Raw genomic sequence first — 72,089 nt, forward strand, 5'->3', positions numbered from 1 at the left:
CATGCTGAGAACCTCTGGTTCTCACCCCATACATATTTTTTTATTTTCAGATGCAAGACGTGAGGCACCTCGCTGAGGCATGCTGAAAGCTTCTTACAACGAAGATCTTTTGTATTTTGGGACTTTATTTTTGGCTATTGTGTTTTTATGTAGATACTTATTATCTCCACCACTTATTTATATGATGTTTTATCCCTATTAGAGGTTAATTTGGAGAAATAGGTTCTGTAAATTGTATTTTGGGCTTATTTTGGGTTCTCTTGCATATTTGTATATATGCCTATATGCTCTGGCCGATTTATCTTCGCGAGCCGAGTCATGAACTTTGTTATCTGTATTTTGGAACTCTCTTGTGTATATATATATATATATGCTTAGTTTATCTTTATCCTTCTCGGTTTACGTTTACTGCTAACGTTGACGTGAGTCTCTTCAATTTAACGATTTTGCTTTAACTTTTCTTCAAGGCTCCTAGATAAAATCTTCCTTTCAATTATATTTATATATAATTTTACTTTTAGATGTCGTAATACCTCATCACTTCTGTCTTATGACTTAAGCATAAGATTCTGTGTGGTAGGGTGTTACAGCCACAATCTAGGATGGATTTTTCAAAATTTAAAATCCTTTTCGGCGGTTTAAAACCGCCGCTAAATTAAGAAAAAGTTTAAAAAATTTTTTGGGTTTTTCTTTAAAAATTGTATATTTTTTTTAAAATATTATAAATATATTTTTTGTGCTTTTTGGATTTTTTAATATTTTAAGTGTTAATATTTTCAGTCCTAGAATCTAAACTTGTGGCAAAAACAAAAAAATATCTACAAAACAAAATAATATATTTATAAAATATCAATAAGACAAATATCTTGCAAAGAGCTGCATACTCAAATTCAAAAAAAATGTTTGCTTCAAATCAAAACAAGTCCAATCCTAATATACTATTTTTCACTCTATCATTCCACAGAACTCATTCCTGCAGCGATGTCTGGTGGCAGCTCCTCACCCTACCATTGAAATAGATATCTCAGACCACTCTCTATTAGCTGCCTCTTTTTCTTCTCTACTGCTGCTTCATCCTCCATCGCCTTCCTTTTCAACTTCTTGGCTTCCAACTCTGTCTGTAGTTCAAGCAGCTTCCTCTGGGTCTCCTCTACTTAGACTCCGTTGTTTGGCGGATGCAAATTTGGACCGAAGAGTTGACTTGGAGTCGATCCGAAACCCACACCACGCACTCTACTCGGTTTCTCTTTTTCGAGAACTTGAGCAATGAAATCATTTTGAGACAACACTCTAGAAGACTCATCCTATTGCTCAATCTCCTCAAGTCTTTTCTACAAACATAAATCAGCAAATACAATCATTTTGTTGATTGGTCTATATCATGTCAAAAACACGCCAAACATGATGATTAACTGTATGACTTTCATCACAGTAAAATAACATTCAACCACTACAAGTCTATAAGTATATTAATGAGTCAACAACTTATACTCTGATACTAATAAAGGGATCTATTTCAAAAAATAATGGAGTAAAACATAATAAATTAAATAATTAACCTATGTGAAATCATAATTTTATCAATCAATTATAATATGTAGTACTACACCAATTGCTCTTGCTTCATCATTGATATAGGAGCCTTTTCTTGCACTGTGATTTATAACTCTCCTATACCGACTCTCTTCTCTTGTTATTCCGACTGTAACAATAAAGTTTATGCCATTACCGTATTCCACACAATTAAGGAGAATGTATACATAGAGATTGTCCAAAGAGTGAAAAAGAAAAGTAAAGTTTCTCTTTTTCCCTCCGCCTTGCCAAGATTTTCGAACCGCCAGTGTGGGTATATAGTTGTTTTGATTGATTCATCGCATTTTTTCTACACTTCTTCTATTGGTCCATCAGAGATAAAGGGCGATTAGAAACTGATTTAAAAAGACTCAGTGCAAGATAATTAGTATTGTTTTGTTACAAATGATATACTAGATTACCTGCGTCTCAGGTTTACTGGATAGTCAAGGAACCATCTCCAATGATCTTGATCGATTCTCGGCGAGCAATTCTCAATATTTTGTTCAGTCGCAGATGTTGGGTCTTAATAATCATCATACAACCTCAGTCTTGTATCCTTCCAGGACTTCGCCATACTTTTCAAAATATTTTTCTTAATAGTTCCTTCACTATCTTCATCAAAGTGAAAAATTTGCTGTATAAATAATACAATTTGTTAATAATGGTCAAATAAAGTAGATTTAATTCAACAACGCTATAACTTTTTACCTTTACACATTCGTTATAAACCTTGTCCTTAGTGGTAATCTTATGCCAACTTTTCTCACAGATAGGAAATTTTCATAGTCAGTTCCTAGCAGACCAAGAACGCCATTCAACAGTCTAGCTTTGTCTCCAATTGGTTGCATTTTGTTGTTTAACTTGAGTATGATCCTTCTACCGTTAGGCCGTTCCATAGCCTCCTTCACACTTAATTTTGCCTGCTTGATTGTGCTGTCAGAATCTATATAGAATAGAATAACCTTATATACATTTTCGTTGTGGAAAACATGCAAGAAAATTAATATATAACATAGAGTCTAAATCATGTTGAACAAGAAAAAATTATGTATATGTTACCGATGATGTTAACCGTCCAAAATTCTGTAGTCTTGCGTCATTTGAGACTTTGAGCTCCAGAAGCAACAAAGAGGTCATTAACTTCTTAATCAAGAGAATCTACCTCATTTTCATTAGCGTCCAAGTTTTTGTGGCCTAGCTCCAAGTTTTGGACACTATTTGTGCTCGTCTGTGGAGCAGGCTTTGGTTCAATGTGCGGTGGACGGACAGGTGTGAAGTTGCACCGACACTATCACCACTGGCCGGGGAAATTTGAGAGTCATCATGGTGGGAAATCGAAGCCGCGAGCGCTCCTGTTTGAGGCGAGGCGACAAGCATCTCGTAAAGGATTGAGACGGCGACGTGAAGCGATGAGTAGCCCAACGACGGCAAAAGCTGCAAGAGGCAAGGGCTGCGAGAGCTGAGACCTTACTCAAGCGAGGGCTTTGAAGAGAATGTGAAGATAGTAAGTGAAGAGATTAGGGATTTCGCGCACCGTGGAGGAGGAAGCAAGGGTTTCACAGATTGTGGAGGAGAGGTGACATGTCGACGCTGGGGAGATAAGGATGGATGGCAGCCGTGCTATTCCACAACCACATAGACGCGAAGAGTAGAGCAGACTTTAAGGATTTCTCGCACACCGTAGAATATGGAGCAGGAGTTTCACGCACTGTGGAGGAGGCACGAATGGTCAACGCTAGAGAGAGGATGATGGATGGGTAGCAATTGCACACGGTGGAGAAGCGGCTTTAGGGTTTTGCGTGCTTCTAATACGTTTTCGCGGGTTTTTGGAGCTGCAGCTGTGGGAAAAATTGTTGGTTATTAGATAAAATAAGATTGAATAACTGAGTTAATTAGGATAAAGAGCTTGATTACCGACGGTTCTTCATGCAGTGGCCGCTATTCAAGTAGAAGTTGCGGCAGCAGAATGACAATGGTTGATATCGCCGTTAGCTGCGGCGGTTAGATTAACGGTCGATAATTTTTTGCCGCTATCCTCCGCCTTTGCTGTAGTGTCAGCCAAGATATATATTTTGATAGCCAAACTATAAATATATATTTTGCTAATAATTAACTAATTAATCTTAAATTTTGATGTGATTCTTACCCCGATATATTAAACTCTTTTTTTTGAAACAAAAAGCTCAACACAACAAGGTGAAGCATCAACGGAAAAGTACTAAACAGAAAAAATAAACAAATTCCTAATCATTTTCGGCAAAAGCCATCAACAATCCAAAAGATCAATTATCACTCCACTCTTTGTAACTCCTAATCGACCTTTTGACTACTCCTGCAACACCCGTTTCTTGATTCCTGAAGATTTTGTCATTCCTTTTTACCCAAGTGCTCCAAATGATAACAATAAAACTAAACTCACCAACATTCTATCAAATCGACTACACGATTGACTCCTGAACCACGTAAACTTACGGTCATTCAGCTCTATATCCACCAGTTCCATATTGCTCTTAACACACTAGCATCTTTCCTTTCTTCTAACTGCACAACCTCATTAAAGACACCCATGTAGCAAAGAGGAACTTGACATATTCTCGATAAAAAAAACTCAACTCTTCTCACACAGCAAGCTTCTCTTCCCTTGTATACACACCATACACTAAGCAAACCGCACAAATGAAAATTACTGTTTGTCAATTTTCCTTCTATACCCAACCATCTCTCCTCTTTGTGACAATTACTCAACCTAAACATTATATCATCCCCCATTATTAATAAGCCTCCAAAAGCACCTTCCGATCCCACAAATTCCAAACCCACCAAATCATTACCCCAAAATTGCACTACATCAAACTTAGTAATCACCTCCTTCTTTATCTCTATCAATTCTAACATATTTTATTTTTACGCTTAAATTTTTTACCATTTTTCACTTTCCAACACCCCCTAAACCCCTATATTCCACGAACTAAAAATCATTTAAAAACTTTATTAGACACCTTATTCTGGTTTTTGGGGCGACTCCTTCTTGCTTTCTCTTTTTGTTTAGCTTGCATTATTTTTTGTGCCAATACTTCATTCTGAGCTTGAAGAATAGTCATAATGTCCTCATCCTCGTCATATAAAACAGCTCCTAATTCGATCGCCAGATCCCAAGCAACCCTATTTTTAGCCATATTTTTATCCCAACTTTCTCTGTGCTCATCTTGATTAGTTTTATCGTCTACATCCTACTCTGAGTCCCCGAATCTTCCAAGTTTCTTACAGCCCCTTCATCCTCCAACCCAGTTTTCTCTACCACCGTATTCTCATCCCTAAATCTAAATCCTGCACTACATTTCCCCTCATCAGACGTATGCCAACATTCTGCTTACCACTCCCGTCCAAACTAGCGTGGATCTCATTAACTACACTTGGTGGAATGTTTTCCTCCGATGTGCTATTCGAACAATTCTCTGCACCTCTGCTAATCTCCTTTCCTGCTTGATTCTGCTCATCATGTGCATCAGGGGCTTAACGCTCCTCCCTACCCTCCACGCCATCAAACTCAGCACGGACATTATCACCTCCGCCACCACCAGCTGACTTCCGCGCTACTCCCAGATCCGCCTCGTCAGCGCTATTCACCATGGCATCAACCCCTTCGCGAACTCCATGACCAGCCACGCCCCTCTCTTCACCGTCGCCTGCAGTAGCTAGCAAGGAGACTCTTTTAAAACGCACAGTGACGTACTCTCCGTCGCACCACACAGCCACTTCGCCGCCACATCCCACTAACATATTGGGCCTTATATGCTTCAACCCAGTCCCAATTGAACTTTTGTTCAACGCCAACTCAACCCCTTCTTTCCATTTATCCCCATATTTCCAAGTCTCTGTTCTTTCAGAGATTGCTTTGTTACTGATTGTTTGAGATCCCATAGATTCCGCACTCACCATAACTGACAGATACACCCAAGGATTATCCATTCGTTTTTTCAAAAAAACCTCATGGCACTCATCTAAATTCTCAATGGCAATTACCTTTCTATCCTTGTCATGCTCTGCCTCTCATAGCCCCTGTGGCATCATTACCACCGCATCCCATTCCAATTCCAACGGTTCTCTGAGCTTCTAGTTCTTCACTTCCATGGTATTCTAAGACAACTCTCCCTTTCTCGTTCATCTCAATATCCGTTTTTTTTTTAATTTTTTTCTGTTTTCTATCAGGAGATTCTTTGGAATCTTCATCGTGTGTAGTGATTTTTTTCGAGACATCAATCTTCCTCCTATACTTAGTCTTACCCACAAAGATTTCTTTACTCTTTAATTGCATTCCATTCATCTTCTTGATGGTATTTAATGCCCCTCATTTTGTAGTACACCAGATGAAAGTAAACAGATGGATCCGGTCATATTTCTCCTTACGTGCCAAATAGATGTCATTTATCCTTCCTATCCACTTGAACATATGAAATAATTCATTTTTCGAAACATTGTCTAATAAATTATCCACAAAAATTGTGGATGATTCATTCTCCAATCGGAGATATGCTTTCCAGTTTTAAACCCGTGGATCTTTTTTAATATGGAGTTGTCTAACTTTATCCCACCTTACATTAGACATAAATACATTATAGAGTACGAAAAATACACTTCAATTCAATTCAAATTAAGGAAAGGGATTGAAGAAACAACTTCTTCATCATCATGGTGAATACTACGCATTTCTTCTTCGGTGTAATAGGTGCGTGACTCACAACCTTTCTCGCTCGATCTTCTTTTCTTTCTTCAATTTGTATGCATATTTGAAATTAGCCGATGAGTGTTTCCGGCGCGGAGGGAGCGGCTTGGAGGAGGAAGGCGCGTCTTTTCAGTTCTATTAAACTCTTAATTTCCATTATATATATGTTAGACGTTCATAATAAACACAATTTAATTTTATTCCTTTTTGCAAGGATCACCACTATATAATAATACATTATTGTATGGTGATGATGGCTATGATATAATTAATTAGTTGTACGGTCTAATCCAAGCTATATGCATCAAGACGGTCTACTTACTCCCTGTGAGGAGGGTCCATGCATGGACAGAATTATGATAAAATGGCCCCATCAGAAACCTTTCCGTATTATTATTATTATTATTATTATTATTATTATTATTATTATTATTATTATTATTATTATTATTATTATTATTATTATGGGGTCCTCTGTGAGCTAAGCCATGTTCTAGTGTGGTCCAGATATAATTGAATTTGAAGCCAAAGGATCAGATAGCATCGATTGATTTTGTGTATATTATGTGTCACTATGCTACTTAATTAGCTTAGCTTATATTCTTTTGAATGAAGAGAATTAATGGATGATATATCTCGCTACACTTTAGGTTGCACATGTGTGTTTGTACTCGACCTGAAGATTGTGACATCTCCTTGGATTTTGAATGTCTCAATTGATATAACCTAACTTCTTTTTCTCTCTTTTCACTAATGAACGCCACCACTCTCAAACCTTTGGGCTTTGGGAAAAACTCATTGTTACAAGTTATTGGTGTGTTGCGGAAAATACACGTAGAAGATGAAAAGAATTTGAATATTACATCTGTTTCAAGGTACCAATTAATCGATAGTTTCAAAAAATATTTTTCCTACACATACATATAGTTACCAATAAGTTGATGATGATAATTACTTAAAATACAATAAAACCTCTTAATTTCTTAGTTTGGCAGTAATAACAAATACTCTATTCTCTTCGACTATTACGAATAGTAAACTTGTAATATTTGAAAACACTGAAGCTCGTCCTATTTTTAAAATAAATATAAATATAAAATAATATTTATTAAAATATTTTTATTTATTAAAAAATATTACTAAAATTTCAGTTTTTGTTTTAAAAAATTTTAACTTTTATTGTATCTCTATTTTTTAAAAATACCGAAAAAAGCGAAATTTTAATTCTAATTTATAACCATCAAGCGCAATACTAAATCTTTTAAATCCAATTTTAATATTGGAAAACAAATACTTTCTTAGTAATTATATAATCTCACAATATATATATATATATAATGCTAGCTTGTCTCTGTTTGAGTCATCACTTGAAAAATGTTGTATAACAGGATTGTTTAAAGTGTGCAAGAGGATCCGTCACATTTCTCACCGGCATCTCTCAGGACACATTGGTTCCAGAAAGTGTCTCTTCATACAATAACTATACACGTGCAATATCATTATTTGTATATTTTAAATTACAAAATATATTTCATTTATATATCTACTATTTTACACTTTTAAAATATACAAATTTATGCATCAAGATAATGTGTTAAGTAGATATTAAAAGCTTCTTTAGTGAGAGTTTTATATTCTAATTAAGCACTAATATAACCTTGTGCTAATACAGAAAGATATCATCAATTTAAATAGAAGAATTTTAATTTGATTATATGAAAAAAATTGTATAGATAAAGAATTATAAAGTTTTAATGAGAATTTAAAACAATTAACAATAACGAATTACAATTACTTCTTTGATTATTTCTATAATTGATGTATTTTCTAATTTCTATCATATCACCTTACTCTATAAGATTGGTTAATAAATGGATTTTTTTTAATAAATAAAATAAATATATTAATTACGGAAATAAGTATTTATGAGCGTTTTTATCGAAAAACATCACATTACTTATCTCGTTTACAGTGTGGATAACTAAAATAAATGATAATTTTTTTTGTATAATTATACTTATGTTTTTTATTAAATAATGGATTAATAGTCAAATTAGTCATTGAAAGATAAGACATTTTTCAAATTAAATTCTGAAAAATTTTTTTCAATCAAATTGGTCATTCAAAGATTGCGAATTAATCATATTTGTCCTCCAGTCACTCTATTAACAATTTTCTTTAAAGATGGATGTTGTAAAATGTTAATTGATAATATATATAATATTTGATATGTCTAATTAGATATTGAACAAATATATTTATGAAAATTTATTAATTTAGTCATTTTTCATATCACAAAAATCTTATTCCTAATATGACCTATTAACTAAATTGATAGATTTTCGTAAACATATTTAGTCAATATCTAATTGAACATGTTATGTGTCATGTATGCTATTAGTTAATATTTCACATCATCAATTGTTATAAAAAATTGTGTGTGAAATAACTGACAGATATGATTAATTCGTAATCTTTGAAGAACTAATTTGATTGAAAAAAATTTTCAGAGACAAATTTAAAAAAGGGGATGCTCCCATAAAGACGCGTAAAACGTCTTTTTGTAAAAACACTCATGTGTCGTATTATTATTGGACGTATTAATGAACCGGTTATTTTTAAATTTCTTAACAAACTAAAATAAAACCGATTTTTTTATAATAATAACAATAAACCCAATATTATCAGATCTGATCGAACCAATCAATTTACATAACCCACTGGATTATGGTTTTTTTTTTTAAAACAAAAATCAGGAATATATTTATCTTTTTATAAAAAAATTTAAACATGACTCAATTTAGATTGTGTAAATTGATTGGATAAATTGGGTCTAATAATTATAGTGTGGATAATTGGATTTATTATTGTTGTTATAATAAACCGATTTTATTCTGATTTATTAAAAAATAAATTATTAATCGATTTAATAAAAATATCCAGTAATATTATGACACGTGTAAACGTCTTTAAAAAAAAGATATTTTTAATATCTTTATTGAAGTAGTCTCCATTTAAAAAATAACTTATCTTTTAAGAATTAATTTAACTATTAACTCATCAAATAATAGATGTTTGATCTATGAGAGGAGTAATTTAGTGATAAGTTAATAATTTCGGCGTCGGTTGGGTTAAACATGAAGTGGGTTAGGGAAAGCTATGTATATGTCGTGATGCTCTATATCTTTATTATGTGTACAATAGAAGCCAGCTTGGCTTGAATCTGAAGGGGGACAAAGGTCGCAAAACGACTACCAAATTATAAGCTAAATCTGGATTGGATTTTAAAATTGATAAACATCATATCATAATATAAACACACTTGTCGTTAGTTTAAGCAATGCACGTATACAATTTAATTTGAAGAAAGTTCATGCAGCCCTATCCATTTATATATCTACATTTATCTGAACCTCGTGCATGATTGGTTGGCCATAGGGCCTAATTTTGTGCTGCTGGCAAGTGGCAACTTTCATAGTTTTCCCTTCGTTATAAGTTTAGTCATCTACATAGTCTTTCCTTTTATAGTCACTTGTTAGAACTACTAACCACTAACGTTAATTAGTTTCTTGTAAACAGCTATATATCCCTAAGAGTATCCATAAAATAACAACAAACTATTAAAATAATAACCGAAAATGTATATTATATTATTGATGACAAAATAATTTCATAAGATATAAATGACAGATAAAATTTAAGAGATTCAATGATATGATAAAAAAAAATAGATATTAGATATATAATTTCAAAAAAAAAAAAATTGATATTAAATTTTGATATAATTTCTTACAATCATAATTAAAAAAAATACATTTTCATCTTAAAATTTTAGTGATTTCATCCCAAAAGATTCTTTTGTGTTTTTTTTGGTGAATAATAAAAAATTTAAAAAAATAAAAAAAAAAGTTCCAGTGATTGGATTTTGCTCTAATTTTTTGCATTCACCTTTTGAATATTTATGCTAATATTCCCATAAAAATTCAGATCAAATTCATAAGTTGTTTGCCAAATAAAAAATTTGTTTTTTATTTATAAAATAAGATTATTTTTATTTTTTTTCATATCTTTTATTCTTTCAAGTACTTATTTATTCTATTTTTCAGGATTATTTTGTCAATGATATAAATTTTTTAGTACAATTTTTGCAGTTTATCTCATTAAATAATTTTTTTTGCATATATTAAAGAAGTATATATTATGTTAATTTAAATGCATATCGAAAGAGTATCAAATAATTTTATATCAATATTTGAAATTTTAGGGTTATATATAATCCAAATATATAATTTTTCAAGACTATTTTTGTTAAAACCTGTCTTCAATTAAAAAGTTTTTAAATCATAATTATAATTTTTATTATTAAATAAATAAGTTCGTAATAATGTACAATTCTTTATTTGTATATAATATTAAATTATTCAAATTAAATAGAATATTTTAATTAGTTAACATTTTACTATAAACAAATTGACTTAAGGCAATAAATTTATGGTATATATATATATAACTAATTAAATGAGAAGAAATTAAATGATTTATTATTGAACAAGAAAAATCAATTAAGATGGATTTTTCAGGAGTAATGGATGGTAGGTAAAAAAGTAAAACATAATTCATACTACGTAAATCATACCTAATAGAAATAAATTATTATAATAGATGAAATGCCAAAACAATCATTTAAGATGGAAAATTATTGTAGTATTTGTTATAAATATATTTATTTTGGATGTTCTAGTGAGGTGTTCGACTCTTCGCTAAGAGTTGGACTTTTGGCTATAAATAATTCCTTTCATATTTTCTAATGTACACAATCAATAATATAATTATCTATCATTTTTCCTATTCTCTCTTCTCTTTCTCTCAAATCCTAATCCTTATTTTCATAACACGTTATCAGTATGAGTTTTACTCTACGACTAAGTAATTATTTTTTCCTTTCTACTTTCTTTATTTTCTCCCCTTTTCTTAAACATCATTGTCAATTTTTATATATATACATTCACGTTTCTTTATATATATATATATATATATATATATATATATATATATATCATAAATAACTTTTTTTTTTAAACAAAGAAGCTCAACACGAACGTAGAGCACAAAGTAGAGACAATAACAAAATAAAAATAAGATAAAACAAAGTCTGTTATATCCACCTAGTAACTTGTCAGAGCGAATATATATGCATCCCAATGTCATCTCCGGCATTACCATTAACAACAAAAAGGATCTTCACACCTCCACTCCTTATAGTTAAATCGCGTCATGTTGATGATGTCTTCGACACTTTTTCTTTTATTCTGAAACAACCTCCTGTTCCTTTCCAACCGGACGTTCCATACAATGACAAAGAAACTTATAAACTACACCTTACGTTCCTCCTTTCTACCTGTAGCACCTGTCCAGCTTTCAAAGTGTTCCTTGAGGGTACCCGGAACAGACAATTTTATGCCAAAATTAGATAGCCAAGCACACCACACCTGCCAGGTAAATTTACAGCCAAAAAACAAGTGGTGAATATATTCCACATCATGATTACATAATACGCACACATTCTCATCCTGATTAATGATTCTGAGACGACACAACCTTTCCTTTGTGTTCACCCTGCCTATAGCGAACCAGGCAAACAACTCCACTCTTGGGGGGACTAAGCCTTTCCAAATAGTCTTCGTGAAGTTATAGCTTGTTACCTCTTCCGGTAGTGTTTCCACCTGCAAGACCTGTACAAATGAGTTAGTAGAAAAAATGCCTTGCTTGTCAAACTTCCAGACAACTCTATCCTCTCTATCAAAAGCTAGTTTAACCTGTCTCAAAGCATCATGTAGTTGATTCACCAATTCCATCTCCCATTGGAAAAGCTCACGTCTCCACTGGAAGTTTCAAATCCACTCTAACCCATCCCAGAATTCACAGTTCCCTATGACAGATCCTTTTTGGTCTGAAACCAAGAAAAGTCTTGGAAACCTTTCCTTTAGAGGACCACCACTTAGCCACACATCTTCCCAAAAAAGAATTTTCATGCCATCGCCAATCTACATAGACAAGCCATTTATCATCTTGTCTCTTATATGTTGCTCCCTGATCTGTAACTGACAGATATCCTTCTACGGGCCCCCTATAGTAGGTAAAGTCTGGGAAGATAATAATTTAGTAGGAGAGAGACTATTACATGATCAAACCACCTTCTTCCACAACGGACCCTTCTCTTTTGAGAACCTCCACCACCACTTAAACAGGAGAGATGTGTTACGAAGCATCGCATTACCAACTCCTAGCCCACTTAGCTTTTTTGGAGCTTGGACCAATTCCCAGTTAACCAAAGCCATCCCCTTCCTGCCATCCTCCTTACTCCACAAGAACCTTCGCTGTAATGAAATAAGTTTCTCCTGAACACCCTTCGGCATCTTATATAAGCTTAAATAATATACCAGGAGGCTATTCAGAACTGCTTTGATGAGCACAAGCTTCCCCGCTTTGTTGATTGTCTTTGATTTCCATAAGCCGAGCTTCTCTTTCACTTTGTCTATAATTGGCTTCCAAGTCTTGACTAACCTTGGGTTAGCTCCTAAAGGGATTCCAAGGTACCTGACCGGGAGAGCAGCCTCCTTGCACCCCAACAAGCTGCACATACTTTGAACCCACTGTTGTTCACAGTTGTCTGGGATCAAGCTGGATTTGTCAAAGTTGATACTTAGCCCCGACATCACCTCAAAACTACAAAGCAGCCTCTTGTAATTTTTAATAGTTTCCTCCTCTGGTGGACAGAATAACACAGTATCATAAGCAAACTGGAGATGTGACAGTTCTATATTGTCTCTCCCAACAAGTAATGGAGCTATCCAACCGTTCCTGACTGCCACTCCAATCATTCTATGTAGGACATCCACAACAAGAACAAACAAGAATGGAGATAGAGGATCACATTGTCGCAAACCTCTTTCCATCTTGAACGGCTTTGTTGGCGACCCATTTATCAACACCGACATAGAAGTTGTGCTAACACACTCCATAACCCACTCTCTCCACCTTCGCCCAAAACCCATTTTCTGCAGAACAATATCCACGAAATTTCACTTTACCCTATCGTAGGCTTTTTGAAAGTCCAGCTTGATTATTGCCTCTTCCTTCTTCCTCGTTTTAAGCCAATGTACCGTTTCACATGCAATAAGAGCCCCGTCATGTATTTTCCGCCTCTTGACAAACGCACTCTGTGTCTCTCCAACCAGGCCTGGCATAACTGATCTCATTCTCCTCACCAATACCTTCGATATCACTTTATATACACAACCAACCATACTAATTGGTCGGAGGTCCTTGATCTCCTTAGCCCCAGTGAACTTCGGTGCCAAAGCAACCCATGTTATATTAGAGTCTGTCGGTAACTTAGACGTCTGAAAGAACCCTAACACAGCTGTCGTAAACTCTGTTTCAATCTCATCCCAACACTTCTTGATAAAATTTATGTTGCATTTTTATAAATAACTATTTTATCATTTTTTTTATAAATGCATTTTTTTAATCCATATATGCATATGCTTTTATTTTAAATTCATATAAATTCATATATGCATATCATGTAATATCATGTACGTAACGCCATCTTTTTTTTCTTTTCTCAGTTTTGTATGCCATTTTTTCTTTGTTTCTTTGATATTTTTTCATTTTTTCTTTAGTTTGTTATATTATTTTTTATTTGATTTATTTATTTTTTTTACATAAATATAACATTTTATTTAATATTAATATCATTCTCTAAAGTGAATGATAATTAATCATATACAAAATTATTTTTCAAAGTGAATAATAATTAATTATAAACATAATTATTTTTTGAAGTGAATGATAAACATAATTATTCCTTTAAGTAAAGATATAGCACTTATATTGCTAGTATCACAATTTTATTTATATTCTCAGCAATAAATGTATAACTTTAATAGTTTATTTAAATTATTTTTACTATCTTAAAAGAAATAATATATTTTATCAATTTCCTGAAGTAAATTGATTTATTTTTTTATTTTTTTATCATTTTACTTATCTTCCTTTCTTTTTGTATGTATTATTAACATTATTATTCTTAATTAATTACTTGCTTTTATTTATAGAGCTATCGTGTCAAATTGGTAAAAGTTTAAATTTGCCGCTCTTGATTTAACCGGCAAAAATTATTTAGAATGGGCGCTTGATGCTGAAACCCACTTGGTATCCAAAAAGTCTGGAAATATCATAAAGAAAGAGGTATAATCGTCAAGCAAAGATAAGGTTAAGACACTAATTTTTTTGCGTCATCATCTCCATAAGGGGTTGAAAGTAGAATACTTGACTGTTAAATATTCACAAGAACTATAGACAAATTTGAAAGAGAGATATGAAATTATGAACACAAAAAAAAAAATGTACTGTTGCCTAAAGCTCGTTATGAGTGGAACACTTAAGGCTACAAGATTTTAAAACAGTCTGTGAATACAATTCTACACTTTTTAAAATAAGTTCTCAACTGAAATTGTGTGGCCAAAATATCACAGATGAGGACTTAATGAAAAAAACTTATTCCACATGCTATACTTTCAACGTGGTTTTGCAACAATAGTACCGTAAAAAGAGTTTCAAAAGGTATTCTAATCTAATAGGTTGTCTCCTATTGGTAAAACAAAATAATGAATTATTAATGAAGAACCATGAAGTCCGTCCTGCTGGCTCAACCGCTTTTCGATCCCTAAAGTGAATGCGGCATTTCGTAAACATAAAAGAAATCACGATCAAAATACTGGTCAAAACCGTGAACGTGGACGTGGACATGGACATGGGCATGACAAATAGAACAATAGGGCTCCTACCCATAATAAAAAATGAAATAAACATGAAAAGCGTGCTCCGAGAAATGATTCACAAAATGTGAAAAATTTGTGCTATTGATGCAGATTAAAAGGTCGTTGGTTGCGTACATGTCGTACCCCTGAACATTTTGTCAAGCTATATCAAGACTCTATCAAGAGGAAAGGGAAAAAATAAGAGACCAATTTGACTATTCAAAGAGATGAAGTTGAAGCTAACGGTGTTGAAACGAATCTAAAATCCACCAATGATATCTTTGCAGTCCTTGATGACTTCCTTAACCTTTGATTTTGGTGGCCCAAGCAATGACATTTTTTTGGATGATGCAATTTTCTTTTTAAAAGAACATTAATCAATAAATCTTTCATTTTAAATCATTTTTTAGCTAGTTTTTTTTTTATTTTCTTTCTTCCTTTGATTGTAATTTCAAATTTTTTTAAATTTTTTTTTTATTTTTTTCATTAATGGTAATTTTTATTTTTCGCAATGAAGATATGGATATTTCTCACGCTTCTCTCAAATTCAACAATGAAAAAATATGTTTCATTGATAGTGCTTCAACACATACAATACTTAGAGACAAGATATTTTATCTTTCTTATTACAAAGAAAACAAATGTAAGTACGATTGTACGTAGTGCAAAAATGATTGAAGGCTCTAGAAGATCTACTATAGTATTACCTAAAGGAACTAAGTTCTTCATAAATAATGCACTACTATCAAGTAAGTCTCATAGAAATTTGCTATATTTTAAAGATATCCGCCAAAATTGATACCATATAGAAAATGCAATAGAAGAAAACAAGGAATACCTTTATATTACAACTATGAGATCAGGAGAAAATGCGTGTTGGAGAAATTATCCTCTCTTTTTTTGGGGTTGTACTACACCACTATTAGCAATGTGCATTTACATGCCATAGTAAACTAGAAGTTTACAAATACAAATATATTTACAATTTGGCATGACTGGTTAGGTGATCCGGGTTCAATTATGATGAGAAGAATCATCGAGAATTCATCTGGTCATCCTCTAAAAGAACATAAAATCCTCCAATTTAATGAATTCTCATGTGCTGCATGTTCTCAAGGAAAGTTAATTACAAGACCATCATAAGAAAAAATTGGGATCGAATCACCATCTTTTTTGGAACGCATTCATGGTGATATATGTGGACCATTTAAATATTTCATGGTTTTAATAGATTCATCTTCACGATGGTCCCACATTTGTTTACTATCAACTCGCAACATGGCGTTTGCGAGATTGTTAGCTTAAATAATTAAATTAAAAAACCATTTTTCAGACTATGTAATAAAGACAATACGCCTTGATAATGCTGGTGAATTTAGGTCACAATCATTTAATAATTATTGTATGTCAAATTACTATAGAAGAGCATGTTGTTCATGTACACACTCAGAATGATCTAGCAGAATCATTGATTAAATGCCTTCAGTTAATAGCTAGACCATTACTTATGAGAACTAAACTGTCTATTTCAGCATGGGGACATGCTGTTTTGCATGCTGCAGCACTTATACATTTAAGACCAACAAGTTACCTAAAATCCTCTCCTTTACAACTGGCTTACGGTCAGGAGGCAAATATTTCTCATCTTAGGATATTTAGATGTGCGAGATTTATGTCCCAATTACTCCACCACAATGCACAAAGATGAGACCCCAAAGAAGATTGGGGATATATGTTGGTTATAAATCCCCCTCAATTATAAAATATCTTGAACCCACGACGGGTGATTTATTTAAGGAAAGATTTTCTGATTGCCACTTTGATGAAATAAGTTTTCTAAAATTAGGGGAAGAAAATAAGCAGTTAAAAAAGAAAATTATTTGAAATACATTGTCGTTATTACATTTAGATTCTCGCACTAGACAATGTGAAATAGAAGTACAAAGGTTAATTCATATGTAAAATATTGCAAACCAATTGCTAGACGCATTTACTGACCTAAAGAGAGTAATAAAATCTCACATTCCAACTGCAAATGCACCAATAAAAACAAGTATTTCGGAAGGACAAATTGTTAGTGCAAATAAAAGCAATCCACGCCTAAAGTGTAGAAGACCAATCGGTTCTAAAAATAAAAATTTCCGAAAAAGGAGAGAGATAATCAATCATGATGGTCACAATATGGAGGAAAATATTCAAAAGGGATATGAAGACATAACTATTGATGAAACCTCTGAAGAGGTTTAGGTACCTGAAAATGAAGAGATCTCGATAAGTTATGTCACTACCGAAAAAATATGGGACTGAAAGAATACTATTGTCGACAATATTTTTGCTTATAATAATGCTGTAGAAATAGCAAAGCAAGATGAGGATCATGAACTAAAATTTGTCAAGGAATGCAGGCAGAGAGATGATTGGCCAAAATGAAAAGACGCAATTCACGTTGAATTAACTTCACTTAGAAAATGTGAAGTTTTTAGTCCTATAGTCAAAATTTCTGAAGGTATAGAATCAGTGAGATACAAGTAAATTTTTGTGCGCAAACAAAATGAGAAAAATGAAATAGAAAGATACAAAGCACGACTAATAGCACAAGGGTGCTCACAAAAATCTGGTATTGACTATGTGAAAACATATTCTCCTGTGGTGGATTCAATAACATTAAGATATCTGATTAGTCTGCCTGTGCATGAAAAACTTGACATGCGCCTAATGGATGTTGTTACAGCCTATTTATACGGCTCAATTGATAAAGAAATTTATATGAAAGTCCTTGAAGGACACAAAGTGCCTGAAGCATACAATAATTCTCTGGAGATATGTTCAGTAAAACTTCAAAAATTCTTGTATGAATTAAAACAATCTGGGCTTATGTAGTATAAATGTCTCAGTGAGTACTTATTGAAAGATGGATACAAAAATGACTGTATATGTCCATGTGTGTTCATAATAAATATTTAAATCCAAATTTGTTATTATTGCAGTATATGTTGATGATTTAAATATTATTAGATCACCTGAAAATATTCCAAAAACTGGGATTATTTAAAAAGAGAATTTGAAATGAAAGATCTTGGTAAAACAAAATTTTGTCTTGGTTTACAAATTGAATACTTGAAAGACGGTATATTCATCCATCAGTCAACTTATACTGAGAAACTTTTGAAAAAATTTTACATGAATAAGGCGCACCCATTGAGTACTTCAATGGTGGATTGGTGGTGAGAAAACTAGATGTGAATAAAGATCCATTTCGACCATGTGAAAATAATGAGGAGCCACTTGGTCCTGAAGTACCCTATCTTAGTTCTATTGGCGCACTAATGTATCCCGCTAACAATACAAGACCAGATATAGCTTTTTTGGTAAATTAGTTATCGAGATTTAGCTCTTGTCAAACTAGAAGACATTGAAATGGTGTCAAACATATATTAAGATATCTTCAAGTATCTGTTGATAAGAATTTATTTTACTCCAACGAATCAACATTTCAATTAGTTAGATATGCAGATGCAGATTTTTTTTCTGATCCGCATAAAGGCGTATTACAAACAGGTTATCTATTCATATGTGGAGGCACAGATATATCTTGGCACTCAACAAAGCAAACTATAGCTGTAACATCCTCAAATCATGCAGAAATATTAGCAATTCATGAAGCAATTCGAGAATGTGTTAAGCTTAGATCAATCAACATGTCTAAGATATATGTGGCTTACCTGTGAAGAAAATGCCAACAATCATACACGAAGATAACTCTACTTGCATACGTCAACTAAAAGAAGGATACATCAAAAGAGATAGAACAAAGCACATTTCACCAAAACTCTTCTACTCTCATGATCTTCAACAAAGTGGTGATATAAACGTTCAACAAATCCATTCCAATGATAATTTAGCATATATGTTCACTAAAGCACTACCTATTTCAACATTTGAGAAACTAGTATACAACTATACAAGATACGAATGTGCCAACTAAGAGATATCAAGTGATGTAATTATCAGGGTGAGTAATACGGGCCGTACCCTTTTTCTTAAGGGGTAAGTATGGTTTTGGTCCCTAAAGTTTAGCGCCAGAATCAAAATCGTCCCTCATTTAATTTTCAATTTAAAATCGTCCTTAACGTTTTTTTCGTATTAAAATCGTCATTTTTAATATTTTTTATATTATTCCTAAACTATTCCTATTTTAATAAAGAAGTTATAAAATTAAAAAAAAATAAAAAAAATGTGTTGTTGGGGGGGGGGGGGGGACGCGTCGGGGAGGGGGGGAAGGAAAATGGTAAGGGGGAGGGGAGGGAAAGGGGAAGCCAGCCCCTCACCGCCGCGCCCAGCACCTCACCGCCAGGCCCAGTCCTCACCGCTAGCTGCGCCCAGCGCCTCACCGCCCAGCCCTCATCTCTTCGCCTAACTCTCACCGTCGCGCCAGCCACCCATGCCAGAGGAGAGAGATCGGACAGAGAGAGACGCGAAGAGGGAGAAGGACTCGCGCTGCTGCTTCTTGCCGCCTCGCTGCCTCACCACTGCTCGTCGCCGCCTCGCCGCTTCAGCTTCTTGATTCGATCTCTGTTTTTGCTTCGTCTTCTACTTCTTCTGCTTCTTGATTTGTTGAATCATTGTTGGTTTTGTTCTTGTTTTGATTTCTGAATTGCCGTTGATTGATTTCTGAATTGCTGTTAATGGAAGAAGTTGCTGTTGTTTTGTTCTTCTGTTGATTTCTGTTTGCTGTTGTTTGCTGTTGGTTGGTGTTGGTGGTGATGTTTGTGGTGGTGGTGGTGGTGGTGGTGGTGGTGGTGTTGGTGTTGGTGGTGGTGGTGGTGGTGGAGGAGGTAATTGTGTTAGTAGTGGTGAGGGTATTTTTGTCCAAAAAAAATTAAAAGGACGATTTGAATACGAAAAAAAAACATTAAAGATGATTCTAAATCGAAAATTAGAAGAGGGACGGTTTCGATTCTGGCACAAAACTTTTGGGACCAAAACCATACTTAACCCTTTTCTTAACTATAGTTTTTATCCCACTTTGGATTTTTCCTAGTAAAATTTTTAATGAGGCAGCTACCTAACGTATTATAAGAAAGTGTAATATTTTTTCTTTATTATATATATATATATATATTAGTAAGATTTTTTAACGAGGCACTAGTCTACTATTAATAATAAGGACATCCAAGAAAAGTGTTATAAATATATTTATTGTAGATCTCCTAGCGAGGCATTGGACCCTTGACTAAAAGTTGGACTCTTGGCTATAAATAACTCTTATATAATCAAATAATAGAATTATCTATCCTTCTTTCTATTTTCTCTCCTCCTTCTCTCAAACTCTAATCCTTATTTTCGTAACAGTCTTAATTATATTACAATACAATCGAAAAATAATATTGGAATAAACTACAATTTTGTTTATTTATTAAAACGAAAACCTTTTAAAAAATTGAATGGATGAAGGGCCATAACGCGCTATCATAAATATTTGCCAAAATTTAGCTGATTTGATAAAGTTAAAAATTATAAAAAATCACACACACACACTATATATATATATATATTAGCTAATAATTAGTAAATATATTTATTTTAATTTTTTCTCTCTTATTCTTTACTTATTTACTATTTTGTTAATTTATTCTAGTTGTTAGTTTAAGAAAATTGATTTGCAGCAAAACCAAACTTGAAATATCAAGAATACCTAAATAAAGATTTAAGAATCGAAGATTTAAATAAATGGATAATTTTAAATATAATAAGTATGTAATTATATATATATAAAATTAAATAAAATACCATTAAATTATTAATTATCTCTTACATTATCGTATTAATATTAAGTGAATCAACTAATAATACGTTCAATCTATTCTTAATATACAAAAGTAGATACATAAGTTTACCCACATTATTTTTAAGTTATTTCTCTTCTTTTACTAATGTCATGTCAGCAACATCGCTTAGTTGGTAAAATTTTAGAATCAACCACTCAATTTTTGCCAAACCATCTATTATTTCTAAATCAACAAAAAAATAAAACATACAAAAAAATAATACAATAATTACCAACGACAATAATTAGAAATTAATAGTGTCTAACCAAATTTGTAACTTACAAAGACATTAAATTCATATTCCTATATTTATTATATCTTACCGTTGTAAACAATCTATTCTTAATATATAAAAGTAGATACATAAGTTTACCCACATTATTTTTAAGATATTTCTTTTCCTTTACTAATGCCATGTCAGCAACATTGCTTACTTGGCAAAATTTTAGAATCAACCACTCAATTTTTGCCAAATCATTTATTATTTCCAAATCAGCAAAAAAATAAAGCATACAAAAAAATAATACAATAATTACCAACGACAATAATTAGAAATTAATAGTGTCTAACCAAATTTATAACTTACAAAGACATTAAATTCATATTCCTATATTTATTATATCTTACCATTGTAAACAATACAACAAATTTATAACTCCAATAATTAATTTATTAATGGGGAGTGCTAGGTAAACAATGACCATCTTGAACAACATGAACAACCACCAATCAAATAAAAATACACTATATCATAATTTAATGCTACTAATTAAATTTAATATTAATTTACTCTTTTAACCCTATTTGAATCTTAAATTAATTTTATATTTTTGAAAGATCTTTTAAAAAATATTATTTATTTATTTTTTTAAATTTATTCATGTACCAATGTAGGCACTGGCAGCAGCATACAAATATATTCTGATCTTTGGCTTCCATCTAGATTATAACCCTCTCCGTCACAATATTTTTTGGGTTGAAAATTTGATGACAGAGAATCGTGAATGGAACCAACCTCTTCTAGAATCTCTGTTTCCAATTGAAATCTGCTTAAGAATCCTGACAATTAAACCAGCCGATTGATTAGACCATATTCAATGGACACTTAGTAGCTCAGACAAATATGAAGTAGGTTCAGGATATAAAATTGGTTACGTGTTTTACCACATTCAATTCTATTGTGTTTCCACCCTCAATTCCCATACGATAGTCTTTAGCTCAGTAAGGTGCCTTTCTCTCTCTCCTGCCTGCCTTGCTTCTTTTTCTGGGTCCGAAACTTCACTTGGACCAGGTTGATGAGATGGATTCGGATTGGGGATTGCATTAAGTTGTTAACTTTTTCTTTAACTAGAAGGAGACCCGCGCGATGCGCGGGGCGGTAAATTAATGATAGTATATAATAAATATTAAAAATTGTTATGTTTTGTAGAATTAAATTAAATGTGTAAACTAAAGTTAAATTTAAAAGGTATTTTATTTAAAATAATTTGTAGTACAAAAGATTGGATATTAGAGTTGTATGTACAAAATGACATTTTTATTTGGTGGTTTAATTTTTGCATTTGTTTTAGTTGATGAACTTGGTCTTTTTATGTGGCGCTCGTCCTCTTTTTTTTATTAGTTGTTGTTAGAGTTGTTATTTTTTTCTTTCTTTGTAAGTTCTTGTGAAGGCATGTACTTTATGAATTATTGAATTATATGTACTTTCTATTGTGTTGTTTGTTCCATCTTTGCAAGTATGTTCTTCTTCCGAAGATGTGTCTTAAATTTGTATAGTTTTCTTTCTCCTTAATCTCTTGATGGGTATGTGATCTTCGTCTGATGATATTAGTGTTGACGAAGTTGGTTCCTATAATCAATGAATAATTTAAATTAGAAATAAAATTATGTCTAAAATAACTAAAATAAGTTATTTTTTTAGTATTACCTGTTTTATTTGTTGTAATGAGTGTTGAAATTTAGTATTTTTGGTTGGAACAAATGTCTTGGTAACAAATAGGTGTGAAAATTTAGTGTTTTTGGTTGGAACAAATGTCTTGGTAATAGTGTATTGTTGAGAACTTTCTTTAAGATTAAAATCATTTACATTGACTTCAAATATAAGTGAGGTTGTACAAATTTTTCAATTGGGGTGGTGCTTCAATGTTATTATTTTTCTTGGCCATTAGATTTTAAGCAGTTGTACCCAACAATTTTTTTGCTTCGCCATCAAATAGTACAAAAGTTGTTGTACCACTTTGATCTGAAACTTTTAATTGAATTTTGAACCTAAAATAAGTATTGGGTTAGTAACTAATAATTTGATAGATGGGATTATGAAAAGTATATAGAGTTACCTTATTGTTGGATATTGTGGTGTTTGATTACATATGCCACAAATATAGTTATCTCCTTTTTCATATGCTTTTTTCGTATACTTTGCACATTCAACATAGTTATCTCCATTGAGTAAGTTTGAGATGTTGTGTAGTTCGAAAATAAATTTATTGTGCTAAATTTGATGTAATTTGAAGGAATAGTGATAAGAGACTTATATAAGTAATTCAAATAGTATGGAATTTGAATATTTGTAACGTAAAATTTATTATGATTAATAATATATATTATTATGACATTTGTAATATGGATGTTTATTACATTGAATCAATTATTTATAGAAATTAACAGGTAACCAACAACATTTTTAACAATATGTGAACAATGTGAATTAATAGGGTTAAAAGAGTAAATTAATCTTAAATTTAATTAGTAGCATTAGATTATGATGTAGTGTATTTTTATTTGATTGGTGGTTGTTCATGTTGTTCAAGATGGTCATTGTTTACCTAACACTCTCCAATCCATATACACTACAACAAAGAAAAATAAAGATCGTACTTTTATAAAACCAATATTTTGAACTACCTATCATCACTGTTGATTATATCAACAATCAGATTAACTATGGTGTTCTACATAATTAGAACACTTTTAAGTTTTTCATCTTCCTTTTTAAACATAACATTATTAGTCTCGACACCAACAGGTAAAATAGAACATGTACAATCAATATTCATCGTACATACTCAAAGCAATTAGTTGGAGCTCTTGTAAAATAGTACTCAATTTATCTTCTTAAAACACCTAAAGAATTTTATCATAAATTTATGGTGTCAGTTAGAATATGACAAGACTTTACAAAAATAAGAATATGACAAGGGAGAAATTTTTCCAGAGGAAGGATGGAAATAGCGAAGCTCTGAAAAAGAATCCACAACCTTGTATATTTCAAGAAAATTGATGTTGTGTCCACCATATTTTTGTTTGTAACCGACATCCTGTATATTCTGCAATGATTTGCACTAATGTTGTTTGACTCGCACAACATCCACCAATCGGCCAATGCAGTGCTCATTGGCAGTTAGTAAAATATTAATTCCACTCAACCATTCAATCAAATCGAATCAAAATAAAGAGGAGTAATCAATATATAGAAAAAGAATAATTAAATGAAAAAAAGGTGCCAGTACCATTGGTCACAGCTGCGGTTCAAATTATAATTAGATGGAGGATTTATGTCTTTTAAATAGATTCTTATTTTTGGATTTTTGTTGTTTTTTCTAACAGACGTCTATTTAATTAGACTTGATCAAAAATTTTCAAGATACGGTTATAAAATTTAAAATTCAACTAAAGATATTATTATAGACTTGATTCTAATTAATTTAAATCAAATTTTATCTTAATAGATTAGATATGATATGATATGATTGGATTTAAATCAATCAGAACATAATTAAGTCGTAGTTGCTTCCCATAAATAAAGTTCCACTCCTCTTTCCCTTCTTGAATATTTTCATTCTTGGCTTTCAAACAAGTAATTCATCGTTGATCTTGATCAGAATGGCTACAATGTCTAATGATGAGTTATTAGAGATATTGTCTTGGTTACCTGCAAAAGCAATCCACAAACTCAATTCTTCTTCAAAACTCTTTTCAGAGCTTCCACAAACTCCATACTTTGTAGCAAAACAAGCAGAAAACTCATTGAAGAAAGATCGTCCTTCATGCTTCTTCATTCAAAGAGATAACAATCTGAATCACAACGACCATGTCGAGTTGCATCCTTTTCCAGGAGAGGAACTTTCCTCTAGCGTCCCTGAAAATATGCTAGGATTCATCGCGCGCTTACGGCTCAAGATTCTAAGCTCAAGAAACGGTTTACTTCTTTGTCTTCATCGAACAAAATTGTTTATCATCAATCCAGCAACTTGTTACCTTTTACACATTCCCCTCCCCAACCACTTGCAGCAGCGAGGGAATCTTTATAGTGTCTCCATGACACTAGAATGCGACTCTGATGATTACATGTTGATTCTTTTTTACAATAACAATTGGAGTTCACATTTTGATTGCCATGTTTATAGCCATAAACAAGGTGTTTTGAGCTTAAGGAAGAACTGTTTTGTTGCTGGATCTAGGAATTTGAAATTTGACATGCCTGTGATTTGCAATGGCGCCATTCACTTCATCTCGGATTGCTACATTTATCTTACTGAAGATAGCACTTGTTTTAGGCCTTATATTATGTCTTATGAAATCACGAATGGCGATGATGAAGATGAAAGCGTTGAAACCAAGTTTTTAAGGGTTCCTAAAGAAGCAAGAAAGGGTTCTCATGATGACAGTTGCCATATGAATATTTTCAAACGGGGAGAAGTTGCTGGCTATCAAACTATTTACTTAGTTAGATTGAGAAAGCGTGTGTTTACGGTTTGGATTCTAACAAACTATGAATCGAGTTCGTGGAGAAGGATCATGAAGGTGAGAGTGAAAGGAATGGGTTTAGTGGAATGGAACCCTGTGATCAAAGGCTTTACCGTTTTGAATGGTGATCTTGTCTTTGCTACGAAGAAGAAGGTCTATACATATGGTTTAACTAGTGAGAAATATATGGTGCTTTCGGAAATTTGTGACTATGGGTGTGACTCTAGATTTGTTCGTTTTGTTCCTTATTCAGATACTCTTCATCATGTGGAATTGGTACCAAAAATTTGCGTCCTTATCTTCAATTAAGGAAACATGACAAGCCAGAAAGTTAGAATTAGACACATTAAATTACTTAATTAGGTTTACATAATTAGAGAATGAACAAGACTCTGAATTTTATTTAATATCAAATATATTTAGATTCTGAATTTTTTTTCCGTGGTTGAATTTAATCCCATTGTATGATTAATAATTTTAATTTTTATAATAATAATAATAATAATTTTCTCTTATTATTATGGGGAGCTCAAGATGATCTTTACCATATGGGGAACTCAAGATGATCTTTATCATCTTAAGTAGAAAATGAAGGAGCACAGTTCTTTGTATAAGCAAGGAGAATAATGTGAAAGAATTTTAAGGTTGACTGCAAAATTGCAAATGTTCTTGATGTGGTTCAGGCTCCATGAGAGTTTTTTATTTCTTGAATCATTGTTCGAGCATTTTAGTCAATTAAATAGATTTTGATACAGGTACAGTAACACGGCAGTTAAATGTCAACTTGTGAATATATGCCATAGTTTACAAATAGTTCACAAGTTGACATTTAACTGCCCCGTTACTACACCTGTATCAAAATCTATTTAATTGACTAAAATACTCGAACAATGATTCAAGAAATAAAAAATTCTCATGGAGCCTGAACCACATCAAGAGCATTTGCAATTTTGCAGTCAACCTTAAAATTCTTCCACATTATTCTCCTTGCTTATACAAAGAACTGTGCTCCTTCATTTCCTACTTGGGGATGCTAATAATCATCTTGAGTTTCCCATATGATAAAGATCATCTTGAGCTCTCCATAATAATAAGAGAAAATTATTATTATTATTATTATTATAAAAATTAAAATTGTTAATCATACAATGGGATTATATTCAACCACGACAAAAAAAATTTCAGAATCTAAATATATTTGATATTAAATAAAATTTAGAGTCTTGTTCATTCTCTAATTATGTAAACCTAATTAAGTAATTTAATGTGTCTAATTCTAACTTTTCCGGCTTGTCATGTTTCCTTAATTAAAGATAAGGACGCAAACTTTTGGCACCAATTCCACATGGACGAAGAGTATCTGAATAAGGAACAAACGAACAAATCTAGAGTCACACCCATGGTCACAAATTTTTGAGAGCACCATATATTTCTCACTAGTTAAACCATATGTATAGACCTTCTTCTTCGTAGCAAAAACAAGATCACCATTCAAAACGGTAAAGCCTTTGATCACAGGGTTCTGTTCCACTAAACCCATTCCTTTCACTCTCACCTTCTTGATCCTTCTCCACGAACTCGATTCATAGTTTGTTAGAATCCAAACCGTAAACACACGCTTTCTCAATCTAACTAAGCAAATAGTTTGATAGCCAGCAACTTCTCTCCATTTGAAAATATTCATATGACAACTGTCATCATGAGAACCCCTTCTTGCTTCTTTAGGAATCCTTAAAAACTTGGTTTCAATGCTTTGATCTTCATCATCGCCGTTCGTGATTTCATAAGACATGATATAAGGCTTAAAAGAAGTGCTATCTTCAGTAAGATAACTGTAGTAATCCGAGATGAAGTGAATGGCGCCATTGCAAATCATAGGCATGTCAAATTTCAAATTCCTAGATCCAGCAAAGAAACAGTTCTTCCTTAAGCTCCAAGCACCTTGTTTATGGCTATAAACATGGCAATCAAAATGTGAACTCCAATCTTCATTGTAAAAAAGAATCAACCTGTAATCATCAGAGTCGCATTCCAGTGTCATGGAGATACTATGAAGATTCCCTCGCTGCTGCAAGTGGTTGGGGAGGAAAATGTGTAAAAGGTAACAAGTTGCTGGATTGATAATAAACAATTCTGTTCGATGAAGACAAAGAAGTAAACCGTTTCTTGAGCTTAGAATCTTGAGCCGCGAGCGCGCGATGAATCCTAGCATGTTTTCAGGGACGCCGGAGGAAAGTTCCTCTCCCGGCAAAGGATGCAACTCGACGTGGTCGTTGTGATTCAGATTGTTATCTCTTTGAATGAAGAAGCATGAAGGATGATCTTTCTTCAATGAGTTTTTTGCTTGGTTTGCTACAAAGTATGGAGTTTGTGGAAGCTCTGAAAAGAGTTTTGAAGAAGAATTGAGTTTGTGGATTGCTTTTGCAGGTAACCAAGACAATATCTCTAATAACTCATCATTAGACATTGTAGTCATTGTGATCAAGATCAACGATGACTTACTTGTTTGAAAGCCAAGAATGAAAATATTTAAGAAGGGAAAGAGGAGTGGAACTTTATTTAAGGGAAGCAACTACGACTTAATTATGTTCTGATTGATTTAAATCCAATCATATCATATCATATCTAATCTATTAAAATAAAATTTGATTTAAATTAATTAGAATCAAGTCTATAATAATATCTTTAGTTGAATTTTAAATTTTATAACCGTATCTTAAAAAAATTTGACCAAGTCTAATTAAATAGACGTCTGTTAGAAAAAAATAACAGAAATCCAAAAATAAGAATCTATTTAAAAGACATAAACCCTCCATCTAATTATAATTTGAACCGCAGCTGTGACCAGTGGTATTGGCACATTTTCTTCATTTAATTGTTCTTTTTCTGTATATTGATTACTCCTCTTTATTTTGATTCGATTTGATTGAATGGTTGATTGGAATTAATATTTTACTAACTGCCAATGAGCACTGCATTGGCCGATTGGTGGATGATGTGCGATTCAAACAACATTAGTGCAAATCATTGCAGAATATTTAGGATGTCGATTACAAACGAAAATATGATGGACACAACATCAATTTTCTTGAAAGATACAAGGTTGTGGATTCTTTTTCAGAGCTTGGCTATTTCCATCCTTCCTCTGGAAAAATTTTCCCATTGTCATATTCTGATTTTTGTAAAGTCTTGTCATATTCTAACTGACACCATAATATTATGATAAAATTCTTTAGGTGTTTTAAGAAGATTAATTGAGTACTATTTTACAAGAGTCTCTAACTAATTGCTTTGAGTATGTACAATGAATATTGATTGTACATGTTCTATTTTACCTCTTGGTGTCGAAACTAATAATGTTATGTTTAAAAAGAAAGATGAAAAACTTAAAAGTATTCTAATTATGTAGAACACCATAGTTAATCAGATTGTTTATAAATAATGTTGATATAATCAATAGTGATGATAGGTAGTTCAAAAGATTGGTTTTAAAAAAGTACGATATTTGTTTTTCTTTGTTGTAGTGTATATGGATTGGAGAGTGTTAGGTAAACAATGACCATCTTGAACAATATGAACAACCACTAATCAAATAAAAATACACTATATCCTAATTTAATGCTACTAATTAAATTTAAGATTAAGAGTAAACTACCATTTCTACCCACAAAAGTTGAAAACGCTGACACATCTACCCATAAAAAAATTACCATTTGTACCCATAAAACATGAATTCCATATAACAAAATTATCCAAACACTAAAAAATCACATAAAAACGCCAAATTACCCTTATCATCATCCGCATCATCCACCCCTCCTTTTCTCCTTCCTTGTCTCTTCCTCGCCTGAGCCAAACTTTGAGTTCAAAGGCACTACCAGCTCATTTCCTTCATCACTACTATCACCACCACCACCACTATACCTCCATTGTCATCTTCTTCACATAAAGAAATAACAACAACAATAGAAAAAGCAAATTGTCTCAAACCACCGCACCACCATCGGTGACCACCAAGTTATCGCCCCTTCACCCGATTTCCTATCTTCTTCATCTCTCTCGCCCCTTCTCACCCCTGTTCCCTTCTCTGCTCCTCTGCGTAACCATCACCGCAGCACTCAACAGTTGCTGGTGCCGTCAAGTCCCACCCAACCTCCACTCGCTGCCACCGCGTCCTTTCCCCCTTTCTTTCCTCCCCCACCGTTTCCCTCTCTCTTTCTTCTTCTTTCCCTCGCCTCACCTCCGCGAGCCTCGGACCACCGTCGCCTTCTGTTTTCGCCGCCTTTTGCAATCCTAGAGCCGCTACCGCTGCCTGATCGCTACCGCTACCCCTACCCGTTCCAACTAGCCATCCATCTCTTGCTGACACAGAGCTCCGATCCAGCCCATGTCCAGTCTGCGGTTCCACCCGCTCTTCCCCAATCTGCAAACTCAGAGATCACCGAACCTACATCACGCAACCATTTAAAAAAGTAGAAGAGTGAGAGAAGCAAATCACAGAAGGGAAGAGAGGGAAAGAGAGAGAGGAAGGAGTTGACAGAGTTGACGGACTCTGACGGTGGCGACAAGCTCAGAAAATGGAAGGAGAGAGAGAGAGGATATGGTTAGTGATGGTGGTGGTAGTGGAAGGGAAAAGATGATGCAGATGATGATAAGGGTAATTTGGGATTTTTATGTGATTTTTTAGTGTTTGGATAATTTTGTTATATGAAATTCATGTTTTATGGGTACAAATAGTAATTTTCTTTTTTTATGGGTAGATGTGTCAGCATTTTCAACTTTCGTGGGTACAAATGGTAGTTTACTCTTAAGATTAATTTACTCTTTTAACCCTATTAATTCACATTGTTCACATTGTTAAAAAATGTTGTTGGTTACCTATATTTTTTTTATTAATTTTTATAAATAACTCATTCAATGTAATAAACATCCATATTACAAATGTCATAATAATATTATTAATCATAATAAATTTTACGTTACAAATATTCAAATCCCATACTATTTGAATTACTTATATAAGTCTCTTATCACTATTCCTTCAAATTACATCAAATTTAGCACAATAAATTTATTTTCGAACTACACAACATCTCAAACTTACTCAATGGAGATAACTATGTTGACTGTGAAAAGTGTACGAAAAAAGCATATGAAAAAGGAGATAACTACCTTTATGGCACATGTAATCAAACACCACAATTTCCAACAATAAGGTAACTCTATATACTTTTCATAATTACATCTATAAAATTATTAGTTACTAACCCAATACTTATTTTAGGTTCAAAATTCAATTAAAAGTTTCAGATCAAAGTGGTACAACAACTTTTGTACTATTTGATGGCGAAGCAAAAAAATTGTTGGGTACAACTGCTTCAAATCTAATAGCCAAGAAAAATAATGACATTGAAGCACCACCCCAATTGAAAAATTTGTGCAACCTTAGTTATATTTGAAGTCAATGTAAATGATTTTAATCTTAAAGAAATTTCTCAATAATACACTGTTACCAAGACATTTATTCCAACCAAAAACACTAAATTTCAACACTCATTTGTTACCAAGACATTTATTCCAACTGAAAACACTAAATTTCAACACTCATTACAACAAATAAAACAGGTAATACTAAAAAAAAATTCACTTATTTTAGTTATTTTAGATATCATTTTTATTTCCAATTTAAATTATTCATTGATTATAGGAACCAACTTCGCCAACACTAATATCATCAGACGAAGAACACATACCCATCAAGAGATTAAGGAGAAAGAAAACTATACAAATTTAAGATACATTTTCGGAAGAAGAACATACTTGCAAAGATAGAACAAACAACACAATAGAAAGTACATATAACTCAATAATTCATAAAGTACATGCCTTCACAAGAACTTACACAGAAAGAAAAAAAGTAGCAACTCTAACAACAACCAATAAAAAAAAAGAGGACGAGCGCCACATAAAAAGATCAAGTTCATCAACTAAAACAAATACAAAAATCAAACCACCAAATAAAAATGTCATTTTGTACATATAACTCTAATATCTAAATTTTTTGTACTATAAATTATTTTAAATAAAATACTTTTTAAATTTAATTTTAATTTACACATTTAATTTAATTTTATAAAATATAATAATTTTTAATATTTATTATATACTATCATTAATTTACCGCTGGACGCATGGCGCGGGTCTCCTTAGCTTCTAGTATAGTTAGTTGTCTAATAAAAGCTTTGCTTAAATTAAAAGTGCTAAAGAGAATTATAGACTATTTTTCCAAATTTTGTAGCCATCACTACTCATCATCATCTATTTGAATGTGTATGCGTCTACGTGACCAACATTAATACATAGCTAATTTTTATAGGTTTTACTCATACTTCGTATAGTAAGCGTCAACATTATTTCAAAAATTCAATTGAGTGCAGAGAATTGAGAGAAATTCTCTCTTTTTGAAGATGAAACTGGCAAATTAAATAAGGTTAGTAGAATAATTTGGAGCAATAAGTGGATTTCAACAGGTAAAGGATATGATGCATTATTTTTTTTATAAAAATACAAAAGAAAAAAGCCATTGTTCTTTCCACGTAATGATGTAACTTTTCAAAGAAATCATGACATAGATGGATTGCAGAGTAGAGTAGAGTAGAGAATGGATGGATAATCCTATATATTTTAATTTTATTATATTTTGAGTCACCAATTTTCCAATTCTAGTAAAAAGGGGTATTTGTATTTCTCATTTCGCTTTTAACAGACATAAGGATATGGGCAAAGACTGTGACACTGTGTAGCGTACGTAGAGTTTGACATGAAAATTTCGCTATGCATGTAATAATTTACCTATAACAACTAAAAAAGATCAATATTTCTTATAACAAATTATTACAACGTCAGTATTACGTCACTATATAATTATTGCAACAAAAAACTGCATTAAAAATAAACTATCAAATAATACTCTAATTTGTGGAAGTTTCTTTTTTTAGTGTTTTTATTTTTGAAAAAATATTACGAGAGGAAACTTTTTATTTTTAATTAATAATATGTTGAATTAATAAATTAAACATGATCATTTACTATAAATAAAATAATGAGCCAAAAGGATATATAAATCCTATTTAAAGAGTAAATATAAAATATTCCTTCAAATAAACTATATTTCAAATAGTATAGTCTCTTCATATTCACTTAGGTAGCGTTTGTTTTGAGGTACTGAGACAGAGACTGAGATTCAGTATCGTGTTTGTTGGTTCAGAGACTGGTACTAAAATTTCTGTCTCTGTCTCCAAAATTTCAGTATTTCAGTACCTCCAAAAAGTAGAGACACAGGTGACTAAAATTTTTAGAGATGGAGACTGAAACTTTAATAACTTTTTATACCTAAAATACTCTCATTTCAATTAATTAATTCCAATTTTACCCTTTGTGCAAATTAAATTAGAGTTTTATTCTTGTTTCAATTTCTGTCTCTTATTTTGCACCAAACAGAATACTAAAATTTATTTCAATCTCTGTCTCTCAGTCTCTGTCTCTCAGTCTCAGTCATTCTGTCTCTGTCTCTCCACCAAACGCTAACTTAAAGATTGCGGATTTGAATACAAAAAAACAGCCAGAACTTGTCTTATTTAGCATTAATTAATTATTGCAACAATTAATAAATGTTAAATAAAACAAGTTATGACTATTTTTGGCTGATTTTATTTGGTTACCAAACATTTCCGCTTTAATATATATATATATATATATATATATATATATATATATATATATATTTTTTTTTTTTTTTTCTAGCGTTCACCTATAAAAACGAAGGTTAACATTTTTATCTCTCTCTAAGCATTGCTTCCCTTTTCTTGTGAAGACTACATAATTGATGGAAATAAAGTTTTAATCTCTAAGCAACTTATTTATCATACAATCATGCATGAATTTAATTTTCAAAATTTATTTATGTGTACTTCTAAAATTAGATATTCTTTTAAAAAAATAAAAGTAAAACTCAAACCTGCAACCATTAAATGAATATGAAAAAATTATATCAAAATTAGATAATTACTACTCAATTTCTCCTACTTACAATTACACAAAAATGAATAACTCTTCAAGTGTCAATTATTTTACACTTGTTTTTATTTATTCTTTTTCTTGCTCCGACAATTTGATGAGTTGATTATAATATAAGTGAAAAATGGCCCACTATTCATGCAAAAGACAGCAATGCTCTCACAGCTTCCAAAAGACATGATACACTATTCATCAACCCCTATCTTCTCTCACCTTGCCAAATTCAACCTTCCCATCCCCCTATGGCTATATCACAACACAACGTGTCCAATTTCACATTGTCTCATCTCTTTCACATTAATATAAACACACACCAAAAAAAGGAAAATAAAAATACCGTAAGCTTAAATTGGTTTCTCATATTTTTTATTTAATTTACAAATATTAATTAAGTTATAGTTCTCAAGCATATATATATAGTGTTTAAGGAATAAGATATATATCTCTATCTTTCATGCGGCTTAGGCTCACTTTTATATTCTAATTCAACTTCTTCCCATAGATACCACCACCACTTCATTTTCCTTCCTATATCATCTGTCTATCGAACCTTATTAAATCTACATTATTGGAATAAAAATAAACAATACTACTACTTTGTCTTAATTTGGAAGCTAAGCTAAGCTAAAAGCTTCAATTAATTCAACATCATCACTAATTTAAAAATGAGAAGGCACTCTTGCTGTTACAATCAGAAGCTTCGAAAGGGTCTGTGGTCACCTGAGGAGGATGAGAAACTTCTCATGCATATTACTAAGTATGGTCATGGATGTTGGAGCTCTGTGCCTAAGCAAGCAGGTACTCTAACACTACCTTTAAATCTTCTTCTTCTTTTTTTAATACTCTTGTCAATGTAAATAATAATGTATTAACAGGTTTGCAAAGGTGTGGTAAGAGCTGCAGACTTAGGTGGATAAATTACTTAAGGCCTGATTTGAAGAGAGGTACATTCTCACAAGAAGAAGAGAATCTCATCATTGAGCTTCATGGAGTATTGGGCAATAGGTAATAACAATTCAAATCCCTTCCCTTCCCTTCCTCTAATGGCCCTCTAACTAATTGGTCTAAGCAGTCCTGTTTGCTTAGACCAATTACTTAAATAGTTAGAGACTTACTAAAAATATTTAAATTATAAAGAGATTTTTTGTCCGTCATAAATTAAAAAGGACATTTATATTTATTTTTGATAGAAACTCACGTACTGTTGTCTTCATTAGATGATTTAATAAGTTTGACTAAATCATCATCTAATGATTCTCAATTATTAACTTCATATGAAGACAACTACACGTGAGTTTTCACCTTTATTTTTTACATGACTACTGATTTTTTTTTTTCAGATGGTCGCAAATTGCGGCACAATTGCCGGGGAGGACCGACAATGAGATAAAGAATCTGTGGAATTCTTGCTTGAAGAAGAAGCTGAGGCAGAGAGGTATAGACCCTGTGACACACAAGAAGATTCCGGAGGCCGAGAAAGGCAGCGGCGGCGAGGACAACGACAACAGAAACCAAGAAAAGACAGCAGAAGCATCGTCCAATGAGTTGAACAAATCAGATGATGCAACTCCCTATGTGCAAAACAGAGCATCTTCAATGAGTTGCCATCATCACTCAGATTTCATGGGTGGTTTTCCAATTCAGATGATAAATCATGCATCATCATCATCAGATTCAAATTCAGTTAATTGGTATAGCCACAGTAGTGGAAGGTCTTTTGATATCAACACTGATTTTCCATTCAATACCACTTCTATTCTTACACCAACAACCGCAACCAATTTATTTCTTCCTACTGATTCTAGTTTCCTTTACAAGCCTTCTTTCTCTTCTTCTTCGAACTCTCCTGAAAATATCTCTAATACTGCACCCTATGGATTGAAAGAGGAACAATACCAAATTCACATGAGCATAGAAGAGTTAGAAGAATTATCATCCAAGTGGGATGAGTATTATTACTACCTTCATAACCCAGTCTCAATGCTTGCTTCTTCTGAATCATTTTGCAATGAAATCAAGCCAGATATACACCATTTGGTACCTGATACACCAGGGCCCATTATGTTACCTCACCATAATAATAATAATACCAAGTTCCAAGAACCATCTCAAATGGCAAGTTTCTTTTCAAAGGACATTCAGAAGCTCACAGCAGCTTTTGGACATATATAAAAGGCTTTGTATTCTCTGTCTGTCGCGAAGACAAAGACTAATCCGTCGCAGATTGAAGATTTGTTTATGAGTTTCTTATTGACTAATGAATTATTATATATAGATGACGGGTTTTGATTTCATAATTAATAATCTCAAATAGAAATTAAAAAATATGTATTTATTGAGAAATTTTTTGTGAGATGTCAATCTAGTTAAATATGGTTAGTCGGATTTCTAATAACAGTATCTGAATGTCGGTGATTCAATTATCATAAGAAAAATAAATAGGTTTTGTTTGAATTTGGGAAAGAGGAGTTTTAATTCCAAATTCAACGGATTATTGCTCTATTGTATATAGGTTTGCTAAAAAAAAAAAAAAAAAGAATCCTGATTTGTGTTTATATTTGTGAGACAAAAGTAACCAATATTAATTGTCTTTTACCTTTGTTCTTCTTAATTATTGTCTGTGGGATAGAATTTGCAATACAAGGATTAATTAAGGATTGTTCTTCTGGTTTCTTTTTTTTTAAACCTACCATTTGTTTCTTTCTTTGCTACACTGTAACAGGTGCATTTTTATCACAGATGTTTTATTGGCTTCATGGCAGTTTTTATTTTCATTTCATTGTCAAGGGACTAATATGTCATATACGTATAACCAATTTGGATTAAGCGAGTCACTTAAGCAAGTATCCAGAATTAATTATTTTTTCTACAAACAATAATTTTTCTTAATCTCTTTTTCACTGGTTTCTTTCACTAGTCTTGGAAGAATAACTTAAATGAAAGAAGTTAATCTCGTTGTTTGATACATTATTGGTAATCCAGTGATCTAAATTTAATATATTTTTTTAATAATCTAAAAAGAATGAAAGAAATACTTATATTAAAAAGGAAAAAGTAAATCTTATTTTTGTTGAATTATCTTATTAGGGCACTATGTCTATTACTATTAGAGTCCGTTTGGAAAATTTCAAAAGCTACTTTTTTTTACTTTTAACTTATAAAAAGTTACATTAATAGTATTTGATACAATTTTTTAGATAAACTTTTAACTTTTTAAAAAGTTATTTAAGAGTTTTTGAAGAAGTTAAAAAATGTGACTTCTCCTATTTTCAAAAGTTATTTTATCACTCTTATTTAATACACAATTTTAAAACAAAGACTTCTATAATAACTTTTCAAACACAAAATAATTTATTTAAAAATTGTTATTAATAAAAATCTTTATATTTTAATCTCCTTTTTCAAAAGAACTTATTTAAGAAGTTTAGCCAAACTAGCCTTTAACCATGTCCTTTTGAATTTTGAAGTATAACATTTCTTAATGAATACAATATTAACATTCACTCATAATATAAATTTAGGGATGGGAATGGTTTCCAATTTTCCATGGGAAGTGGGAACCCCGCCGCTGCCCCGCTATGTCTGCATGCTATTTCTGTGATAGATTTCTATTTATTTAAAAAAAATTAAAAAATTTTAACATAATCATAATAAAATCTAATATAATTTAATTAAATATATCAAATTAAAATACAATTTCAATATTGTTAAAATGGTGAAGCGTTCAGAAAGAGACTGGAAGAAAAATTGTGACTAGAAAGAAAATTGGAATTCTCTCACAGTCTCAAAAACTGATTTCATTGAATTAGATTTCTAACTAACTTTTATAGTTGGTTGTAACTCTTAAATAACAACAATTAGCCTCTTAACTAACTATTATTATTATTTACAACTAGATGAACTATTAACTATTCTAACAAGTTACTCTACATGTTTTCTCATGTAACACCCCCTCTCAAGCTAGAATCGATGCTTTCCATCATTCTCAGCTTGCTCAAACATTGTTGAAACTGATTGGGAGCCAACGCTTTTGTCAATATGTCTGCCACTTGATTGTGGGTGGAGATGGGTAGCAGCTTTGTGACTTGCTCTCGCCATTTGTCTCTCACAATGTGATAATCCATCTCTATATGTTTGGTTCTCTCATGAAATACTGGATTAGCAGCAATATGCAATGCCGATTAGCTATCATAGTATATTTCAATGGGTTTTTTCAGCTTTACTCTCAGATCTTGCAGCACATAAGTGATCCACTGTGCCTCCCGTGTGGCCATTACTAGGGTTTTATATTTAGCCTCACATGAAGAATTAGCAACCGTACTTTGTTTCTTACTTTTTCAGGACACAATTGAAGTGCCAATGAAGAAGCAATAGCCTGAGGTTGATCTCTTTGTATCTGAACAAGTGCCCCAATCGCTGTCCGAAAAATCAATGGGTGTTAAATTTGTGTCAATTGCAAACATCAGCTCCTTGGTTGGTGTTCCTCCTAAGTATCTCAAAACTCTCAATGCTGCTTCAAAGTGTATATTTGTGGGACAATTCAAGTATTGGCTTAGTCTCCCAACAACATATCCAATTTCTAGCCTAGTATTAGTCAAATAGATCAATTTTCCAATTAGCTTTCTATACTCTGTATTGGACTGCAACAGATTTCCTGAAGTCTTGGTCAATTTGATGGTGTAGTCCATTGGTGTTTCTGCTGGCTTGGCATTTAGTAGGTTATAATCCTTCAAGAGATCGAAGCAGTATTTCTTTTGATTCACCATGATCCCTCTCTTACTTCGAATCACCTCCAAGCCAAGAAAGAACTTCAGTTCACCAATGTCTTTGATCTTGAACAAATGATGCAAATGCTGTTTGATAAAAGTGATTTCTGCCATGTCATCCACTAAAACAATTAGGTCATCAACATATACTAGTATAATTGTGAAACCAAATTATGTAGATTTGGTGAAAAGGCTATAGTCACTTTGAGACTGACAGTAACCAATCGAAAGAAGAGTGGAAGTGAGCTTAGTGTTTCACTGCCTGCTGACTTGTTTTAAGCCATAAAGGGAACGAACTAACTTGCATGATCTCTGTGTAAAAAGGCCGTGTTGACATCCAATTGATGCAGGAACCAGCCTTTGACTGCTGCAATGGTAAGCAAGATTCGAAGGGTTGTCATCTTCACAATAGGGCTAAATGTTTCAAGATAGTCCACCCCAGCCGTCTAGGCGAAGCTCTGTGCCACTAATCTGGCCTTGTGGCGTTCCACCGTTCCATTAGCATTGAGTTTCAATTTAAACACCCATCTGCAACCTACAGTTTTTTTTCCAGCTGGAAGAGGTGTTAGAGTCCAAGTCTTATTTTCTTTTAGAGCATTTAACTCCACATTAATCACTTCTTGCCATTTTGGATTAGTGACAGCCTCAGCATAGCATTTGGGTTTAGTGTGTATTGGCTGGAAGGTGGTTTGATTGACAAATTCAATGGAGGATGGACATAATGGAATGAGGGGTAAGGTTGAATCTGGTATTGCGGATTCAAAAAATAGCAGGGTGGAATGTTCCAAGAAATTTTGTTTCAGATCATGAATAATATCAAACTGATGTTCAAAAAAATTTTCATGAAGACATTGTGAAAAATGAGTTGTGCTGAAATCTGGTGTAGCTAATAGAGCTAATGAAGTGTCATGCATTGAAAATCAGTAAGGTATGTTGATTTTTTGTCTCCTTAGTGGACCTTCTTAATGGCTGCATAGTAGGAGTGTGTGAAGATTGAATAGGAATATTGGTATGAGAGGATGCTGATGGTGCATGATCTAAAGATGAGGTCCTAAATGCAATTTGTTGTGATCCTGGTTGTGTGTTTGTTTGTTGAATTTCAATGCACAAGGGATCATTAAATGTATGTAAATCATGTACACAAAAATCTGGATGTGTTTCATGCTCAACTTTCTCAGTTTGTATAGTTTCTTGTATTGTAAAAGGCAAAACAAATTCATAGAAAATGGTATTTCTTCAAATGAAGATATCTCTACTGCTAAGATCATACAGTAAGTGGCACCGGATTCGATGGTCCCAGAACGTTTGGACCATTAAATGGTCCCATAACAAAATATGTTTTTTAAGTTTTTCAATAACTGCTAAATAGTCCGTTTCTAATTTTAATTACAAATTAACGCCATATATTTTATTTAATTATAAAAATTATTTTTTATTTTATAAATTATTATTTTATCACTCATCTATTATGTTTATTAATAATAAAAAACAAAAACAATAATGAATTAGATCGTATCCAATCGATTAAAAGTTTATCTTTGATCCATTACATCCGTCGAGAATTTTAAAATCGTGTTTCTTAGAAAATCAATTGATTGTATTAACAAAACAATCGATTGAATTTCAGGTTTTCCAAAACTCAATCGATTGGGTGATATGAAAATTTATAAACCATTAGTCACGGGGCGATTCAAAATTTATAAAAACGATATGAAAATTGAGAACGTCGCTATTCAAAATTCAATCGATTGGATTATCCTACCAATCGATTGAATGCAGAAAAAAACTTATTTACGTCACATTTCAATCGATTGAATGATCATACCAATCGATTGAATTGGAATATACCATTAGTCACGTACAAAATTCAATCGATTGTATTATCATATTAATCGATTAAACCTTCATATATCATTTTAATAGCGGCCTTCAATCGATTGGGTAATATAAACAATCGATTGAATTATAAGAAACCTACATTCTAGTCATTGTTCAATCAATTGGGTAATATGACCAATCGATTGATTTTTGCGAAAACCATACTGCCTTGCAAATTTCAATCGATTGTTTTGTGGTAACCTGAAGTCCAATCGATTGAGTTATGGGAAACCTGAAATTCAATCGATTATTTTGTTAATCCAATCAATTGATTTTCTAAGAAACACGATTTCAAAATCCTCGACGGATGTAATAGATCAAAGATAAACTTTTAATCGATTGGGATTACCAAAAAGTTATTACGATCAATGAAAGATCTAATTCGTTATTGTTTTTGTTTCTAATTATTAATAAACATAATAGATGAATGATAAAATAATAATTTATAAAATAAAAAATAGTTTTATGATTAAATAAAATATATGGGGTTAATTTGTAATTAAAATTAGAAACAGACTATTTAACAGTTAAAAAACATGTTTTGTTATGGGACCATCAAATTCGGTGCCCTACTAATTATTCTAACAAGTTACTCTACATGTTTTCCCATGTAACAAATATAAAAATTTACACATTTAAAATAACTTAGAACTAATATTACATATATTTTTTAGACCAATTTTTTCTATATAATTTTTTTTATATGCAATTTGTGGATTTCATATAGATTTTATTTTACAATATAAAATTCGATCAGATACTACAAATTAATGTAAAAAAAATTCACATATCCACATACTAAATCTGATTCTGGACATGAATTACATTTTATAGTTCTGAAACTAATTCATGAAGAGTTAGCATGAGCAAAAAATAAATAAATAATTCATGAGGTGTTCCCATAAATTAGATTGAGCAAAATGTTAATGAATAAATCATGTAGAAGACCTATGAATTTCTGGGGGTAGGTGTAAGACATGGAAATAACACGAATTACTAGAAAAATGGTTAATACATATATAATGTTAATTAAATTAGATAATATTAATTTTATTTAATTATGGGAGTACATGTATTAGACATATAGAATAAGTTAATAGTGCAGAAACTGCTATTAGACATATAAAATAAGTCAATACTGCAGAAATTGCTATTAAAGTTGGTTAAATCATTTCTGATTCTGTTATATAATCAAAACAAAATCAGCTAGAGAAATTAGTGAGGATAAGTTACACTTTTCTTTTTTAAAAAGGTTGTTAGGTGCCTATATAATCTTGTATTTTATTTGGTGAAAACATAGAAATTAACTTTTTTATTCTTGAGTAATTAAACACACGATATATTTTTAGTTTTTGTGTTATTTTTGTTATAGTTCATCTTTACTAAGATTCTTTCATGGTATCTAAAACTCAGAATTACGATCTATGACTTCTATCATTTTAGTTTTTTCTTTATCAACCTCTTCTAATTCAAATGCATTCACTGCACCTCTCTTGGATAAGCTTATAGAAAATTCACGACAATTGGCACTCCATGTGATAAACGCCCAGAGAATGTTCCAACATAATTTGAAGATAGTGCAACCAAAGCTTAAAATACAAGCAATGGAAGATTAAAGTTGATTACCTTATGACCTGAATTCTCGCATTTTCAGACACAAGCTTCAAGAACAAAATGTTAGAATGTGCTTTTGCACATCAGGCTTGGCCGCTTGGGCTTCAATTGAAGACTTTTTTTTTTTCAAAGATCTCTAAGATTAAAGCACAGCAATTGAAAGCATAACTTAAAATAATCAAAAAGTAAGGTATATCTACAATAGAATATCTGAATAAAATAAAAAAAAATGGTAAATTCATTGACTGCTATAGTGTAAATTTAGTAAAGCTAATTATAGAAAAAAATTAAATAATGAAAAGAAAAAAAATACTCTTATGTAATATGGTGGAGAGAGAAAAAAATAGTAACATCATGTTACAGGTGGTTTACGTAACAGAGTTTTGCTTATAAATTAAAAAATTTTTTATTTTATTTTCAATCAAGTCATCACATAGAATAACATAATATTTCTTTGAATAGTTTATGTTCTCCTTTTGTCAAGAGAGAGTGTTATTGTAATCTCCTTATGATAAAAAAAAAATGTAATTTTCAAAGAAAGTCATTTTATACAAATATCTAATTTTTTATCTCTATATTTTGTTGTATCATTTGTCTGGTGCCTAACAGTCGTATCAGAGCTAAAAATTACTGATTAATATTTTTTTTCCGCTGTGAGTTATCATCTAAAAAAATGGCAGCAAAGTATGAGATTCCGAAATTCAGTGGGAGTAATTTTTTCTTATGAAAATTGAAAATAAAAACAATTATGAGAAAAGACAATTGCATGACAACAATTGAAGGTAGACCCATTGGGATTACAGATAAAAAAATGGAAGGAGATGGATGACAATGCCGTTGCAAACTTACACTTGGCACTTGGTGATTCAGTCCTGTCAAGTGTAGCAGAGAAAAGGATAGAAAAAAAATTTGGGATGCTCTCACCAAATTATATGAAGTCAAGTCACTTCACAACAAGATATTCTTAGAGAGAAGACTTTATACTCTTTGAATGAGTGAATCTACATCAGCAACAGATCACATCAATAATCTAAATTCACTATTTTTCCAACTCTCATAGTTGGATTACAACATAGCAGAAAACGAACGTGCAGAGCTTTTACTTCAAAGTCTACCAGATTCATATGATCAGCTCATCGTTAAGTTAACCAATAATGTTTTGACAGACTATCTTTCTTTTGTTGATATGGCTGCTGCAATTCTTGAGGAGGAATCCAGGCGCAAGAATAAGGAAGATAGGTTCGAGAACTCAAAGCAAGCAGAGGTGCTATTGATGACGAGAGGAAAGATCAATGGAGCGTGGTTCTAGTGGGAGCCAAAGTAGACTAAAGTCACAACAAAAGAAGCAATTCAAATGCTACAATTGTGGCAAGAGAGGGCACTTCAAGAAAGATTGTCGAAATAAGAAGAGTATAGAGAAGGTTCTAAAATGATCAAGTTCTCAAGGATGTGTTGTGAGTACCTTTGATGATGGAGAAATCCTGTATGGTGAAGCAACAATTGGTTTTAAAGGCACCAAACAACTCACTGATGTTTGGATTATTGATTCAGGAGCAACTTGGTACATGACTCCTCATCGTGATTGGTTTTGTACATATGAACCTATCCTGGAAGGATCTATGTTTATGGGAAACGATCATGCCTTAGGAATTGTTAGAATAGGTACTGTCAAAATAAAAATGTTTGATGGTTTTATTCATTCACTTCAAGGGGTAAGACATGTGAAAGGCTTGAAGAAGAATTTGTTGTCGATTAGAAAATTGCATGATCTTTGTTGCAAGATCCATATTGAAAGTGAGATCTTGAAAGTTGTTAAAGGTGCTCTTGTGGTAATAAATGTAGAAAAGATTGTCGTAAATCTATACATGCTTATGGGAGATACTTTTCAAGAGGTAGAGGCATCAGTTGCTTCAGCAAACCAAGAAGAAATGACGATGATATGGCATCGCAAACTTGGCCACATGCCAGAATAAGGCTTGAAGATTCTTATGGAACGTAATCTTATTCACGGGCTCAAATCGATAAACTTACTGTTTTGTAAGCACTGCGTTACAAGCAAGCAACATAGATTGACGTTTGGTAGATCAATTGCTCGAAGCAAGCACATATTGGAGTTAATTCATTTTGATGTGTGGGAATCACCGGAGATGTCCCTAGGAGGAGCAAATTATCTTGTATCATTTATTGATGATTACTTTAGGAGGCTATGGGTGTACCCGATCAAGAAGAAGTAAGACGTGTTTGTGATGTTTAAAGAGTTTAAAGCAAAAATTGAAACTTGAATCCAGAAAGAAGATCAAGTGTTTAAGGATAGATAATGGAAGAGAATATGTCGGTGGTGATTTTTTAACATTTTGCAAGCAAGTAGGTATTCAACGGTAATTTATAGTTGCATATACGCCTCAGTAAAATGGTGTAGCAGAGCAAATGAATAAAACTCTCCTAGAAAGAGCACCAGCTATGTTGCAAACGGCAGGTTTAGCCAAAGTCTTTTTGGACAGAATCCTTTAAAATCGCCAGTTATGTGATAAATCGGTCACCATTAACTGCAATTGGGTTGAAGACACCAATGGAGATGTGGCAAGGTAAGCCATCTAGTTATTCTTCTTTATATATTTTTGGTTGTCCTGTGTACGTGATGTACAATTCCCAGAAAAGAACAAAGCTGGACTCAAAGTCTAGGAAATGTATATTCTTAGGTTATGCTGACAGAGTTAAAGGGTATCGCTTGTGGGATCCCACTGCCCGCAAGGTAGTTGTCAACAAAGATGTGATATTTACAGAAGATGAATTGCAAAGAGAACAAGAAAATGACAGCGCTATTGAAGAAATAACCACTGTTCAAATAGATAAAAAATGCAGAGAAGGTGATCTTTCTGAAGCAGAACCACATCACGAAGAACAAGAAATAGAGGCCAATGACATAAAAGTTCATTGATCCACTCGATAAACAAGAACACCATCATGGAACTCAAATTATGTTTTGACAAACCATGATGCATATTGTCTTCTAATAGAAGACGGAGAGCCAATAACTTTTATGGAGGCTATGCGCAATCTAGATGCTTTTATGTAGATGACAGCAATGCAAGAAGAAATCGAGGCATTACATAGGAACTATACCTGGAAACTTATTGAACTTCCAGCAGGTTGCGAACCCATTGGTAGCAAATGGGTTTACAAGATCAAACGAGATAGTAATGATAAGGTGGAACGATATCATGCAATATTGGTTGTCAAGGGATATACTCAGAAAGAAAGTGTTGACTTCAATGAAATATTTTCTCCAGTGGTGAGACTAACTACTATCAGAGTAATTTTGGCTGTGTTGTATTTGATTTACATCTAGAGCAATTAGATGTAAAGATTACTTTTTCTCATAGAGAACTTAAAGAAGAGATATATATGCTCCAACCAGAAGGTTTTAAAGAACAAGGTAAAGAAAACTTGGTTTGCAGGTTAACTAAATCTTTGTATGGTCTTCAGCAGGCGCCAAGGTGTTGGTACAAGAGATTTGATTCTTTCATTATTAGCATTGGATACAACAGACTTAGTTCAGATTATTGTACCTATTACAAGAGGTCTAGTGATAATGATTTCATCATTTTGCTGTTGTGTGTGGATGACATGTTGGTAGTAAGTCCCAACAAAGATCAAATCCAGGAATTGAAGACACGGTTGGCTAGGGAGTTTGATATGAAAGACTTGGGACTAGAAAACAAGATTTCAGGTATGCAAATCCACCGAGACAAAAAGGATAGAAAGATTTGGCTATCGCAAAAGAATTATTTGAAGAAGATCTTGCAACGCTTCAATATGTAAGAATGTAAGCCAATTTCAACCCCACTTCCTATGAATTTTAAATTATCCTCAAGTACGTGCCCTAACAGTGAAGTAGAGAGGATGGAAATGTCTCGAGTATAGTATGCATCAGCAGTGGGAAGCCTTATGTATGTCATGATTTGTACAAGGCCAGATATTTCTCAAGCAATTGCGGTGGTAAGTCAATTTATGGCAGATCTGGGTAAAGAGCATTGGAATGTTGTTAAGAGGATCCTGAGATACATCAAAGAGACCTTAAATGTTGCATTATGTTTTGGAGGACCGAAATTCATTGTCAATGGATATGTCGATTCAGACTTTGCAGGTGATCTTGATAAACGAAAATCTACTACATGATATGTGTTCATGCTTGCAGAAGGAGCTGTGAGCTGGCTATCTAAATTATAGACTGTTGTAGCTTTATCTACTATAGAAACTGAATATATGGCAGCTACACAAGCATGCAAGAAAGTTATTTGGATCCAAAGGTTGATAGAGGAACTTGGACACAAACAACAGAAGATTCTTGTGTATTGTGACAGTCAGAGTGCCTTGCACATTGCAAGGAATCCTGCTTTTCATTCAAGAACGAAACACATTGGAATACAATATCACTTTGTTCGGAAAGTAGTAGAGGAAAAAAGTGTTGATATGGAGAAGATTCACACTAACAATAACCTAGCAGATGCCATAACAAAACCAATCAACACTGAAAAATTTGAATGGTGTAGATCTTCATATGGCCTATCGAATACATGAGTAATATGAATTTTAAAAATTTACTAAAATTAGCTTTAAGTGGGAGATTGTAAGTTTAGTAAAGCTAATTATAGAAAAGAAAAAAAAAAGAAAACTAAATAATGAAAGAAGAAAAAATACTCCTACATAATATCCATCAAACTTTGATGGTGGAGAGAGAGAAAGAATAGTAACATCATGTTACGGGTGGTTTACATAATAGATATTCGCTTATAAATTGAAAATCTTTTCATTTTGTTTTCAATCAAGTCATCCAGATAGAATAACATAATATTCTTTGAGTAGTTTTCTCCGATATATGTAGCGAGAAGTATCTTCTCCTTTTGTCAAGAGAGAGTGTTATTGTAATCTCCTTGTGATAAAGAAAAGTTGTAATTTTCAAAAAAAAATCATTTTATACAAATATATAATTTTTCATCTCTATATTTTATTGTGTCATTTGTCTAGTGCCTAACATATAGGATACAACTTATCTTTAGAGGATCACATTAATGCCATAACTGAAGGCCTCTGTGAGGATTATGCTTTGTACATTTCCTCAATAAAGACTAAATCAGATTCAATTACATTGGTTGAGGTTGAGGCATTATTGTTGGCTCATGAAAATATGTTTGAGAGATTCAAAGGACTGATTTAGGATCTTTCCAAGCAAATTATACTCAAGTTCCTTCACAGTATGGACGTACACCCTCAAGAGAAAATTTCAATGAGAGAAGAAGGAGAGGGAGAAGATTCTTTAGGAGTGGTAGATCCAACAATTCAGATTTCAGACTTTCTTGCCAATTTTGTGGCAGATATGGCGATATAATATTTAGCTGCTTCTATTGTTTTGATTAGAACTATCAACCACCTCCCAATAGTCTTCTTGCATCACAATCTCCTTCCACCCTTGCCGTTCCACCACCACCATCCTATCATACACCAAGAGCATACCTTGCAATACCCTCATCTATGATTGATCCTGCATGGCTACTGGATACCGGTGCAAGTCATTATGTTACTCCAGACCCAAACCATCCTATTGTTGCTTCTGAGTATAATGACCCTGAATAAATTATATTAGGTAATGGTACAGGTACATCTATTGCACACTCTGGACGACGCTTTTTTTTAATTAATCTTGACACTCATCAACAATTTCTCTTGAATAAACTCCTTTATTCTCCTGACATAGCACAAAATTTAATTAGTTATAAATTCTGTGTTGATAATGATTATTTTTTGAGTTTCATGCTTATGTATGCTATGTCAAATCTCAAGCCACCAAGGAGATTCTTTTTCAAAAAATTCCTGGATATTTATGAGTTTAATTATGTTGATGTTGCAAGATCAACCAATAATAATGCTAAATCTCATATTTATTTTAATAAGCTTCATGTATATCCTAAGGCATTTTCTGCTGCTATTGATTCTTATGATTTATGGCACAATAGGTTAGGTCATTGTGCACCAAAAATTGTGCAAGTTGTGATGAGATAATGTAATATGAATATCCCTTCGAATATTAATAAAGATAGATGGTGTGAATTTTGCTGCATGGCTAAAAGGCATGTTTTACCTTTTCATCATGATTCTTACAATTTTAATGCACCTCTTAACATAATTTATTCAGATTTATGGGGTCCTACCCCTATTACTTCATTTCATGGCTTTAACTACTATATCTCATTTGTTGATGCCTATACTTGATACATTTGTATATATCTTTTCTAATATAAATCACAAACATTTAATGCTTTTTTACAGTTTAAGGCTACTATTGAGATTCATACTAGTTTCAAGATAAAAACCTTCCAAATTGATCATGGGCTGTAATTTTTTTCTAAATCTTTCACTCAATACCTTGCTGAGAATGGAATCACACACAGATTCTCTTGTCCTCACACTCACTAGCAGAATTATCGTGTTGAAAGAAAACATTATCATATAACCAAAACAGGTCTTGCTATGTTGGCCAAAGGCTCTCTTCCCTTGATTCATTGGGATGATGCTTTTCTTTTGGCCACATACATTACCCTCTCCTACCACTAATAACATTACTCCATATGAGAAACTACATTATCAAAAACCATATTACTCCTTCTTCAGAGTAAGTGATTGCCTCCCATGTTTGAAGCCATACTCCAAGACCAAGTTTGACTACAAATATGAATTTGCTATTTTTCTTGGTTACGCACCCAAGCACAAAGGGGATAAGTGTTTAACCAAGTCTGGCAAAATTTTTATAACTAGACATATAAGGTTTGATGAAACCTAATTCCCCTACTCTTCTTTATTTCCTACCTGTGCTCCTCAGCAATCCTCTACTCAATTTCCTCACACCAATCTCACCTTTTCTCTTTTATGTCTCTCTACATCTTCTATAATTAAAACACCTCATACTAACTCCACCACATCTCATCATCCACCCAATCATGAGATTCCTAGCCCTCAAAACACTAAGTCACTCTCTAATCAGACTATAGAAGCAAATGATCCCAATTCACCTCTGCATTATCCTATTCCTTTAGAAAATGTGACCCATGATCAAACACACACACCTCTATATGCTGATAGTGTTTTAATATCTGACTTGGAGTTACAATTTGGTACTACTCCAGCCACTCCCTTATCTAAAAATAATCATCTTATGCAAACTAGAGCTAAATCAGACATTTCTAAACCTAGGACCATCACTGCTAGTACTTCACAAATTTTAGATTTAACCTTTCTAGAAGAGTTGCACATCTTTTTGCCATCTATCCCAAGTAGAAAGGTTGTTAGGTACCTATATAATCTTGTATTCCATTTGGTGAAAATACGGAAGTTAGTATTTTTCATTCTTAAGTAATAAAAGACATGATGCATTTCTCTTCTTTGTGTTACCTGTGCTGCATATTACTGCTATAGTTCATCTTTACCAAGATTCTTTTAACATGGTATTAAAAGGACATTTTAGTGGACAAACATTCTGCTTTAATATAAAGTCGAAGGAATGTACATAGAACTAACCACAAATTAATAGGAGTTTTTATATATTAGTTAAATAGAAAAATATGTTCAGATTTTTTATTGGCCAAAGAAATAAGGATCGTCCTTATGATTTATTCATCTACTTTTCTACTAATGCTAATTTATGGGATAGGTAGAAAAGTTTCACTCTAATTTATACTATTTGATCGATTTTATGTTGAAAGATAAAATCTATGTTAAATTTAGGCATTATATATAAAAGAAAGAATATTTTTATGTAGAAAAAATAGATTTAAGACATGTATATAATCTTGTTTCTCATTCATTTGAAATGTGTAAATAACCTAATGAATTGTGTTAAAGGTAAATTTTGCATGAATTGAAGTTTATTTTGGCCCATCAAAAAATTGTCTAACTTTTAAATTACTCAAAATAGCATTGATCATGTGTAGACAACAATTTTTTATTTACCTGTAACAAGGATCTAAATTTTTGTCTGATCCATTATTTTTTTGTTTCAAAGATAATAGAATAATTTATACATTTCCATAATAGCCTTGACAATTTTCGATTCTTTAATTTTACCTTTTAACTTAGCATGATGAGGTCATTACTCAAAACTCAAAAATGAATTGAGTTTTCTTTCCACAAATGAAAGAGACATGACTAAAATATTAAATTGGTGATATGACATTTTCGAACATCTTAATTGCTTAATTTTCAATACTCTCTTTATTGAAATAAGAAAGCTTAATGATGCTACATTTGGTGTAACTAGCACAATAACATTGGATTAGGATGGTAAAATTAAGAGTAAAGCAACGAATAGATCTTTAATAATTTCGACTTTGGACAAATTAGCTTTTGAAGAAAAAAAAATACGAATTAGGTCTTCTATGATAATAAACGGTGGATATGTATGTTCTTTTGTTAATAAACAGTACGAAACGAACCGAAATTATCCATGTATTATATTATCTACAATTGTGTGCATTCCGTTGTTGTCATATGAGTATGGAAACGAAGTAGTTTTAGACAATGAAGTATTCATTATCTTTTGAGTTTCTATATAACTTTTATCAACTGCTTTCTATTTACCACGAATACTATCAAAACAGGTAAAGTTTCACTCCAAAAGTTATTATCTACGTGACGATCTTTCATAAATAGACACGTCACATTAGTTAACGATACATATAAGCACCACCATTAAATTTTACATGATGAATTAATAGAAAAACATAACGTGTCCATCGTTTGTTATCATAGAGAACCAAATTAGTACTTTTTTTCTTCAAGGGTTAAGTAGTTTGAGGTCGAAATCTTCAGGGACCTAATTGTCAGTTTACTCTAATGAAAGAGTAAACTATCATTTATGCCCATGAAATTTTTGAATCCTGACAAAACTATCCAGAAAAATTAAAACTAAAGTTGTACCCATGAAAAATGAAATTTAATCGATAAAACTATCCAAACATTATAAAATTACTCAAAATTCTCAAATTATCCTTTTTTCTAACCAAACCTAATCTAATTCTAAATTTCCATTCACATCCTCTCCCACCATGCTGTAACACCCTAACTATCAAAATGTCACGCTTCCGGCTGCGTCACTCTGATAGCTCGAGTATTACGACAACTCTTAAATATTTAATATTAAAATATGAGATTCTCAAGAGAAGGAAAACTAAGATTAATGGTGATGTTCATAAAAGTAAAAGAATAGTTAAAAACAGAACCAAGTATGATATCCATAAAAATGAAAAGCTTAAGAGGGAATTTGGCCCGTTCCCAAAAGGAATGATATGAGTATAATATTTTTAAAAGAACAACAAATGTATAAATAATGTAGTATGCTAAACCAAACTCAAATTAAAAATAAATTACTTGAAGTTTATCAAACAAAAATCAACCGGAATAAAAGCGAAAAATCTTTTCCTTCCAGAATTTTGAAAAATACCTAAATGCATAATCAAATAAAGATATGCATTGAAACTGTAGTAAAATTATTAGAAAGTCAAATTGTATTTAAAGTAGGTGTAGTTCCGTAAACCAGTAAAAGTACAGGCGATGTATTAGAAATAGATAGTTGTTAAATTGTATAAGAAATTTTCAAAGTTTTATATAGATATGTGTATATCGAATCAACAGCAATTTTATAAAAAATTCAAAATTGGTTATAATTATTGTCAAATAAGACAAAAACTGAATCACAATTTCTTTAAGAATGGACTCAGAATAAGGACTAAAAAGGCACATCGCATCAAGATAAGTTCAAAGCTATATCAAAGAATACGTGAATCAAGAAGAAGAATTTAAACAGAGAAAGATAGATACAACAAGGATTTCAAACAACCATATGCAATTAGGATCAAACAAAAATGCATATGAATAGAGGAATAGGGTTGAAAAATCAAACTACTTTTCAAAAGGATTAGCAAGCAAGAACTTCAAGTTAGACTATGAAAGAACAAGTCGAATCGATCAGAATTCAAGACATATAACTAAATAACCTTGAGAAATAGTTTCTAATGTTCCCAAGACCCACCAATCGCGTTACCTATTACTCGTAAATCGTCTATGACAACCCATTAGTGCTCCCATATACATAATTCAGTAGTTTTAAGCTGGCCAAACTTAATTCCTAGAAGTATGCAATGCAAGACTAACAGCATTAATCAATAGACCGTCATGTGCATAAAGCTCTAATTCTCGTCATTCGACAAGACTATTGCATGATAGACACTCAGAGTATGCAATTGAAGCATAGTCAGTCCATTCCTCAGGCTCTACAGGAAAGACTGCTCTGATACCATAATGTAACACCCTAACTATCAAAATGCCATGCTTCCGGCTGTGCCACTCTGATAGCTCGGGTATTACGACAACTCTTAAAATATTTTATACTAAAATATGAGCTTGTTTAAAACTTAAACCGAATTTTTTAGAAAACCTACATCCATACTAATATCAACACTTACAAAGGATACACATATACACATATTAATAATTTTACAAGCATTAACTAATACAATTACTATCCCTCTTACAGAGTGTATAAAGATAAAGGCAAGAAAAAACATAAATACTAAACCAATCCAAAATATCATCTAAACAGAAAGAAATAAGCTCTTCCGAACCTCGTCTTCCATAACCTGAAAAGAGAAAAGACATGTAGGGGAGTGAGAACGTCGTCCTCGAAAGGGTTGTCAGTAGAGGATTTTTGAGAATTACTGTAATATGATATGTGAAAATAAAACTGTTACAGTGATTAATAACCGCCTTATGCATACTTTCAAAACCCGATGATTTACCATTAAAAACCTGAAATCTTTTCTGAAAAAGGAGACTATTATTTCTTCAAAAAATTTCAAAAGGTTTTTCCTAGACAGTATGAATGACCAACCTGCTCCAAGCATAGGTTCATTAAGTCTATGCTGAACCAGTTTAGTTTTTCATCCTTTTCTAAACCAGAAACAAACCAAACATGGCCTTCGGCCCACATCATGACCAACCACGGCCCTAGGCCCAAACAATCCAAACAACAACCAATCACCACAGTCCAACAGAGTTCCAGTCGCAAACACAAGTAGGAAAGTTCAAGCACAAACAAACAATTACTTCACGTAGAACAAATAGCAATTAAACATAATAAATCACATAGGCAAACCAAGTACAATATGCACACTCAAACAATGTCACATAGATGCATATGATGAATGCCTGTCCTAGTCGCTGATGAGTCTCATCTGTCGGTTATAAAGCCAATCCGACAAGTCCTGGTAGCTAACCATTGGACTGTCCCTCTGTCGTGCATCACCAACTCGAGTTATTCTCAATCATAATCATCAATACATTTACACAACACCCACACTGGTGTTTATCCACGGGGGCGAGCTCATCCGAAACTTTCACAGTGTTCGACCACACTTACGACATAGGGACAACAGAGTATCAAGTCTCCACCTAGAGCATATTTCACCCAAGGAAACTCGTATCTCAGATAATTGGAAGTGCAACAATCACTTTATCAGCTCAAAAATCATCCATATTCATACTCAGCCATCCGGCTCATAACATATTCCACAGTCAGCCATTATTCATTATCATATAGAGCCATTCCGGCTCATAACATATTCCACAATCAGCCATAATTCATTATCATATACAGCCCTTCCGGCTCATAACATAATAGCACTTTCACCATTCAACATCACAAACTCATAAAATCATCATTCAAGCCATAAATCACTTTTTCTCAAATCTCTTTTCTTTGAAATCAAAATCAATTCCTTCCAGCCTTAGCTTTAAACTCCCCATTTCTCAAATCATTACAGGCTCACAAGCCACTTTTCCTCAAATGTAAATTTCTCTTTTTAAAACAAAGTCACATTCCTCAACATCTTTTCATAACATTTCAAAAATCAGACCAAATCAAAAGTCTTTTCTGAGAGACTCAAAATCATTCATCCTTAAACAGGATTTGGTGACAAAGGTTCCTCAGCATAGTCTTAAGTCTTTACGGGAGAATAACATAACTCATTTCCTCAAATTCGTGTAAAATTTTTAAAACCTTGGTTTCCTGATTTGAGTAATAAGAATAGAATCTAAGCCAAGCTGAGCCGTGTAATCAATTACTCCAACCACATTTTCAAAGTCTTTTCTTTTGCCTATACTAAAACCAATTTCAACCCCATGTTAAAAATTTGAAGCGTTTCCAATGGCTCGGAAATCATTTTAGTTTTGCTAAACCAGAATTCAAAGAATACTTTAAACCTTCCCTAAAACGTCGAAAATTTAAATTTGTAAATCGAAATCCAAGTTCTTTGAAAGTCACTAAAACTTCCATAATTGAAACCTTTAAGTCAAATTCAAACAACATAAACCGTGATTAAGTCAAATCCAAGGAATCATAAACTCCTTCCACCCTTTAAATAGCCTTAAAACATAATTCTCTTCCAAATGACTTGCACCCCAATAATATAGTGCTTTTCTTAGGAAACAAAGCTAAGGCATAACCCTCTTTTCCAAGAGTCTTTTCAAAACATAATTTTATCACTTTCATAAATAATTCAAGTGAAGAAAATAAAAGTCTTAAATTCACAATTTTCCAAGTGAAATATTAAAGGACTGAAATTCATAATTTTCCAAATAACATTTCCAAATAAAGTCCTGGATTTTATAGAAATTTCGACAGCACCTCCCCTAAAACTTGGATTTTGCCACCCTTTCCGGGTCCCAACTAAACCATTCCGCAACCCTCTTCAAGGGGTTCAAAACAAAATCAATTCAAAATCAAGTTGTTTCCAAACGTGCATCATTTTCAGATTTCAAGAACACCAATTCAAAATCAAATCAATTTCTAACAGGATAAACTCGATTTCAAAGCTTTTACAAATTAACTTTAACGAAGCATTTCAAGAACTGTCCGTTTCACAAAACCGAAAAATAACCCAGCCAATCAAGCATTCATATTCATCCAAGACAACCAACAATTACATAAGACTTATACAATCACTCAAAGATACATTTTCTCACGTCAATATCCATATATAATAATTCCAATTCATAAAATGTGGTTTTCTGAAAACGCCCAACCTCAATACGCAAAACCATAACCCAAACGCTTAACAGAATTCCTTTCACCTCAACCCGAATCGACAGCAACCAAAACCTCAGCTCTGCTTGCTTTCTCAAAAGAAGAAACAGCTTCAAACGCCACAAGCAAACTCGGATGCTAACTCTTAAAACCATTAACATCGCAAATACTTTATTACACGGAACAGAACACTAACGCAGGGCTTTCGAAACAGAAATACTTACTGAACTAGTGAAACAAAATAGCGGCGGGTTCTGAACTAGTTTGGCAGCGGCTCCGGCAGCCACCTCGGCGACCGAACTCCAGCGATGGTGATTGAAACCCACACACAGAGACGATAAAGTTCTCGGAATCTTAAACGAATGAAAACCAAACTCAAAAACCCTTACCGGCAGATTTTTCCGGCGATGGCAGCGGGGTTTCGGGGGGCAGAAACGGCGGTGGCTGGCGCAGGTCTCCCCTCTCTCTCCTCTGCTCTCGTGCTTTCTCTCTCTCTTACTCTGTGCGAAATGACGGCCTCCTTCTTGACGCCACGGCGGCGGCAGGGACGACTGGGATATGCGACAGCGTTTTCTCCTCACAGCAACAAACCCTCGACGGCGACAATCGCGAGGTGGCTGAGCTCGTTAACGACGGCGGCGCAGAGGCAGTTTCTTCCTCTCCCGTGCGTGCCACTTTCTCCCGTCAGTCTCTCTCTTCGTGAATTCAAGGATGACGGCGGCGTGGTGAGCACGACGACAGCGACGCAACGTGGACACGGTGGCGACGAAGGCGTGGCGACTCCAAGCCCACGAACACCCTCACTCGCGAGCCAACTCTCTTCCCAGTTCTGCTCTTCATGGCGACTGCGCAATGGCACGGTGGTTGTGGCGAACTAGACGTGGCCCGGCGGCGACGGCGACGGCCACCAGTGCGGCGCATCTCCTTCCTCATTTCTCCCTTCTCTTTTCCCGTTCTGCGGTCCCCTTCCCCGTTCCCCCCCCCCCTTTTTTTTCCTTTCTTTCTTTGTGATAAAAACTGCTGCTACTGTGTGGGTTTGGGTGGTGGCTAAGGTTTGGTGAGTGTGTCTGTGGGTGTTGGGTTAGGTTTAGGGTTTGTGGTAGTTTAGTAATTCCAATTAAAAATAGAAATAATATAGTAATTGAAACTCAAATTAAATCCAACACTAATTATATATAGAAAATACTATTTGCTCATCAATTTTACAAATTACTTTTAATTAAATGCTCAAATCCAAGATTTAGAGATAATACGATTAATTTTCTTTATTCATAAAATTGAAAGTATTGAAATCTACATCTCAATTATTTAAATCAAATCATATAGAAATTCTTATTATTTTACAACCACTAAACTTTATAATTTAAATATGAAAATTATTCAATAATTATAAAATTAGATAAAAATTCTAGTTTAATTATCGAAATTTGATCTAATTGACTTTAATAAAATAATTTCTGAAATTAAAGTCTTTAATGAATAAATAAATTGAAATTGGCTCATAATAAGACTTTTCAAAAATTCTGGGTCTTATATTCTACCCACCTTATAAAAATTTTCGTCCTTGCAAATTAAAGGAATACATAAGATAATATAAAGAATCGGTACTCTACTCTCTAAATGCTTTTTAGATAAGTAAGAAAGTTTAACATATATATACAGATGTTCAACTACTGAATAACTATAAGATTTAAATATAATGGTAAAGTATTGTGTAAAGCAGAAGATATAAGATAGGCGTTCACAAAGCAAGGCTATAGTTAATGTGGAAAAAGGCTACAAAGCAGGCTGGTATTTAAACAACGAGTAAAAGGCTTGCTCACCGATCTCATACCCACTTCAGAACTTCAACTTCCAACTCCATCCAGACGCATCTCTACCATTACCAACCGTACTATATCAAACAACTCGTCCGAGAATTCTCGACCCCTTCACTCCCTTCGTACGCCCACTACCGGTCACAAGTCTAACATGCGCAAAACTCTTTCGCGTGAAAACTAAAACTCCACAGCTTCCTGTGATACTGCGCACTTTAAAAACTTCACCTTTCCACCTTCACGAACAACATACTAAAGAAACTTTTCGCATGCCACGCCTAGAGGGCATACGTGACTCTAAAGCAATCCTCGAGTTCAATTAGAAAGATACAAGACCAGAGAAAAGAAGGACAAGTAACAAGATAGTCTCCGCAAGAGTTTTGAAAGAACTGATGAAACTACAAGTAAACAAGGATGTACTAGCGATGAAGAGTGATGGGAAGAAAATCACTTTGGCAACCTCAATAATAACACCCGAATCAAAGAAGTCGGATAGGAATGATAAAAAAAAGGTAGCGCAGTAGTTTGAACAAAATCAAGCTGAGTCAAAGAAGTATAAAGTTTACAAAAGGAGAATACCTAAAACCGAAAACAGAGCTTACAAGACTCAAGGGTAGGATTAAAATACTTTCGAATGCATTGCTCATGAAGAGTAAAAAACTTTTTAAAAACTATTTCACGTTTCCAAAGAAAAGGTGCACAACAAATACCTTGTAAAAGAATAACGAAAGTATAAATGTGGCATTACTTTAATACAATTTTATGTTGAAGTAGGTTATGTAGAGTTTTAAAACAAAATGAACACGGGTTTGGCTAAAAGTTAAAATATTCCCTCAAATATTTTAGAAAGATAGTTAGGTGCACAACTTAACCAAAAGTAATTCATAAAACTCGAAAGAAAATCAAACGCTTGTTCAAAAATTCTCAAAGTTCATATTCAACAAACATGTATAAAAATTATCGCAAGGGCGAAAGAGGAAGTTAAACTCTATTTAGAAAAGAAAATCCGAGGTAGAAATTGGCTTATAAGTTGGTAAAGGAGATAAGTAGTGTGTTACAAACAGACAGGTTTCTACTAAATAAGGAAGCTTTTCAAAACTTCATTTAAAATAACGCATGCCAACTTTAAAACAACTTTGTCAAAAATTGAAGAATGGTTTCAATTATAATCAAGCAACAGAAAAATCTGACTTACAATATCCTTAAAGAGGAATCAAAATGTCTTTAAAAAGTTCAAAACGAAACTTCGAGAGTATACTTGAAATCACCACCTCACAAGAACATTCAAGAAGATTAGGACGTACTAAAAGGGAATCAACTCATCAATAGCAATTCTCGAGAAAGAACATTTGACTAAAGAAAGACAAGAGGACAAACGCTGCACTAGATTGAAACAAATTCAAGCTGACTCAGATGGGTATGAGATTCTCAAGATAAGGAAAACTAAGATTAATGATGATGTTCATAAAAGTAAAAGAATAGTTAAAAACAGAACCAAGTATGATATCCATAAAAATGAAAAGCTTAAGAAGGAATTTGGCCCGTTCCCAAAAGGAATGATATAAGTACAATATTTTTAAAAGAACAACAAATGCATAAATAATGTAGTATGCTAAACCAAGCTCAAATTAAAAATAAATTACTTGAAGTTTATCAAACGAAAATCAACCGAAATAAAAGCGAAAAATCTTTTCCTTCCAAAATTTTGAAAAATACCTAAATGCATAATCAAATAAAGATATGCATTGGAACTGTAGTAAAATTATTAGAGAGTCAAATTGTATTTAAAGTAGGTGTAGTCCCGTAAACCAGTAAAAGTGCAGGCGAGGTATTAGAAATAGGTAGTTGTTAAACTGTATAAGGAATTTTCAAAGTTTTATATAGATATGTGTATATCGAATCAACAGTAATTTTATAAAAATTTCAAAATTGGTTATAATTACTGTCAAATAAGAGAAAAACTGAATCACAATTTCTTTAAGAATGGACTCAGAATAAGGACTAAAAAGGCACATCGCATCAAGAGAAGTTCAAAGCTATATCAAAGAATACGTGAATCAAGAAGAAGAATTTAAATAGAGAAAGATGCATACAACAAGAATTTCAAACAAGCATATGTAATTAGGATCACAAAATGCATATGAATAGAGGAATAGGGTTAAAAAATCAAACTACTTTTTAAAAGGATTAGCAAGCAAGAACTTCAAGTTAGACTATGAAAGAACAAGTCGACTCGAACAGAATTCAAGACACATAACTAAATAATCTCGAGAAATAGTTTCTAACGTTCCTAAGACCCACCAATCGCGTTACCTATTACTCGTATATCGTCTATGACAACCCATTAGTGCTCCCATATACATAATTCACTAGTTTTAAGCCGACCAAACTTAATACCAAGAAGTATGCAATGCAAGACTAACAGCGTTAATCAATAGACCGTCATGTGCATAAAGCTCTAATTCTCGTCATTCGACAAGACTATTGCATGACAGACACTCAGAGTATGCAATTGAAGCATAATCAGTCCATTCCTCAGGCTCTACAGGAAAGACTGCTCTGATACCATAATGTAACACCCTAACTATCAAAATCTCACGCTTTCGGCTGCGCCACTCTGATAGCTCAGGTATTACGACAACTCTTAAAATATTTAATACTAAAATATGAGCCTGTTTAAAACTTAAACCAAATTATTTAGAAAACATACATCCATACTAATATCAATACTTACAAAGGATAGATATATATACATATTAATAATTTTACAAGCATTAACTAATACAATTCCTATCCCTCTTACAGAGTGTATAAAGATAAAGACGAGAAAAAAACATAAATACTAAAACAATCCAAAATATCATCTAAACAGAAAGAAATAAGCTCTTCCGAACCTCGTCGTCCATAGCCTGAAAAGAGAAAAGACCTGTAGGGGAGTGAGAACATCGTCTTCGAAAGGGTTCTCAGTAGAGGGTTTTTGAGAATTACTGTAATAGGATATGTGAAAATAAAACCGTTATAGTGATTAATAACCGCCTTATGCATACTTTCAAAACCCGATGATTTACCATTAAAAACCTGAAATCTTTTCTGAAAAAGGAAACTGTTATTTCTTCAAAATTTTCAAAAGCCTTTCAAAAGGTTTTTCCTAGACAGTATGAATGACCAACCTGCTCCAAGCATAGGTTCATTAAGTCTATGCTGAACCAATTTAGTTTTTCATCCTTTTCTAAACCAGAAACACAAACCAAACATGGCCTTCGGCCCACCTCATGACCAACCACGGCCCTAGGCCCAAACAATCCAAACAACAACCAATCACCACAGTCCAACAGAGTTCCAGTCGCAAACACAAGTAGGAAAGTTCGAGCACAAACAAACAATTACTTCAGGTAGAACAAATAGCAATTAAACATAATAAATCACATATACAAACCAAGTACAATATGCACACCCAAACAATGTCACATAGATGCATATGATGAATGCATATCCTAGTGGATGATGAGTCTCATCTGTCGGTTATGAAGCCAACCCGAGAAGTCCTGGTAGCTAACCATTGGACTGTCCCTCTGTCGTGCATCCCCAACTCAAGTTATTCACAATCATAATCATCAATACATATACACAACACCCACACTGATGTTTATCCACGGGGCGAGCTCATTCGGAACTTTCACAATGTCCGGCCACAGTTACGACATAGGTACAACCTAGTATCAAGTCTCCACCTGGAGCACATTTCACCCAGGAAAACTCGTATCTCATATAATTGGAAGTACAACAATCACTTTATCAGCTCAAAAATCATCCATATTCATACTCATCCATCCGTCTCATAACATATTCCACAGTCAGCCATTATTCATTATCATATACAGCCATTCCAGCTCATAACATATTCCACAATCAGCTATAATTCATTATCATATACAGCCATTCTGGCTCATAACATAATAGCACTTCCACCATTCAACATCATCAAACTCATAAAATCATCATTCAAGCCATAAATCACTTTTTCTCAAATCTCTTTTCTTTGAAATCAAAATCAATTCCTTCTAGCTAGCCTTAGCTTTAAACTCCCAATTTCTCAAATCATTACAGGCTCACAAGCCACTTTTCCTCAAACGTAAATTTCTCTTTTTAAAACAAAGTCACATTCCTCAACATCTTTTTATAACATTTCAAAAACCACACCAAATCAAAAGTCTTTTCTGAGAGACTCAAAATCATTCATCCTTAAACAGGATTTGGCGACAAAGGTTCCACAGCAGAGTCTCAAGTCTTTAGGGGAGAGTAACATAACTCATTTCCTCAAATTCATTTAAAATCTTTAAAACCTTGGCTTCCTGATTTGAGTAATAAGAATAGAATCTAAGCCAAGCTAAGCCGTGTAATCAATTACTCCAACCACATTTTCAAAGTCTTTTCTTTTGCCTATACTAAAACCAATTTCAACCCCATGTTGAAAATCTGAAGCGTTTTCCAATGGCTCAGAAATCATTTTAATTTTGCTAAACCAGAATTCAAAGAATACTTTAAACCTTCCCTAAAACATCGAAAATTGAAAATTGTAAATCGAAATCCAAGTTCTTTCAAAGTCACTAAAGCTTCTATAACTGAAACCTTTAAGTCAAATTCAAACAACATAAATCGTGTTTAAGTCAAATCCAAGGAAACATAAACTCCTTCCACCCTTTAAACAGCCTTAAAACATAATTCTCTTCCAAATGACTTGCACCCAAAAATATAGTTCTTTTCTTAGGAAACAAAGCTAAGGCATAACCCTCTTTTCCAAAATTCTTTTCAAAACATAATTTTATCACTTTCATGAATAATTCAAGTGAAGAAAATAAAAGTCTTAAATTCACAATTCTCCAAGTGAAATAGTAAAGGCCTTAAATTCATAATTTTCCGAATAACATTTGCAAAAAAGTCCTGGATTTTATAGAAATTTCGACAGCACCTCCCCTAAAACTTGGACTTTGCCACCCTTTTCGAGTCCCAATTAAACCATTCCGCAACCCTCTTCAAGGGGTTCAAAACTAAATCAATTCAAAATCAAGTTGTTTCCGAACGTGCATCATTTTCAGATTTCAAGAACGCTAATTCAAACTCAAATCAATTTCTAACAGGATAAACTCAATTTCAAAACTTTTACAAATTAACTTTAAAGAAGCACTTCAAGAACTGTCCATTTCACAAAAACGAACAATAACCCAGCCAATCAAGCATTCATATTCATCCAAGATAACCAACAATTACATAAGACTTATATAATCACTCAAAGATACATTTTCTCACGTCAATATCCATATATAATAGTTCCAATTCAAAAAATGTAGTTTTCTGAAAAGGCCCCTACCTCAATACGCAAAACCGTAACCCAAACGCCTCACAGAGTTCCTTTCACCTCAACCCGAATCGACGGCAACCAAAACCTTAGCTCTGCTTGCTTTCTCAAAAGCAGAAACAGCTTCAAACGCCACAAGTGAACTTGGATTCTAACTCCTAAAACCATTAACATCGTGTTCCGAGGGTTACCTGAAACTGGAGGTCGATCTCGGACGAGATCTTCTGTACTGGTCGGAGATAACGTGTCCGGCTGGCTGATGGCGGCCGGAGCTATTGTATCCGACTTGTTGGATTTACAGCACTGCTGATCCTTGGTTACCGAAGGGTGGGGGGTTCCTGCAAGAGACTCCGATGCTTAAGTTAGCATGGGTATTAAGCAGGTTTTATGTAGAATCAGAGTATGAGTTATACCTGGGTGCTCCAGCGTATTTATAGTAGTGTGGGCTGACCTTTCTGATAAGATGAGTTAGTTATCTTATCTTATCTTATCTTGTTTTGGATGAAGTCAGCTTATCTTCAAGGGAACCGCCTTTATCTCTATAGGCTTGGATTGCCTTTGGATTTGGGTCGTGTTCCTCTATTTGGGCCCTTTATTGGGCTTTCCTGTCGATTTGGCCGAGCTCTTTAGAAGAAGTCGGGTAGTCTGACCTGAAGAGGTCAGTCGCTTTGTCACCAATCATCCCGGGTCGGGTAGCTTGACCCAGGGTATGAACAGTGCCCCTGCTTGAGCTCGGTCTTCTTTTTTGAGGTCGAGTCCTTTGACTTCTATCCTTCTTTAGTGAAACCGAGTTCAAGCATTTTGTCAATTTTCTTCCTTTTGTAGACTCTTTTTGAATGTAGAACGTTTTTCTCTAAAAGCGCGCGCTTTTATATCAGCGCTTTGTTTTTTGGGAATGTGAGAGGGTTTAATACCTTCATTAATTGGTATTAATTGCCCCGTTTTTTCTTGGCTTTTATTTTGAATCTCTCAATCAAAAAATGGTTTCTCTTCTTCGCTCTTCTTCGTAACTTCTTCCTTTACTCTCTCATTTTCTGTTTCTTTCGTAGATCCTTCCCGCAACGCCTGTTCTGCTACTGCTTTCTAAGGAAGAGGGGTGATTTCCAGATTTCTCCTTCTATCTTCGCAGTTTTCCGCTTCGAGGGGTGGCTTTGGTGCTTCTTCTCTTCAGCTTCCTTTTTATTTTCCAGGTTCGATTTTCTTCCTCTGTTTCTTTATATGTCTGTTTTTTGAATTTTGCTCAGAGAAAGTTTGAATCTTTTCTGCTTTTACTGTACCTGATGTGTTCTTGAATTTCTTCGTTTTTGATGTGAATCTTTTTTCTTTTCTTGTTGCCTGAATCTAAAAATTGGGGCTTTTGCATGTTTGTTGTTGTTTCTGCTTGTGCCTTCGATGGTGGTTTTGCTTGATTCTGAAAAAGTTTGCGTCTTTGGTGATTTTCTGCTGGGCATTTTTGATTTTGACAATGCTTTGGCTGATAGACTGTAGAAAGGTAGTGACTTTGTGTTTTTTACTTCCTTTGTTTTCGTTTGAAACCTTATTTTCTCCTTTTTTTTATGAGTGCCGGGACGTAAGCTGTAGAATTTTCTTGAAACCTTGCTTTGTTACTGCCTCCAAAGGATGCTCCAGGGCTTTGGTTTGAGTCTTGGGGTTTTCCTTTCCTGTTTGTTCGTCTGTCGAGTTGTTTTGCCCCTCATCCGAGATGTTTTGTTAGTAATCCACTCTTCTTTTCTTATTGTAGGATTTAGTTGGCCTCATGTCTTCCCGCAATAACGTTGTAGAGATGTCTTCCCAGGTTTTCGAGGGCATGGCCGATTGGGTGGACTCGATGGTTCTTATGTGTGTCTCTTTGGTTGATTCCGAGTTTTGCGCGCAGCTTAGGCAGTTTCATAGGGTCTGTAGTAATCCTGGTGATGAGAAAAATTATGAACTTGTCCCTCCCTCTTCTGAGGAGAGAGTTTGTTTCTCTACTTGATTTGTTAATGATCGCCCTTTTTTCTATATGACTTCTTCTTTGGTCAGCTGGGTATCACCCTTCCTTTTACTGAGTTTGAGACCGACCTGTTATGGTCCTGTAATGTTGCTCCCTCTCAACTTCACCCTAATTCCTGGGGTTTCATTAAAATTTTTCAATTGTTGTGTAATGGTTTTGGTATCCCTGCCTCGCAATCTCTCTTTTTCTACCAATTTGTCTTGACAAAGCCTGGAGTAGTAAAAAAGAAGGCAGCGTGGGTCTCCTTCCGATCTTCCCAGGGAAAGAAGGTCTTTTCCATGTTTGATGAATCGTTTCGCGATTTTAAGAACTATTTTTTCAAGGTCCGAGCTGTTGAAGGAGCTCGGCCCTTTTTCCTGGATGAGAATGATGAGCCCGCCTTTCCCTTAGAATGGCAAAAAGATGTGAGAGTGTCCAGATATACGTGGGAAATGTTGGATGAGGTTGAGCGAGCTTTTGTGACTGTCTTGGAAGAACACTGGAGTCAATCCCCCTATCTTGATACAAAGAAATTTTTAACCAATCCCTCTCTTCTTCAAACTGAGCTGGGTATTCTGCGTTTCCTTTGTTATCTGTTTATATTGCTTGTGAATGCCTTTCCGACTTGTAGCTTAATTTCCTACTGTTGTGTCTTATTTGTAGAGGCGATGAAGAATAATGAATCCATGAAGGCTTTTAAGAGGGCACAGAAGGCGACTGCTGCCAAAAACATCTCGGCTAAGGTGGCTGGAGAGGGATCTTCCCAAGTGCGTGTGAAGCCGTCCATGCCGAGTTCTCCTGGGATGAGGAAGGTGATCCCTACTCCCCGAGTTCGTCTGGCTGACCCTCTATGAATTTAATGCTATTGAATTTGTAGATCAGCAAATCGGCCCCTATGGCGCCCTTTCTATGGACGATGTGTCCATCCTTCATCATTTAGAATTTATGACCCGAAACAGCATAAAAATGGTGTATATGGGGGCTGCTCTGCACCAAACTGCTCAGAACCTACCTCTCCATGCCACCAAAGCATTTATGGAGGAGGAAAAGCAAGAGTTCGACCGAATGAAGGGGCTGAAGGAGGAGCTCGAGGTGAAGGTGGCCAAGCTGGAAAAAGATCTAGAGAACGAGAAGGCGAGTTCCCTTTCTCTGGCAGCTTCTGTGCGGTTGGCCGAGGACACGGCAATGATGAATAAGGATAGTTACGTTACGTCCTATCGGGAGGTGATGTGCCTGAGGGGGGAGCTGGAGAGTGCCCGGGAAGATTATTCTGAACTTCAAGGTCATCTTGTTGGCAGCGTGACTGCTGCTTACGAGAACCTGAAGGAGCAAGTTCGTGTTATTGCTCCCGAGGCCGACCTGACCCTCTTCAGCCTGGATAATGTTGTCAAGGATGGCAAGATTGTCCCTGATGACGAGGATGATGATAATGTCGAACTTCCCCCTGTGTCCTCTGCTAAGGTGTCGACTTCTGCTGTTCCTACCGAGGTCGACCCTCCCGCCTCTGATCCTGACTGCTAGATCTTAAACCGAGATGACGGTACTATGGATGTTGTTCCTCTCCAGACTCGCCCTCCGTCTCCTGCTAAAAAGTCTTCTGACCCTCAGCTTCATTTATTTTGGATATTTATATAGTTGGCCCGGCTTGTGGGATTTTTAAACTCTTTATGTTTTGTTAACTGCTGACACTTTCTTGTTGCTTGCCTAGCAACTTTTATTTTTGAAAAACAAAAGGTAGCTCACTTAGCTTTTTAAGGTAGGTTTTGGTGGCCTCCAAGGCTTTTATAACTTTTTGTAGACTATATCATGCTTTTTGTGCTTGATTTGGTATCTCTTCTGTTTTCTGAGAATGTTGGAACCTTGCAGCTCGACCTTTTTGGATTTGCTTTGTACTTTTGTAGCTTGAATCCTTAGTGGTTGTGGTTATGTGGGTCTAACTTGTTTTTCGGTTTTTTCGCTCTTGCTTGTATTTCTGTCGATCTATAACCGATTTCTTCAAGTTAGTCTTCCATGTTGTTTTGGTAGTCCTGTTCCGGTTTTCTCAGGGGTTACCTTTGTAACTTGCTTTGTAGTAGGGTGACTTCTTTACGTCGTTCTTTTCTAAGTTATTTTTGTAATCCTCTTTCTTGGATCTTTGTCAGATCTCTTTCAGGGATTGCTTTTATAACTCTTTAGTAGTAGGAGTCCGACTTCGTTATATCGGTCTCTTTTAAGTTATTTTTGCAGATAACTTTTTAGTAGTAGGAGTCCGACTTCGTTGTATCGGTCTCCTTTAAGTTATTTTTGCAAATAACTTTTTAGTAGTAGGAGTCCAACTTCATTATATCGGTCTCCTTTAAGTTATTTTTGCAAATAACTTTTTAGTAGTAGGAGTCCGACTTCGATATGTCGGTGTCCTTTAATTTATTTTTGTAGTCCTCTTTTTTGGACCTGTGTCAGGTCTCTTTCAGGGACTACTTGTATAACTTTTTAGTTTTGGGCTGACTTTGTTATGTCGGGCTCTTCTAAGTTAAAGTAATCCTCTTTAATAGGGTTGGCCAGACCTCTTTCCAGGGTTTACTTATAACTTGGGTTGACTTGGTCCGACTTCTTAATGTCGGCCAGTCTTTAAGTTATTATTTTAGCAATCCGTAAGACCACGTCAGGTTCTTTTTTAGATCACTTTCGATAACTTCTTACATTATTCTGTGTTCATCTTTGCCGATTTGTAGAAAGTGGTTGTCATCTCTAGATCGTCCTTTGGGTGAATCGCGTTTTCACCTTTATCGGACGGTTATCTTTATCGTGATCGTGCAGTGAAATTATTTTTTTTTCACTTTCTGCCGATCTGTTGCTTTATAATCGGACGATGAATACTTCAGATTAATGCGTCTTGAAATCTTGTAGAATATCTAAAATATATATTTATTCAAAGGAAAGTACAAATATGTACATGTGGGAATTTTTCATCCCTTTATGTCGAATAGTGTTTGAGTCTCAACTTGGTGCCTCATTAAAAAACCTTTTCAGGAAAAAGAGTGCATCCAATGGTGAGATCTTTTACTTTTCTAGCTGTAGTACCTTCTTAGGTTGCAGGCGTACCATGATCTGGGAAGCTCTCGTCCATCGAGTTCGGACAGTCTGTAGTAGCCCTTTTCCGAGTACTTTTACAACTCGGTAGGGTCCTTTCCAGTTTGCTGCCAACTTTCCTTCTCCTAGTCGAGTTGTTCCAATATCATTTTGGATTAGGATGAGGTCGTTCTCCATAAAACTTCTTGACACTACCTTTTGATTATATCTGGAAGCCATTCGATGTTTTAGTGCTTCTTCCCTGATCCGAGCTCTTTCCTGAATTTCAGGTAGTAGGTCGAGTTCTTCCTTCTGAAGTTAAGAGTTGGCCTTTTCATTGTAGTGGACTACTCTGGGTGACCCTTCCTCGATCTCGACTGGGATCATTGCCTCCACTCCGTATGCTAGTCGAAAGGGTGATTCATTTGTCGTGGAGTGTGGCGTTGTTCGATATGCCCATAGGACTTGCGGAAGTTCTTCGGCCCAAGCTCCCTTTGCATCTTGTAGTCTCTGTTTTAACCCTGCCAATATGACTTTGTTGGCAGCTTCGGCCTGTCCATTGGCTTGAGGGTGTTCGACGGAGGTGAACTGGTGCTTTATATTCAAGTCGGATACTAGTCTCCTGAAGCCTGCGTCTGTGAATTGAGTGCCATTGTCTGTGGTTATGGAGTATGGAACTCCGAACCTCGTGACAATGTTCCTGTATAGGAATTTCCGACTTCTTTGAGCGGTGGCGCTGGCTAGGGGCTCTGCCTCAATCCATTTTGTAAAATAGTCTACTCCGACTATGAAGAATTTTACTTGTCCTGATCCCTGGGGAAAGGGTCCGAGAAGATCAAGTCCCCATTTTGCAAATGGCCAGGGCGAGGTTACACTGATGAGCTCTTCTGGCGAGACGATGTGGAAGTTGGCATGTTTTTGACATGGTGGACATGTCTTTACAAATTCTATAGCTTCCTTCTATAGGGTTGGCCAATAAAATCCCGCTCGAAGTACTTTTTTGGCAAGAGCTCGTGCTCCGAGATGATTGCCGCACATGCCACCGTGTACTTCTTCTAACACTTCCTTTGTGTTGTTGGTCGGCACGCATTTAAGTAGTGGTATTGAGATCCCTCTTTTGTACAGGATGTTGTTTATAATAGTTTAGTACTGTGCCTCCCTTTTTAATCTTTTCGCCTCTTTTTCCTTCGTGGGGAGCGTCTCTGCTTTGAGGTAGTTAATTATGGGGGTCATCCATCCTTGGTCCTGATTTGTGATTGCTAGGATTTTTTCTACTTCTGATATTGACAGGTTCTGTAGCATTTCCTGGATGAGGCTTCTATTGTTGCCCCCTGGTTTGGTGCTGGCTAATTTTGAGAGTGCGTCAGCTCGAGCATTTTGCTCGCGGGATATGTGGTAGATTTTATATTCCCCGAGTTATCCGAGCTGTTCCTTGGTTTTATCCAAATACTTTTTCATGGTGGGATCTTTGGCTTGATAGCTCCCTGTTATCTGCGAGGTGACTACTTGTGAATCGCTGTAAATGTTGAGTTTTTTAGCTCCAACCTCTGTAGCCAGCTTCAAACCAGCTAATAACGCTTCGTATTCCGCCTGGTTGTTTGAGGCCGGGAACCCGAACTTGAGGGAGAGCTCAACTTGGGTTCCTTGGTTGCTTTCTATTATCATGCCTGCACCGTTTCCAGTCTTATTTGAAGAACCATCCACGTAGAGATTCCATTATGTGGGGGTCTCCAAGGCGTCTGTGAATTCTACGATAAGATCGGCTAGGTACTGTGATTTAATGGCCGTCCGAGCTTCATATTGGAGGTCGAATTCTGATAACTCGACTGCCCATTGTAAAATTCTGCCTGCTAAATCTGTTTTCTGCAATATTCCTTTTATGGGCTAGTTGGTTCGAACCTTAATGGTGTGAGCCTGGAAGTACGGGCGAAGTCGTCGAGATGCTAGAATGAGAGTATAGGCAAACTTTTCTATTTTCTGGTAGTTCAGCTCGGATCTCTGTAGTGCTTTGCTAATGAAGTAGACGGGTTATTGCCCACTTTTGTCTTCTCTGACTAGTGCTGAGGCTATTGCCCGGCTTCCTACTGCGAGATATAGTACAAGTGGTTCTCCTTCTCGTGGTCGAGATAAGATAGGCGGTCATCCTAAGAACTCCTTGAAGTCTTGGAAGGCTTGTTCGCATTCTTTCGTCCATTCGAACTATTTTCCCTTCCTTAAAGTAGCATAGAAGGGGAGAGATCTTATCGCTGCCCCTGCTAAGAATCTGGATAGGGCGGCCAATCTCCCGTTGAGTTGCTGCACTTCTTTGACACAAGTCGGGCTCTTCATGTTGAGTATGGCTTGGCATTTATCTGGGTTTGCTTCAATTCCTCTTTGTGTGAGCATGAAACCTAGGAATTTGTCTGCTTTTACCACAAAAGTGCATTTTGCCGGATTAAGTCGCATGTCGTGCTTCCTTATGGTGTCGAACACTTGAGCCAGGTCGGACAGTAATGTATCTTCGCTTTGTGTCTTTATCAACATGTCGTCCACATAGACTTCCGTGATCTTTCCAATGTGGTCTGAGAAGACTTTATTCATCAGCCTTTGATAAGTAGCTCCTGCGTTCTTGAGACCGAAGGGCATTACGATGTAGCAGTAATTTGCTTTTGGCATTAAAAACGAGGTCTTTTCTTGATCTGGTGGATACATGGGGATTTGGTTGTATCCCGAGTATGCGTCCATAAACGAGAGGTATCTATATCCGGAGGAAGCATCTACCAGAGCGTCGATACTTGGGAGTGGGTAAGGATCTTTTGGGCAGGCTTTGTTGAGATCGGTGTAATCGGTACACATTCGCCACTTCCCATTTGATTTTTTCACCAAGACGACGTTGGCTAGCCATAATGGATACTTGACTTCTCTTATGAATCCTGCCTCCAGTAGTGCCTGTACTTGCTCTTCCACCGCTTGGGATCGCTCTGGCCCAAGTTTTCTTTGTTTATGCTGCACCGGCCGAGATCCCAGATAGACCGCCAACTTGTGGCACATTAGCTTGGGGTCTATACCTGGCATATCTGCGGCTTTCCATGCGAAGAGATCCACATTATCGCGTAAGAATTGTATCAGTAATTCTTTTGAGTCTCCTCTTAGGATCGTTCCGATATTAGTTGTTTTGTCCGAGGTGTCTCCGATCTGAACCTTCTCTATCTCACCTTCCGGCTACGGACGGAGTTCTTCTCGTCGCTAAACTCTGCCAAGCTCAATTGTATGAAACTCTTCTCCTCTGCCTCTGAGGTTTAGACTTTCGTTATAACAACGGTGTGCCATCTTTTGATCTGCTTTTACCGTGGCTATCCCCTCTGTAGTTGGAAATTTCATGCATAGATGTGGAGTTGAGACTATTGCGCCGAGTTGATTGAGTGTTGTCCGACCTATTAGGGCATTGTAGGCTGAACTTACGTCGACCATGATGTAGTCTATCTTGAGGGTCCTGGATTAGTTCCCTTTTTCGAAGGTTGTGTGTAGCGATACGTATCCCAGTGGTTGTACCGGGGTATCTCCTAGTCCGAACAGACTATTCGGGTATGCTCTAAGCTCCTTTTCGTCTAAGCCGAGTTTGTCGAAGGCTGTTTTGAATAAGATGTTGGCAGAACTCCCTTGGTCTACTAATGTGCGGTGTAGATTGGCATTTGCCAGTATGATAGTGATGACCATGGGGTCGTCGTGTCCCGAGATGATGCCGGATGCGTCCTCTTTAGTGAATGTTATCGCAGGGATGTCGGGTGCTTCCTTCTTTCCCTCGACATGATATACTTCTTTGAGATATCTTTTTTGGGATGATTTGGAGATCCCGCCATCTGCGAATCCCCCGTGTATCATGTGGACGTGTCTTTCTGGTGTCCGAGGTGATCGCTCAGCTCGTTCGTCATCTTCGTCCCTTCGTCTCTTTCTTTGGCCATCATCTCGGGTAGCCAGAAAGCGATCTAATCTTCCTTCTCTCACCAATTTTTCTATGATATTCTTTAAGTCGAAGCACTCGTTGGTGGAGTGCCCTCGAACTCGGTGGTATTCACAATATTTCTTCCGGTTTCCTCCTCCTCTTTTGCCTTTGAGTGGCCGTGCTGGGGAAATTTTCTTCGTATGGCAGACTTCTTTGTATACATCGACCAGGGATACTCTGAGAGGAGTGTAATTATGGTACTTTTTTTATTTTCTCCCCTTGTCGATCTTCTTTCCTTTTGGATTCCTTGTCTTTGTCTCGGTAGGAGGCCCCGGATTTTGAGGTTTCTCCCAGCCGAGCATTCTCTTCCATATTGATGTATTTTTCTGCTCGCTCCTGTACTTCGTCTAAGGAGGTGGGGTACTTCTTTGATATAGATTGGCTAAAAGGTCCCTCTCGTAGGCCATTGATGAGTCCCATGATGGCGGCCTCTGTTGGTAAACTTTGTATGTCCATACATGTTTTTTTGAATCTTTCCATGTAGTTGCGGAGACTCTCCCGATCTCCTTGCTTGATCCCTAGTAAACTGGGTGCGTGCTTGGCCTTATCCTTCTGGATGGAAAATCTGGCCAGGAACTTTTTGGCCAGGTCGTCAAAGTTTGAGATGGACTTTGGAGGTAAGTTGTCGAACCATCTGATCGCTGTCTTCGTGAGGGTTGTTGGAAAAGCTTTGCAGCGAACGACATCTGAGGCGTCGGTAAGGTACACTCTGCTTCTGAAATTGCTGAGATGATGGTTGGGATCTGTGGTG

At 34.4% G+C, this 72,089-nt stretch overlaps 3 protein-coding genes across 3 annotated transcripts; 2 read left to right on the plus strand and 1 right to left on the minus strand.

Moving 5' to 3' along the window:
• The first annotated feature begins 24,833 nt into the window (after positions 1 to 24,833).
• Positions 24,834 to 26,006, plus strand: LOC107615255 (uncharacterized). The gene has a single exon (XM_016317349.1). The coding sequence runs from the start codon at positions 24,834 to 24,836 to the stop codon at positions 26,004 to 26,006; it is 1,173 nt and encodes a 390-aa protein (XP_016172835.1).
• A 994-nt stretch (positions 26,007 to 27,000) lies between these two features.
• Positions 27,001 to 28,173, minus strand: LOC148544080 (uncharacterized). Its single transcript, XM_088498857.1, has one exon. It carries the CDS (start codon positions 28,171 to 28,173, stop codon positions 27,001 to 27,003), a length of 1,173 nt encoding a protein of 390 aa, XP_088354983.1.
• A 6,063-nt stretch (positions 28,174 to 34,236) lies between these two features.
• LOC107616698 (uncharacterized) lies at positions 34,237 to 36,193 on the plus strand. Its single transcript, XM_016318643.3, has 3 exons — positions 34,237 to 34,571; positions 34,649 to 34,778; positions 35,114 to 36,193. The coding sequence occupies exons 1-3, from the start codon at positions 34,439 to 34,441 to the stop codon at positions 35,943 to 35,945; spliced, it is 1,095 nt and encodes a 364-aa protein (XP_016174129.1). The 5' UTR covers positions 34,237 to 34,438; the 3' UTR covers positions 35,946 to 36,193.
• The last annotated feature ends 35,896 nt before the right edge of the window (positions 36,194 to 72,089 follow it).

The sequence above is a fragment of the Arachis ipaensis genome, chromosome B9, assembly GCF_059453495.1.
Source record: "Arachis ipaensis isolate K30076 ecotype BB chromosome B9, ASM5945349v1, whole genome shotgun sequence".
Classification (NCBI taxonomy): Eukaryota; Viridiplantae; Streptophyta; class Magnoliopsida; order Fabales; family Fabaceae; genus Arachis; species Arachis ipaensis.

What these genes read in the sequence shown, in the direction of transcription:
- LOC107615255 (XM_016317349.1), top strand. Translation starts at nt 24,834, where the DNA reads ATGGCTACAATGTCTAATGATGAGTTATTAGAGATATTGTCTTGGTTA.
- LOC107616698 (XM_016318643.3), top strand. Translation starts at nt 34,439, where the DNA reads ATGAGAAGGCACTCTTGCTGTTACAATCAGAAGCTTCGAAAGGGTCTG. An exon ending in CTCTGTGCCTAAGCAAGCAG is followed by an intron (nt 34,572 to 34,648) that starts GTACTCTAACAC and finishes ATGTATTAACAG; the next exon opens with GTTTGCAAAGGTGTGGTAAG. An exon ending in CATGGAGTATTGGGCAATAG is followed by an intron (nt 34,779 to 35,113) that starts GTAATAACAATT and finishes TTTTTTTTTCAG; the next exon opens with ATGGTCGCAAATTGCGGCAC.
- LOC148544080 (XM_088498857.1), bottom strand. Translation starts at nt 28,173, where the DNA reads ATGACTACAATGTCTAATGATGAGTTATTAGAGATATTGTCTTGGTTA.